Source organism: Lepisma saccharinum, chromosome 14, assembly GCF_977018435.1.
Source record: "Lepisma saccharinum chromosome 14, izLepSacc3.1, whole genome shotgun sequence".
NCBI classification, from domain to species: Eukaryota; Metazoa; Arthropoda; class Insecta; order Zygentoma; family Lepismatidae; genus Lepisma; species Lepisma saccharinum.
In genome coordinates, this window is record NC_139242.1 from 37,003,834 (window position 1) to 37,075,922 (window position 72,089).

General features: G+C 37.4%; 2 protein-coding genes across 4 annotated transcripts; both read right to left on the bottom strand.

Moving 5' to 3' along the window:
* On the bottom strand, positions 1-5,502 carry LOC145998334 (uncharacterized). The gene is made up of 2 exons (XM_083134738.1): positions 5,014-5,502; positions 1-54 (listed from the first exon to the last, which is right to left on the bottom strand). Exons 1-2 carry the CDS (start codon positions 5,500-5,502, stop codon positions 1-3), a joined length of 543 nt encoding a protein of 180 aa, XP_082990864.1.
* Positions 5,503-18,361: 12,859 nt separating this feature from the next.
* On the bottom strand, positions 18,362-37,899 carry LOC145998793 (uncharacterized). Of its 3 annotated transcripts, none has more exons than XM_083135394.1 (6): positions 37,883-37,899; positions 33,433-33,581; positions 26,357-26,509; positions 24,489-24,670; positions 23,132-23,311; positions 18,362-20,833 (listed from the first exon to the last, which is right to left on the bottom strand). In XM_083135394.1, exons 2-6 carry the CDS (start codon positions 33,542-33,544, stop codon positions 18,839-18,841), a joined length of 2,622 nt encoding a protein of 873 aa, XP_082991520.1. In that variant the 5' UTR covers positions 33,545-33,581; positions 37,883-37,899; the 3' UTR covers positions 18,362-18,838. The 3 variants fall into 3 exon arrangements, with proteins under 3 accessions (XP_082991520.1, XP_082991518.1, XP_082991519.1); XM_083135392.1 differs by lacking the exon at positions 37,883-37,899 and adding an exon at positions 37,346-37,473; XM_083135393.1 differs by lacking the exon at positions 37,883-37,899 and adding an exon at positions 37,064-37,263.
* Between the last annotated feature and the right edge of the window lie 34,190 nt (positions 37,900-72,089).

Here is a 72,089-nt window from a genome sequence, read left to right on the forward strand (position 1 = left end):
CTAAGGGCTTAGAGGAACTATAATGCGATAGTGAAAGACAGCCTCGAAAACGACCTAAGCAAAATAAATTGGAATACGTTAATGGAATTTGCAAACATTGAAGATAAAGTGTGTTTCTTCTCCAAAAAATTGAATGCGGTGTTTGATAAACATTCTCCATTGAAAACCGTTCGTGCAACTAAGAGAAAAGCACCCTGGATAACAGAAAATGTTAAGTTAATCATGAAATTAGAGATAAGGAGCTACTGAAATTTAAGCGGACAAATAATTCTCAATATTGGAACGAATACAAGAGATTATGTAATTTCGCAACATCGGTCATAAGACGAGAGAAAAAAGCGTATTTCGAACATATCATAAATTCTTCCAATGATTCAAAGCACATATGGCAACATATGCGGAATTGGGGTTATAGTGGTAAAAACAAAATTGGGGAACTTCCTCCCACATTAAATGATGCTAATGTCCTAAATAATCACTTTGTGAACAGAAAATAAACCAAGAGAAAGTTTCTCAGCAGTGTGAGCGTTATTACGCTGGCTGTTTCAGTGAGAGTGCGGCTGATTTCAGTTTTCATGAAGTCTATGAATTTGTTGTCAGAAAATTCGTGCACAAAATCTGATCAAACGTGGCCGGAGTTGACGGCATATCTGTAAAAATGATAAAAACTCTCACTTCCCCAAATCCTTCCGCCATTAACGCATATCATTAATTATTCCCTCCTCACAGGCTGTGTCCTCCTCACAGGCTGTGTCCCGCATTCTTGGAAGGAGGCAAAGGTCATTCCCATACCTAAGAAACAGAACCCGAGCTCTGTAAATGACATTCGCCCCATTAGTATTTTGCCGGTACTCTCAAAAATCATTGAGAAAATAGTAAACGATCAAGTTCATAAGTACATTGGCAACTATAACATTCTTCCTCCGCAACAATCCGGTTTTCGTCCTCACTATAGCACGCAAACTGTTCTCCTGAAAGTGACCGATGATATTTTCCATGCAATGGACAAATCCCATGTAACAATGTTAGTTTTACTTGACGTCAGCAAAGCTTTGACACGCTACCACATAAACTACTTCTTGCAAAGCTACAATATTACAAATTCTCTCCAATAACACTCAAATGGTTCGAGACGTATCTCCGTGGAAGGCAACAGCGTGTATTAACAGATAAACTGTCGTCGCCTCTGCTAGTGGATGCTGGCGTCCCTCAGGGTTCAATCCTGGGTCCTTTGTTATTCACGTTAGCAGCTGCTGACTTGATTACGTCAGTGAAATATTGTAATGTGCACTGTTATGCCAATGACATGCAATTGTATATATCGACAGATATATTTCATTTACAAAATGCGATTGCACTATTAAATCAGGACTTGAAAAATATAAGTAACTGGTGTGAATCAAATGGCTTAGTTCTAAATTCAAATAAATCTACATTTACTATTATCGGAAACAATAATCTCCTGAAACAAATTAATCTCAGCGAATGCAAAATATTAATTGAAACGAAGAACGCAACATTCTCAAAAACAGTACGAAATTTGGGCTGACCATTTATCAAAAATTAGACTGGTCTGAACATGTACTGAAACAGTGCAGTAAAGGATATTCAGTGCTAAAGAGCCTTTACACAATCGTTGACTTTATTTCACCCAAAATTAAATTAAATTTGGTCCAATTTTTAATATATCCTCTTTTCGATTATTGCGATGTTGTTTACGGGCGAAGAATCGCAAAAAGGCTCTCAGGCAAAATTCAGAATGTCCAAAATGCATGCATGAGGTATGTCTACAGATTTAAAAATCACGAACACGTTCCCCTGTGCTTAATCAGCACAAAATCCTCAACATTGCAAGACGGAGAGAACTGCACATGACCTGCATTACTTGCAATGTTATAAATAAAAACATCCCAGACTATCTGAGTGTAAAGCTTAAAGCCAGGAGTGAAATACACTCATACTCCACCAGAAGCATCGCTAATCTCCATATACCTTGTTGCAGAACTTCTGTTTCACAATCTTCATTTAGTTACGTGGCACCTAAAATCTGGAATGCACTCCCGAACGAAATAAAACTACTGAACTACAAACACTTTCGTAGGGCAGTATATGATTCACTGATTGATGATCAGAAGCAAAGTAAGACAACATATGATTAAAAACTGTTTCCTGTGAATTATTCAAAAAACTGGACCGAAACTAAGTAATAATTCATGTATATTATTATCTTTTCATTTATTAGCACACATGCACTGTATATATTTTGTCATCTGTTTTCTTTTTGTGATTTTCTTTGTGTAGTAGTAGTTTTTTTTATATAGTTTCTTTTATGTTATTTTACTTATGTAGTGTCTTATAATCTTCATGTATAATAATGTACCTAGGTACTTTGCTACATTTTTCTTTGTCGGGTTAGGTGGTAGATCAGCATTTGCTGAACCTCGCCCAAGAATAAAGACCATTGAATTGAATCATTGAATGATTGACCTATGCTCGTGCCTCCAAGTGGTTTCCACAGTGGTACTAGCGTAGAAGTATTTCCTGGATGTTCCTGGTTGCCAGAGGTCTATTCAATAAATTATTATGACAGTAGAAAGCTTCTTGTCAGGTGCCAGCAACATATTTGTTAATAACAATAAAAACACTTTTGTTCTTCCAATTCATCTCTGAATCATCAGGCTGGTCGAGAGGCGACGGAAGGGACGTGGGTGAAGTTCCGCTGGTGTCTATTTCAACCGCGTCCCTTCCATCACCTCTCGACCAGCCCTGATGATTCCTAGATGAATCGGAAAAACTCCTAAAGTGTTTTTTATCATGCTGTTTGTGTTTTGTTGTTTTTTTAACAAATTATTATTAAAACTTATCATACAAAAAAATGAATATGTAGCATTATTATATATTTTTTTCAATTATACAGGGTGTCATTTTAATGGCGCCCACGGACCACAGATTCATGTAGAGGACATCAAAACAAACAACTTTTCTCAGTAACATTTTTCACGTTGGTGCGTCAATTCGACGCTACAGCCGTTCGAAAAAGAACGTTTTGCCACCTGGATGCTGACAACCCAACACAACATTTGATCGTATCTGTGACGTCATTTCCTGCACCGAAACATCGCACGGTAGGGTTGCAAGGAACACACAAATTTTGTGAAAAATGACAAACTACCAACCACATTATTAGCTGTAAAACGAAGCGAGAAACGCATCCAGTAAACCGAACATCATAGCCTACCAGCCAGAAGATCAGCAGTCATCTCAGGGGAAGACGGAAGTGAACCAACGATATGAGAAATGGTAAAAACGTATTGAAAATGAAGAGTCAATATCAGATTTTGTCTCAGCCTACATGTCAAATATCAACAACAATAACTTTTATTGTACTTACAACTTACATGTGGCTGTTTATGCCCAGCTACATGTCAATTATATTTGCAAATCTCGGTGCAAGGTTGATATCTACAGGTTTGTGTCCAGATGCCTTGTGGTACTTTTGATCTGATAACGGAAGTATCTGAGGTTCACGTTGTTACATTACGGCTAAAACACGTACAGTGGGATCCATGAGTATTATCGTGCAAATTGTCCACCATGTTCGTGCACTTTATTTGACCCAATAAGAGTGCCAAGAATTAAAACAAAACTCAAAACAAGCTTAACAACTTCTGCACCAACATACATAAAATAATCATGGCTTAAAAACACACAGGCTGTAAGAGAAGAATTAATGAAAATAGTCATGGACAATTTGCACGGTAATACTCATGGATCCCACTGTACAACCACAGTAACAATCTAATGATGAATCAGTAGCAAATATACTGCCCTGTTCAGAGTTGCAAACTATTATATGTGTATCCGGTGCGTAGATAAACACAGTCGTCGGAGAGGTTTTTTTTACTACTACTTATATCCCTGTATTTTCAATCATTTTTGCCACTTGGCTCATAATGCTCTGAATATACATTATATTATCTGTTGCTTACCTTTGGGATTTTGAGTTCTTTCATTTCTATTTTGTCATCTGTTCAATGTGTCACAGACAACTAGTATCAGAAGGACGAAGTGGATAGACTAAATTGTAGATGCCAACTTGGTAACTAGATTTGCAAATATTTGACATGCAAGCTGATACAAAATTCGATATGACCACTTCCACTTGAATTCTATTTTCTTTCTACCATTTTTTGTACCGTTTGTTTACTTCCTGTTAGGTTACAGAACGTGTTTTCTCGTTTTGTTTTACGGTACATAATGTGGCTGATTTTAGCTATGTCATTTTTTTACACAATATGTGTGTTCCTGGCAACCCTGTAACGCATCGCTTCACGACGGGATATGACGTCACAAATGCAATCAAATGTTGTGTGTGGTTGCCAGCATTCAGGCAGCAAAACGGGCTTTTTTGAACGACTGTAGCGCCAAAACGACGCTCCAAGAAAAATGTTACTGAAAAAAGTTGTTTGTTTTGATGTCCTCTATACGTTTCCGTGGTCCGTGGGCGCCATTAAAATGACACCCTGTATAATCATAATTTCCATCGTCTCCATTTATATTTTTGTTTTCAACAAGTGAAGAAAGAAAGATTTCGCAACATCTATATGGTAGATATTGGTAAACTGTAACACTTGGTCTACAGGATGGTTCCAACTGTGAAACTGTCTTTCAACTTTTGTCGCACATTTCCTTTGTGGTGACTGCGGAACGAAACTTTTGCACTAGTTTTGTGTGAGGTATCAGAGAGAGAAAAGAAATGAATGAGAGAAAATAAAGAAAAGATAGATAAATCCCCTTTTCGAAATTAGATCAGAATCTGTTTCTCAGCTTGTAACGCATCTAGGGTACAGCTTCATTCTCGTCTTCTGGAGAAGATACGTGCACTCCATTTGCTGAATTTTGTCCGGCTACTGTCTTTGTGAAGTGGGGCGGTGAAGAATAAGGCTTTAACTGATCGCTGTTGGCTCTCAATATTCTTCCGTCCTCGCTGTGTTTCAGTTTGAAAGTATTTGCCGAAGTTTGCTCCACAATTGTGTGTGGTCCAGAGAGTTTACTGGTTTCTCCGTGGGATTTATCAGAGAGAGGATGTTCCTTAAGCCAAGCTTTTTCCCCCACCTTAAACGTGCACTTGTGGTGTTTCTTATCATATACTTTCTTCTGAGCATTATGCATGCACTCTTGATTTCTGCAAGCTATCTTCTTGGCCTCTTCTATCCTGAATTTCATTTCCTCCTGCCTAATTTTGGGTTCTTGAGGCAAAACGTCACTGGCCTTCTCGAAAGGACCCCTCACAGAACGTCCAACATGTAAATATCCTGGACTGAATGTGGTAGTGTTGCAAACTTGTGAATTCAATGCAAACTGCACGTACGGCAGCGATGAGGCCCACTCGTGCGATGAAATTAGTGTGGAGAGAGCACGTTTAGTTGCCTTTTCATAGCATTCTGCGAGATTGCCCTGCGGGCGATATGGAGAAATTCTGATCTGCTTGGAATCAAACATCTTTATCATCTGTTTCCACATTCTGGAACTGAAAATACTTTGATTATTATCAGTGGAGATTCTCGGGTAGAATCCATGGATCAAAAATATATCCAGTAATTATTCTAGCACAGATTTCGCAGTCACAATGCGAAGAGGGCACAAGATAGAAAATCTGCTAAAACTATCGACGCATACTAGAACATATTGGAAATTTCCCTTTTTCGAATGAACGGCTGGTCCCAGAATGTCACAGTATAGTTCTTGCCAACTTCTGTTTTCTTATGACTTGCCATGAAGCCTTGCTTCTTAGTCGTGTCCTCTTTAAATACACAGCATGTCTGCAAGAAATTTATTTTTAATTTGTTCGGAAATGATTGAAGTGGTGTCCAGAAGCCTGCTCGGACCGAGCGGTTCGTGTTCTTCATTCCCCTCGGCCACGGAGGAAGGCAAAAATGAAAAGCCCTGCATCTTTTCACTTTTAGAGAGACGAACCTTGGGTAGTTTGATCCACCGAAGCAAATTTTCTCGTAGTTTCTTCTTTATTTGCTTCGCACTTTGTATAGTACACAAAGCACTGAGGTCAGCAACTGATTTCTGTGCAATATCTGATGAATCGATCACAACTCCGTCTTCCATCTCGAATTTTACGTAACCTTCATTATTTTCATCTTCCAGGGGGAATGTTTCCTGCGCTGCAGGCAACCCATCATACTCGGACGGATGAGTGTTGCATACTTCATTTCTCGATAGAAAGTCTACCATATTTAGCTCTCCTTGCATGTACTTGATGAGCAGAGGATAGCGCGAGAGATGAGCAGTCCACCTTGACATCTTTGCACTCTTGTTTTCAGTATTAAAGATCATGGTCAGCGCACTGTGGTTCGTGTAAACTTCCATTACCGGAGCATGGCAGATGTACTGGTCGAAAGTCTCGACTGCAAGGAGCAAAGCGAGGAATTCTTTATGCGTTGTGCTGTAGTTCTTCTGAGCCTGTGAGAACTTTTTACTTCCAGCGCAGTTATTGCTCGCGTCACTGTAGATGATGAACGGCTCAATCAGTATGAAAATGTAGAGAGAAACGTTACTCTTTACAGCTTCTTTCAGTTTGGTCAGGCATTCTTCGTGAACATCCGTCCACCGAAAACGAACTCCCTTGCGTAACATGTCAGTGGGGGGACTCGTCAACTCTGACATGTGGCTAATGTGACCTTTCAGAAATCCAAAGAATCCTAAGATGCTCTGTAGGTGCTTCACATTCTTCGGAACACTTATCTGGTCAAAATACTCAATCTTGGATGGGTGGCATTCCACTTGCTTGTGAGAAATTCTAAAGCCCAAGTAATCCACTTGTGAAGTGAACAAGTTGCGACTTTGATGGTGAAAGTGTTAAGTTAGCCTTGTGCACTCTCTCTAAAACCTCTTCCAGCACGAGCAACAGCTCTTTCTCTGTTTCTCAAACATATCCCGACGAGCCCCCAGAATGTAAAGGTGTATGTGTGCTTTTAGATGATTCACAGCTCGCGACTTCAACATACACACCCATACATTTCAAAACCTTGTCCCTAGGTTCAAAAACTGCAGTATCTGAAGTTCTGTGGATATAACTATTGGCAATAGACAGGTATTTTCTTATGGGCCTCCCCTTTGGCGCAGTGGTAGTGTCGTTGCCTTGTAATCAAGGGGTCCCGGGTTCGATACCCGGTGGAGGCACAAGTGGTTCGGATTCCACTTTAAACTGTAGGTCCAGTCCCGATTAGCCTTACTGTGCATAAAGTGGACTTAAAACACCAACTCAACTCATATCATCTTATTTGCATAACTTAAATCTTGGTCATTATTCGCAAAATCCATATTTCAGTGTGCCCTGTCCCCCCATCCTGAGGAGAGAGTGCACACTCGTGTAGCCACTGGCTTCACGAGTAATAAAAAATAACCCTTCAGTACCAAAAAAGGTGGCTGAAGTATGTGTACCTCGTTTCCCACATGAAATGTCCTGTCACCCCTTCCCGAAGGGTGTGTGTAGACTCTTGTAGCCACCAACTTCATGAGTAAAAAAGATAACCCTTCAGTACCAAAAAAGGTGGCTGAAGGTATGTGTACACGTGTACCCGGTTTCTGACACAAAATGTACTATCAAAATAATATGAAAAAAGCAGCAAGTGTGTATATTAAAAGAAAGAAAGTTAACATCCCCGTCAGTTCACATAGTAAGGAAAGAAATGCTCGCCCAGTCGCTCCCGTAGAGAAGAAGATACCTCTTAACCTCGCTGTACTCCGCCAAACATCTGAGGCCACTGCTCCCCTGCCCTTCCTATTTATAGGCCCTAATGACCTAAGCCATTACTGAAAACTTTCCGCTGGTTGGCTGTCCAGCGACACACCTACCTACTCCAACGGCCAAGAATCCAAATGTACAGGAATACATATACATACACAAAAATTGCACACTAACATTATCAAAAGACATGAAACAAAAAACCGTCCAACCCAATTAAATTAATATACATATAAAATAAAAAGTATCAAGTAATGATCGCATCATTACAGGAGTAAAACACTTGTAAACTATAACTACACCACAAAAGTCAAGAAGCTCCATCCCTTTATCAGGGTTGCTATGATTTTTTGATCATAAAATTCCCAGACATTTTCAGGTTTTCCAGTCCAAAAATGAATTTTTTTCCAGACATCTTTATCATCATAATTTTCTGCTTTTGAACCTTGTGTTTTTCAATTAAATATATAATCCGTTAATTATTATGATTATTTACTTTCACAACTTTTTTTTTAGCAAATTTCATTCCACACACACAAGATGATGTGAAAATGTGAAGAGTAAAATGTAAAATTACAATTGGCATCAAATGTATTGGGTGCTACAATTACGTGAATCTAGACTTCAGGCTAAGGTAACAGAGGTACATTATTTCACCACAACAGATCTCCACAATATAAAAACAGAAAAAGTTCATAAACCATGCACTGGTTTTCATTTTCTGGCAGATTTATAGTGTTGTAGAAAATGCTGCTTTTTTTACTTACATTTATAAGTACACAGCATCTGGAGAAATTTTTGTTGCATATAGGAATTCTATAGGAAATGCCAACAAGACTAAGATCTATAAAATAATAGACAATAACCTCATCTTCACCAACCTTTCCGATAATTATGATCATATTGTCAATGTACTTTAGTTATGAATCACTATCTGGACTGCAAGTTTTACTTTGATATTCTTTATAATATCTAGTATTATAAAAGTAAAAATTTATTACAGAAATTCGAAGGAACCATACTTTTGAACAAGACTGAGAATCATAAGAACAAAGGACACAAGTTTCTAAACTGAATCTTTTTTGGGAGTGGAATGACAAGAACAGAATCCAGAAGTGGAAGTGAACTGCTTGTTCATTTTACAACTTTTTCTCTTGCAGACTCCAAAATGCATGTAAATTCCAGATGATCTGCAAAATTCCCTGATTTTCCCGTTTTCCAGATGCGTAGCAACCCTGTTCATTTCATGCATTTAAAGTTAGCAGTAAACTGGATGTGGTAAATGAAGTTTTAATTTTGTGTACCAGAAATTACGTGTTTCCACCTTGCAAATTTGATAATGTTTTCAGATTAATTTTGAAGGTTCGCTGCCTTCATTCCACATATACTGTATCCTCAGTGAATGAAGGCAGTAAGCATTTGAAATTAATCAGAAAAAAACCAAAAAAACTGAAATTTGCAATGCAGAAACAAAATTTTGCATTAACAGTAAACCTTCACTGAACGTAATGAGGCAGCAGCTAAAATGGAGTCATCCATGTTACAAATTTTTGATATATGTTTGAAAAGATAATGGTAGTCATTCCTAACGTGCATTGGAGTTTCAGTTCTGCTTTTTGATTATCTGTGGGGACCAAAAAAATACATAATTGCATGCATAATATACATGATCTCAGTAGGGACTCTTGTCATTTTTTGTCAATAGATGAAAAGCCAACTAAATTGTAATAAAAACTAACTTGTTCCAGCCCAGTCTCTTACGAACGACTCTGACGAAGACAAAACAGTTGAAATACTGTGATAAGATATATAATAATAATAATATAATATATTCCAGAAAAGCCATTTACATCGCATATAAACTTGTTGTGTGGCAAACAGTTTGTATTTTCAGTAAATAGTACAACAATAGTTGTACTTCAGTAAAGAAAACTGGTTCTTATAGGGAAAATCAAAATTGCATCGCTAGACTATATATAACTTCTTACCATAACTTTACATATGTGCAATTCAAGCGTTGTTTTCTTTTCATCTTGACATTTTCAAAGGCTTGTGGAATGTACAGAAACTTGAAATTTCTAACTTACCCGAGTGTGCTTCAGTATTAGCTCCCTTTGCACCATGACTACCTGCCTCCGACACATCTCTTCAGGTCTACAATTTCAGTATCTGGTGCTCTTCACATGACCTCCAAAGAGTGAAATCCACTGGTGTAATTTCGAGAAGGAAAGTAAAAGGGGGCAAGGAAGTGGACTACTCTACCAATCCATCTTTCTGGAAATGTTTGTTTAAGATATACCAATTCCAGACTTCTTGTAGAAGAGTAGCATTTGGCTGTAAGTACTGTGTCAAGTATTGCACATTGTGTTTGGTTTATTTTATTTCACTTTTCTGCCACTTTTGGATCATTGCAAAGATGAGGATGAGAGATGATTATGAACAGACACCAGTTATCAGGGCCGGCGGAAGGGGGGGTCGAACCGTGCCACCACCCAGAGCGGCAAAATTTGAAGAGAAGAAGAAAATAAGCCTATTGAAATCTTAAAAGTTTTAATATTACATTATATAACTTGGAAGTTAATATATGCCAACCCACCGTTTTGAAGGAACATATCAGTAGTCTCACTTTAAAACCACTGAGTGCCACAAGGTGGAAAGCAGAATCGATACCTTAACTCAGAGGCGTATGATGTGCTCCTTCAAATAAGTAGCGACAATAAAACTGTCCAAATGGTCGCATATGAGGCTCAGTGATTTGCAAACCAGTTGTGTGGCTTTACATTTCTTTGCTCACTAGTTATCTGGTATGACTTTTTACTCCACGTAATGTAATCAGTAAATGTCTTCAAAACATTAATCTACGATGGGTTAGATGATTGCTTGCAAACATATCAGTGCTTTGAAAAAATCAGGAGTGATGAAAAATTTCAAAGTTTCTTAAACGCTACTTGGCAGGGCCTCCCTTCCTTCACTCATGGAGGCATCAGGGGGCGGCGACCTGTGAGTCCCGGTTGATGAGATGGAATTGGCATCGAATTTATATATACATAGATGATCCCAATATAGGCGACACTTACAGGGTTGAAATCGAAAGAAGCAGTTTCAGTATGATGAAAGTGTTGAAGATCCACAAAAATGGTAGAAAGTTCATTTTTTATTACCAGGTCCTAGACGATTATTTTAACTCTAAGAGAAAGATTTGAGCAGCTTAAACATCATAGTGAATTTTCAATTTCTTTTATGATATTAGTAAGCATAAAGATATGCTACATGATCTTGTCTGAAAACTTGCCGGAATGTTAACACATGAAGGCTACTGAATTAAAGGATGAACTAAGAGGGTTTTCGGCTATAATAAAACAATTGCACCAAAGGAGACCTTAAACTGATAAAGGGTCATGATTTTGCACCTAATGTGAGTGTAGAACTTCGAATTTATTAACTTTGTCGGTAACCGTGGCAAGTGGCAAACATTTTTTTAAAATTAAGGGTAGTAAAAACACTATCTTCGGTCAATCATGTCTGAAACACGCTTGTTTCTATTTTATGCAAGATAGCATTATACGAAAAAGAATATTACATGCAAAGGTAAAGTTCCCTGTGCATATTAGCCCAGTCAATGAAGGACAAAAAAAAGGGCCAATGTCGGGAATAATTCCGTAAAAGCTGAATTTTGGTCAGTTGTTAGAACACTGTAGTAGTGCAAAATCCCAAAAGTCCCCACCCCTCCTTGCATCACCCCCCCCCCCAAACATCAATTTCGCAGACACTCAGTTATTGACCTATATCTCCGTAACTCATGGTCGTAAGCAGGTAATATTTTTTTAGTCTTAATCCTCATTAGATGGGCTACAAAAAAGATTGTTTAATTATTCGATAATGTTGGTGGTTTTGCCAAAATTTAAAAAAATAATCTTCAAAAAGTGATTTTTTTTTCCCTAGTACTTTCTGAAGTGTTTGCCTTGTAACTTTTGAACAAATTAAATGACAAAAAGTTGTAGCCTAATTTATAAGCTTTAAAACGATATCAGTTTTAATATATTTTAATGAAAGATGCACCATAAAATGTCTCTCCAAATGGAGGACACCACCAAAAAAGTGCATCTTTATTATCCCAGTCCGGAGGTTTAAGCCTCGATTCATTGACTTTTCGATAAAAGCATGAGACTTGGCAGAATCAATTGTTACAAGGGTCACTATTTATATTTTGAACCTAACAATGAAAAAACAGGAATTTGGCATTGAAAACTGCTTTATTGTTTTTCGAAGTATTCTCCTTTATGGTCAATACACTTTTGCATTCATTCGAACCATTTGTCAAAGCAGTTTTTCCAATCTTCTTGAGACACCTCCATAATATGGTTTTTGAACACATCAACGGCATCTTCCGCCGACGAAAATCGTTGTCCACGCAATTTATTCTTGACATTCTGGAACAAGAAGTCATTGGGTGCCAAATCAGGACTGTACGGTGGATGACCCATCAATTCGATTTTTTGACTGTTCATAAAGTCGGTTGTTAGACGAGATGTGTGACAGCTGGCATTGTCTTCATGAAAAATGATCCGACGGCGTTTGTTTGTTTTCCGTATTTGACCGAAGACCTCTGGCAAACAAATTGTTGTGTACCATTCAGAGTTGACCGTTCTACGTTCCTCTAAAGGCACAGTTGCCACATGACCAGTTTCCCCGAAAAAACAGGCGACCATTTGCTTCGATGTGCTTCGAGCGCGAACAACTTTTGTTGGATTGGGTTCATCTTGAAACACACATACAGTCGACTGCTGTTTACGTTCCGGCTCATATACATATATCCATGATTCGTCACCTGTTACAAACTTATATACGTCTTTTGAAGCACCACGATTGTATTTATTGAGCATTTGTTTGCACCAATTGACGCGTGCGTCTTTTTGAGTTTTTGTCAAATTGTGTGGGAACGAGAACATACCTTTCTCACAGCTAAATGATCATGAATATTTTATATATGCTGGTGGAACTAATGCCTATGGTTGCCTCAATCTCACAGTATGTCACATGACGATCTTGCAGTATTAGGTTTTGCACAGCAATGTTTTCTTGAACAACAACTGATTTTGGACGACCTTCGCGAATCTCGTCGGTGAGCGAATGGCGGCCACGATTAAATTTGTTATACCAGCGTTTCACAGTGGCAAAGGATGGGGCTTCATCGCCAAATGTAGAAGTAAGTTGATCGATACACTCTTGTCTTGATAATCCACGTCGAAAATCGTAAAAAATCATCACACGAAAATGTTCACAAGTCAATTCCATTTTATTGTTGTCGCGCAATCTCCAAGGCAACATAAACAACACAAATAGTGACCCTCGTACACCACTTAAGACATGTTCAGTCGAGTAGCCTATCGCCACCTGCGTGCTGATGGCCACCATCTTCATAAGAGTGCCATATTGCATATTTTTGATTTGATATATCTCTGGAACGGTGGCACCTTTCAACTTCAGGATTTTGCAGAAATGCTCCATATAGTGTAAACTTTCATAATATATCAATAAATCTATTTTTGAAAAATAAAAATAGTGGTCTTGTAGAAAAACTCACTATAATACTTTATGCGAATAACTCTGACTTAAATATCTTAATAATTCTCAAACCATACAATAGTATTGTATATTTGGTAATGTTACGAAATGTTTATTAGAAGACTTTAGATGAACTGAACCATTAAAATACTATTTTTTGTGTTTATAAATTTACCTAAAATAACATTTTTAAGAGAAATACAAGATATATATATATATATATATATATATATATATATATATATATATATATATATATATATATATAACCGAATTTGATTTCTGAAGATATAAATGAAAAACACATTTTCATTGTAACTGATGATACAAAAAGAGTGAAAATTGTTTAGAAAATATTTTGCTATGAATTTTTCATAAGTTCGTTTCCCTTCTTTGATCAGATCTCAAAATCGTATCCTTCACATTCGCATAATGTAGTGGAGGCACGATTTTCCATTGAACACTTAGAACATCCAATTCACTGGTAACTTGGTGTGTATTTTATGATTTCTTTCTAGTTGTCACCAGCAAATACTTACATACATTGTCAGCCATTGACGTATTCAAGGACCTCTGTCGCTCTGTACTCCTCCATCAGAAATCAGCTGGGTTGACAATAAGGGCACTTACAAAGATACCAACCCTATGGCTATAAGTTCTAAAGGTTCTTTCATGACAGAAATTTTATTATTCTAACATCCTCATGTTGACAAAAGTGGATCACAATATCCCACTCTAGCCATGTCAAAACTTGTAAAAACGAATGGGATATTTTCCAATAACTACACATTTCCAGATGGCCTTAAGCTCAAAACACATTTCTCCTCATAAACGTTTATCCTCTCACATAATATCTATGAAACAAAGTTAAAATTAACAAAAAGAAAACGGTAATTTTGCATGTAGTATTGTATGTGAAACTTGGTCCATTGCATTAAAAGAGGAACATAAATGAAGAGTATTTGAACATAAAATCGTTAGAAAAATATTTGGATCTAAAATGGATGAGGAGATAGGCAAGTGGAGATGGTTACATAATTTAGAAATCTGTAATTTTTATTCATGTTCAGATACGTATTATTAGAATAATTAAATCAAGAAGGCTTAGGTGGGCAGTTCACGTGGCACGTGAAGAGGAAAGAAGAGTTTACAGGATTCTTGTTGGGAAACCTGATGGTAAGAGACCTATAGGAAGGCTAAGACAAAGATGGAAGGCTAACGTTGAGATGGACCTAAAGGAAATCAGTCAGGATAGAAAAGATTGGATTGATTTTGCCCAGGATAGTGACAGATGGAAGGCTTGTGTTGCTGTTTAGAAATACTAGAAAGTGTGCGAGTTTTTTAGGCTGAGTACCTTTCAGCCTTCAAGATCTGATGAATTAAAAACTTACAAGTAAAGAAACCACCTGTTGCTGACATGTTATTAACTAGATGAGTTGATAGCAATGAGTGGATACCCAAACTTCAACCATTCACGTGATGTAACAGCACTGTTTCTTAATGACTAAATAAATCGTAATGATGTGACATGGGTTTGACGTCACTCAAAAAACCGTAAACCTTCTGAAAACACTACAGTTCAAACTTTTGCATATTGATATTGAATATACATGTATTCAAAATATCGAACTGAGTTCAGTGGTTCCCAGCTAGCCAAAACTGTATGGAGACGATATGAGTTGTCATGTTGGGAGGCTTCACCTTGAAATGACTGCCTTAAAATGCATGGTGGCGTTCTTACTGGAGGAGCCTGGTTATAAACTCTGGAGTGAACCAAAATTCCTTCTTATTTGATACACTGGATTCATTTAGTAAAGCTTGACATGTGAGGAAAACAGCACATGCCCATCAGACTACAACGTATGTACTCTACAAACTGCGTAAGGATGTATACCTTGTTAATTGTAACACAGAACCTTACTCAAGATATCTCAATTTGGAAGACTAGTGCATGCAAGAAACTAAAAAGCCCAAAATTCTCAGAATGACAACTTAAATTGTTCACCTGGGAAAGAGCCTTCATGAAATAAACTCATTTTCATACATCAAAACTGTGTGCAATATGCAGTGGGTTTTTCACACTCAAGACCATGACAACCAAGCACAGAGTACTATACTCTGTACCAGGAATCTATAGCGCAAGGGAATAAAAGTAAGTGTCTGCCCAACAGGGGCTCGAACAATGTAATTTTGCGAGGAAACTGGCAAAAGGGACTGCGATTACCAGCTGTTTTCTCACTTTCTAACCTTCTTTTCCATTATGTGCGGAACTGCTCCAGATTCCCAGGATAGAGTATAGGTGTTTGGTGTTGAATGGGAAATCTTGCCTGTATTATATTATCCAAATGTGAAGGATTTGAATTTAAAACATGATCAAAAAGGGAACCCATATGATGAGAAATTCATTACAAAATATTTTGTAAAACAAATGTCAGTATTTTCGTATCATCAATTACAATCAATGCTTTTTTCTTTCAAATAAAACAATTTAATAGAATTTCAATTCCTTCTACTTTCTGAAATCAAATTGGGTTGTACATAAATCGAATCTCTTAAAAATGTTATTTAAGGTAAATTTATAAATACAAAAAAAGGTTTCAGTTCATCTAAAGTCTTCTAACAAACATTTTGTAACATTACCAAATATACAATACTATTGTATGGTTCGAGAATTATTAAGATATTTAAGTCAGAGTTATTCGCATAAAGTATTATAGTGAGTTTTTCTACAAAACCACTATTTTTATTTTTCAAAAATAGATTTATTGATATATTATTGAAGTTTACACTATTTGGAGCATTTCTGAGAAATTTTGAAGTTGACAGGTGCCACCATTCCAGAGATATATCAAATAAAAAATATCCAATATGGCGGATTATTTTCAAGATGGCGGCCATCAGCACACAGATAGCGATTGGCTACTCATCTGAACATGTCTTAAGTGGTGTAAGAATTGATTCTACCAAGACTCATGCTTTTATCGAAAGGTCATTTTATGCAGGGACAACGCATTAAAGAATTCAGACCTCAGATCACCCATATCCATATGGAGATTTGGGAATATTACATGTAATGCTTTTAAAAATCCAATCATATATCACAGACCTACAATGGTAAGCATATGAAGTCAAGCCTTCCTTTCTTTCCTAATACTTGTTACATTTAAGATACGTTTAAGAGAGAGAGAGAGTTTTCATAAAATATAAAATTAGTGTCGCATAAGAGCGAGACATCCTCTTGTGCTTAATATTATTGAAATGGCGTAGCAAGTCACATTATTTATTTTACAGGCTGATGTTTTACTTGGGAATATATTGATTTTCAATTTCCCGTTGCTGCGTAATGACGGGGGGTCGAAAGAGAGCGGCATCTGCCGCCACAGCCCATGGCTGCAAAATGACTAGCGCAGGCCCTGCCAGTTATGAACAACCATGCTCAAACATGGATTTGATTGATTGATTGAATTTGTTTTAAGTCCACTTTGCACAGTAAGGCTAACTGGGACTGAACCTACAGATTTAAGTGGGATCCACTGGGTATCGAACCTGGGACCCCTTGATTACAAGGCAACGACACTAACCCTGGATTTGAACCTGGGACCCTGGAGTCTTGGGATGCTCTGCTAACAACTCCACTATGGAAGTCAATGTTGTGTTTGCACTATTGAATTTCTTTTAAATAAGCTGGCAGTAAATCATGCACATTCCTGTATTGATGCCATTTCACTTAGAGTAGCATAAATCTAAGCTGCTGCAGTCTCATTTACGTAACTCAAGTTACCCTCCTGTGCCTTGCTTTGTAAGGTTCATAATATATACAATTTTAAATTGTAAAAAAACACTACATTCCTTCTTATTCAGGGTCATTTCTTGGTTATGAAATTCCTAGGCATTTCCAGGTTTCCCAGTTCAAAAATGATTGTTTACGGTCATGATTTTTGCTTTTGAACCTTCTGTTTTCAGGTCCTTTAATTATTATGAATATCAATTTTCGCCACTTTTTTAAAGCAAATTTCATTCTACACATTAAAAAAAAACTGAAAATTTGAATAATGTAAACTCACAATCTGTATCAAACATGTCAGGTGCTATGACAACTTGCATCTAGCCTTCAGGCTAAGGTAACAGATGTACATTATTTCACCAGAACAAACCTCAGTGATCTAAAAACAGAAAACCTTCAGGACATCTATGACGCTATATTCGCTTCCTGCACTATCCATATACTTACTACAATTATGTAGAATGAACAGATGACAGTCAGGCTAATGTTCATTACATAAAATTCTACAACTGTCTGTAATTTGTTAACACAATTTCTTTCCTTGTTACACCAAAATGTAAATGCCAACAAGACCAAGATCTGTAAAATAATAGACGATAACCTCTTCTTCATCAATATTTATAATAATTATGATCATATTATCAACCTACTTTAGTTATCAATTACCATAACTGGACTACAACTTTCACTTTGATACTTTCTAAAACTTAGCAAAAAAAAGTGAAAATTATATTGCCAACGAGTCTGTCTAGAACCTAATTTCAACAGAAACATAATTTTGAAGTTTCTGAACTGTATCTTTCTGTCAAGTGGAATCACAGGAACTGAATCCTGAGGTGGAAATGAACAACTTGTTCACTTTGCAACTACTTCTGTTGCAGACTCCAAAGTGCACATAAATTCCAGAGCTGCAAAATTCCGACATATTCATGTTTTCCAGGTGCATAGCAACCCTGTTATTGCAAGCAGCGATATTCAACAAATTTGACTTTCAGATCAGATCATTAAACCCAATAGAATCAAACAAGGGGAGTACCCTGAACTGCAGCTGAAGCTTGGGCCTCTGACATATGCCATTAATTAATGTGCACTTTTAAAGAAATCTACACAATACAATTTTAAAACACTGAAATTACTTTATGGACCCACGGTAAAATATGAAAACAAATCCAGTTCACTAGCAATAAGTTATGACAATTACAGACATGAGAAAAAGAAGAAAATAAAAGGGATGCGAGAAATGACTTGAAACATTTTAAAATCAATATCATCTTTTTTTCTTTAAAACATTATTAAGATTTTCTGTACAATATCTTGTTTACTAACAAGAAAGCAGTTAACTACACATAAAAATAACTGTGTTCCGTCCAGGCAAAACATATTTACAGCACTTACTTTCAAATTTTAATCTTTAAAACTTTCAAACTTCATTGACAACAATCAACATAATCATAATTTTGTTTCTTTATGTTTTTTACAACTGTATCAAAATATAGACAGTCAAGAGACTAGAAATTTTATAAACACACAACTTTTTTCTTATCTATGTTTTCTCTTATTAACAGATAAAAGAGTTTTAATTTTTGTGATAACAAGAGGTGTAATTCTTAGTTCATCATGCAAAAGGTATCAAGGGAATGCATTCTTTATGCAGGAAAAATCACAGATGAAAATATCACCAACTACACTATAAGTGAAATCTAGTGGAAGGCAACATGCACATATAAAATTCACGAATTCTGCTTCTGAGGCACACTATTTTCTTCAGGTAACGATTTATCCTTCGCAGAATCAACTTCTCCATTGACTGGCTCTTTAGAACTGTCAGTACTATTCTCTGCTTTGCTTTTGTCAATGTCTTTAACAGATTTTGCACTATTTACAGACACAATTTGGTTCGTACTTTTGTCTGGAAGTGAACAACACATTTTCTCATTCTTTTTCGCGATTTCAGTTTGCTTTTCTATAGTTTGTTGGTCCCTATTTTCACCGTTCACTTTTGTTGCTTGAGATTTCACATTTGCACTTGTTGGAGTGAAGCTGCTGGTATTTGACGATTGCGTGGTTAGGCGTGTGTAAGGCATACGGGGAGGGAATCCAACAGGCATCGATGGCTGAGGAGGTTTCTGCGCATGGACATTCGCAGGGACTCTCTGAACCGTCGGTGGAGCTTGAACGAAAGATCTGTCTTGCGGCCTGTGTTGGTTAAGTATCATACTTATGCTTGGTGGAAGAGACGAGTGATATCCTGGTGCAGTCGAATACACTGGTGACATTGGCGGAAGAGTAGGGGGAAGCGACAAAGCAGAAGTGCTGATGCAGCTATTACTGCTGGACACGACAGTTGCTGAAGTATTTGAAATGACAGGCATGTTGGTCGTTCGTATCAGGGGAGGTGGGCCAGGTGATCTATTTGAAGGATTTACGAATGATGGGTAATTATACAAGACATGGGAATTTTGTGTCGTGGTATGTTGGGTAGGAACGAATGCAGGAGAAGGTATATTGTTATTATTGTGAGGGATGTCAGACATCCCTTTCACAATCGAAGTATTTAACTGTTTCAGATCACACATTGTTGTACTTGGAGCAATTTGCACCTTGTTTGTTCGAACCTGCAATTTGTTGCCACTGGTTACATTTGGTGATGAGAGAGAGATGCTCGTATTAGCTGGAAGTGATGTTACCGGGACAATCGGGCATAAAGTTTTTGGATCGATCTTCATTACCATCTCTTGCTGCTTTGGTTGCAGGCAACCGTGGTTCACTGTGTCATGCACTTGAAACATGGGCTTAACGCCAGAGGATGGGTTGCCCAAATACCTAGGTAGATGCCTCATCTTGAAGAAACGCGGAGGTTTGGCGGGAGCCTGGCCTGTTTTTGAAGCGTCTGTTGAAGTTCCGTCGGATTTGACAGAACCCATTGCAGGCTTTGAGAATGAATGATTGGAAAGAACTGTAGTTCTGGGGATGCTAGGATTCCAACTTTTGGGTGGAGTTTTCAGCGTTTTGTAACCCATGGGTGCAGATGCACTTTTCTTCGTTACCGGCAAGCTTGGAGCCTTAGGCACATCTTTCTTGACCTCCTTCACTTTTGGTTGTGTTTCTTCTACCGGTGCTTTCGCATCTGAAACTGCAGGTTCAGACTTTTCAACTGGTACCTTTATGTTGTTATCCTTATCTTTTGAAATATCACTTGGTGGCTCACTTGATTTTCCTTCAGATTCTGCCTGTACACTTTGCTTTTGCTTGTCTGAAGGATTTGCCGAGTCACCTAGATCTTCCATCGACACAATTTCCTTTTCTTTTCCAGTAGATTCATCAGCTTTACCAGAACTAATAATGGTTTCCTTGAATGGAAGTTGTGCTGTGTCCTTTGGAGATTGTATACTTTCTATATTTGTGACACTCATAATTCCATTTTCACTTATTTGCAGGTGAACTTCTTTCCACTCTTCTGAAGCATCATCATCCAGCTCTCCTGTAACTGGCTTTTTCATTTCTTCATTTTTCACTTCCTTCCTGTCTTCATTTGTTTTGTCTGCAACCACTGGGGGAGATTCAGTTGCTTCACTAACCTTGTTTTCTTCACTGGTTTCTTTTGCATCTTCTACTTCCATTGATTGCTCATGTGCACACTCGCTTCCTTTTCTCTCTTCAAGGTCTAATTTGATTCTTTTGTTTGGATTCTCAAAAATCCTGTAGTATAAATTCAATGGGCCTTTCTATAAAGAAAATAATAATTTATATATATTAAATGTTTTTTTTTTATCATGCATCTTACTAGCTAATTTATACATACATTATAATGAAGTGTTTCAGCTCAGGATGGAATCAACTTGAATGTATAACACGAACACACATATTAGGGATGGACTCGGGAAATATTCCAATAAAGTACTCATGTAAAATTACATGAATATATTTTGCACTTTTCAGCTTAATCCCTGCTGTAAGGCACCACATACTGTTACAAGGGTTGGGTGTAGTTTACACTAAATTTATAGGTGTAATAAGTTACCACGAGTGTGATCCTAAATGATGACCTTGTCCCCAAAAGCTGACAGTGCCCTGCAAAAGTTTATGGCAGAGACGATGCTTGTAAATGACCTCACTCTCCAGATGTGGAATAGTCCTTCAGTTACAACCTCCAAAATACAGAGGCAGTGTTCATTTCAGCCTATGACAGTGCATAATCCTACCTGGTGCATGTGCTAAACCTACAGAGTTTATAATTTCATATTGAACATGTGTAACCTGCAAATGCCATTAAAAATTTATTTTCCCATCTTTAGATAGTGTACATCCAACTGAACCTTGTGTTCAGCAGGGTCTCATGCCACATGACTTATGTAAATGTTAGCATTGTTGCATTTTGTGTAACAGCAAGACCTCAGATGTTGGCACAGTGTGATGCACGCTTGCACCGATACAGACTGCCTGCAACAGGTTGAAACATGTACTGACAGGAAGTTTAGATATATAGCTCTTTGCAGTGTTGCCAGAATATGGTACCTTTTTATTTGGTTTGGTTCTTTTTTTTGACAGTTCGGTTTCTTAATGGGCGGACCTTGTATATCATATTATTTGGCCAGTAATACATTTCAATTACATATTATTTTACTTTATCTTTTCTTTCATCCAATGTACCATAAAAATCAGAACGTTCCTTCATATTGTGATGAGCTTATTTCAACCGCATTGCACATTAGTGTCACCATCTTGAATGGAATACTGTTGCCATATTCAGAAACTGCAGAATTTAAGCTTTACAATGATATATAACATGATAGGGTTCCATAAACATAAAAAATTAATGCAAGTGTCACAAAATCATGAAATAACCCTGTACGGTTTCATGGCAGTCCGAATTATTCTGTGCATAATACACACCATAGTTTTTGGGGGTAAACATTTTGGAAAAAATGCACATTATACATGAGTAAATACGGTACATTCCTCTTCCATTTTTAACCACATGACATTTTTTTTTCACCAAATGCAAAGCTGGACTTTGCAAAACTATGAGGAGCTAACTTACAACATTGAAGAATCAAGGTGAGTCTTTGGTCTACAGTATGTTTACTCACAGGTTCCATCAGTAATATGAGTACAATGGTACAGTTCTTAAACCAACAATATGACATGAAAAATACGGAGTTGAGAGCACAAGTAGCGTAACTCCACTTTTCCTTTTAAATTGAGTTACATGTATAGAACTGTGAAGTATCAACATTTCCGTGCTAGAAGTAAGTATGTTCTAAGTTTCAAATTCTTGCTCATAGAGGCACCGCCATGTTTGTGCTCCAATGGCTAAACATAGTACTATGTTATTTAAATGTGCCTTTTTCTCAACACTGTCTTGAATGGATTTAATGGAGTTCCGCCACATGCTCTGAACCCCTCAAATATCCTCATCTTTCATGTATCTGTATTTGGAAGAGGAAGGGGTTTCTATAGTCCCTCCACATTAGTTGTGAACATTGATGCATGTACCCATTTCATGAGTCCAGTGACGAAAGAAGGGTGATAGTTACAAGGGGAAAGATTCATTAATTTAGGTTATTTTACATCACATTTCTTCCATTACTGGCTAATTACAACGATTAGGATGAAAGACTATGTGACGAAATTTATGAAGGAACATTAGCAAAGAATATCCATGACCAGGCTTGGATTCGAACCTGGGACCCCTGACCTTGTAACATGCTGTGCTAACCACACTGCCACGGAGTTCGGCTGCAATTGAAATGCGGGTGTGGAAGCAGATTCCATGAAAATTGTTGTCTTTCCACTTTTGGGGGTTGTTAATATATAAGTTGTAATCGCCATCACAAATGCAAAAAAAAAGTGAATAATAATAAAAAAGAAAAATTCCTCAACATAAAACCACAAGCATAGTTTTGCATTTAATGCTACAGGAGTTGGATATGCTTTCTATAGGTGTGCAGTTGGAATACCCATAACAAAGACATCATAAAAAAAAACTGCATGCAAAGTAAATACTTGCAAAGAATACTAACCCTTTTCCACATGTATGTGTATGCAATATCCATCAGAGTTGATTCATCACAAAGTACCTCATTTCCATATAATATATCCACTCTGTTGTCTGGCGATAAACCATATTTTGCACGTATGAGTTTCTTGAGATGTATCACAGTGACAGCTGCAGGGCATCTTAAGTACCTTCGATTCGAGTCCTGGAAAAATAGTAGTTTATATGCAATACAATACCAGAGGGAAAATTCCAGAGATTTTTTGTACATTTATAAATCTAAAACTATTTTTTTACTACTGAATGGAACATATTGTGTGTGTGTTGCTAGCTTGTAAAAGTATTTTAACATTATAAAAATGCAAAGAAATAAAATAGATTTAGGCTGCCAAGAAAAATCTAAATTGTACTTTAAAAAAATCTCAATTCTTTAAACAATTCATAATTGACATTATGTTCGTACAGGTTAACAATGGTTGAAATACTGCATAATACCACCTGAATCTGCATACACTACACACATTCTAAATTCCTATTTACCATATAGGGTCATTTCATGTCGAATCAACAGATAAAAATTATTTTTGAACCTTTAAGGTTCATATTTTTTTAGATTCTTCGTCAATAAATTGCTACCAAGAGGGGAAAAAACTGTCAAATTTAAAATTTTTATGGCTCATAGTATTTGAGTTACCGACTTTCAAAAAAGCAAAAATTCCAAAATTTGACGCAAAATAGGCTAACACGAAGACTTCAACATCAACCACTCGGCATGTAGTTGTGGTTTTAACATGGAAGTCAACAAATTTAGCAAATTTATCACATTACAATACCTTAAAAATAATTTCCATAAGAAACCCATTGCTGTCCCATTATGAAATTTTGCACACAAATAGTCAATTATGTCTTCAAAACATATATTTTTTTAAAAAAAATATTAAAAATGGTGTTTTTGAGATTTTCAAAAAAACTAGTTTTAAAGTATCTTAAAAATTACAAAATTCAAATAGCACAGTCATGTTGCATTTCAAATTAAAGCTCATTAAAATCAGAAGAGAATGACACCAATTTGAGCTCTCTATGTCAAATAGTTCTTGATCTACAGCTGTCTAAAGATTTCAAAATATCGTTAAATTTTGGAACTTTTTCTTTTTTAAAAGTCAATAACTTAAACACTAAGAGTCGAAAAAATCTGAAATTTGGCAGTTCTCGTCAACTTTACTGGTACCACCACTGTACCAAACATTATTAATATCTGAGATATCAAGGTTCAGAACGTGGTCTATTTGACATGGAATGACCCTATAATAATTTATGTTCTATTACATAAAAAAGCCTCATTTATCTCAAACCCAACCATAACTCTTTATTTCTGTACTAACCTTTGTTATTCCCTCTGCTGTTACAGTGTGTTGTAACCTGTTATTGTATTCCAACGAGAGACTAATGGCCTCATCAGGAGAATAGATGTAGGTGTGCTCTGTTGCATCGCCACTAGCTTCAATATTTGAAGGTTTTGCTTCTGGATGCTTTGCATAAAATTCTCTTCTCTTTTTCATCTCATCTGAAAATAAAATAAAAGTTTCCTCACATTCTAATACCTTCAATTAATTTTTACACTATCCTTCTAGCAGCATTTTTGCTGCAATGAACAAGTCTGTAACTGTTTAAATACATAAACCTCTACAAGCTGAGTTCATTGTCCAAATGTTTCCTGCATTACAAGTTACATTATCGTATTTGCTCACTCCCCCCCCCCAAAAAAACAACTCTGATCCATATTAAGCATGGAATAAGTTTCACTGCATATAACGCATACATATCAACAGACACAAACAGAAACTAGCAGGTTGGATTTCTTTAGTACTAAAATTTTCTTTAAAAAACACTACGAAAATGAAATGGTCATTTCCCATGATTTTTCACTTCATAACAGAACATTTTGCGACACTAGAAAAGTGGTATAATTCTCGCAGAATTCCGAGCATGCACCTCCCATCACATAGGATGCGTTATCAGCAGTATTTGTCGAGTGAAAAATAATAGAAAATAACTTCCCGAGTACTGCAAATCCCTAACATAATTGTGATCTCGCTTTCTTCTACTACAGAATAAACAAGGTGGTTACAGAAAAAAACTTGGGGATGCTAAACACAGTAGAGCGATGGCAGAGATGGCCATTTGACTTTGGCCTCGTGAGGTCTGGCCTCCAAGATGAAGGTCAGCCTCAGCCCCCGACCTGCAGCTCGGCCTCAACCTCCAAACTCCATCTCAGCCTCGCAAGGCTCCTGGAGGCTGAGGCCTGGTCTCCGGAGGCTGGACATCTCTGGTGGAGGGAGAGGGGGTGACTCATTGTATACACAAGAGGATAGTCTCCTCTTGGTCCACATAGCAGCAGGTGACTCAATGAATAGGTATGATGTCATTCACTTTTGATCGACAGGCTTTACTACCTACAACTAAGTAAGCCATACAAGATATAATTTTTGTCACTTTTCCCCATCAAAAACCATGGTCCGCATTATATACGCGTAAATATGGTATTAGCACAGTGTTCAGCGATTTTAGGTGCTGTTTACACTAGAAACCATCACAATATGTAACAGAGTGTTTACATATGCCAATATCACAATACAAAGATTCAATTGCAAAAAATCCCAGTAGCTAAATTTTAGTAGTCTTGATTTGACTACCACATATAATATAAAAGCATATCAAACAGCACGCTTGTAACTAGTCATTACCTACTCCCAAACCACTAGCACAGTTGTGAAAATTGCATCCAGGATTAAAGAACGTTCTACAAGATGGATATATCCAGATCAGCTAGAATTGAAGAGATCAGATGCACTAGTGTGAGCCTTGCTGATTAGATTTGTTTCAAAGAAATGCTGAATAGTTAGCATAGCATGAAGCCAAAGACCTAACTCTACACTCCATCATCCATACTCTCATTGTGTCGACTCAACTACACAAAAAAATCATTAAAAATATAAATAAAAAAAAATGATAGGGTCAAAATGCAGCCAATGCCCAATATGAACACATTGTGAGAGAAAGTTATCTGTAGATGAACATTGGGACTAGCTAAAAATGGTAAACTTGTGCAAACTTGCATGCAAAATGCAACAAGAAAATTAATTAAGGTTTTCATTTGACTCCTTCACACACACATCAGTATTTGCATGCTTGTAAAAATCATATTATATAAGACAATAACCCACATTAATACACAATATCTGACACTTACTTTGAAACAATCCAGGTATAAGTTTATATACAATATCTTGCAATGTTTGATCAGATCTGATGTTTAGTAAAGGTTTGGTCTTGTGAACCTGAACATCACATATTGGGCAATATTTGCTCGTTTCCAGGTATCTCACTATGCATGTCTTGCAAACTGAAATAAAAATTAAAAAGTCAGGTATAACAGGAAAAATATATACGGAAATATATATATTTGCACATAATTACCCACTATAAAAACTCACTATGGAACCAAAAAATATCTTTAAAACATAAAATATCAAAACAGACAAAATAAAGTTCCATGCAATATTCATTAATCAACATAACGTAAATTTATGGTTTTTGATTACATCACTTGTTCAACTTTATTTATTATGAATTGATATCAACAAGCTGCAAAAGACAATGAGCTATTAGAGCAACGATTTGGGACTGCTTGTTGGTGGAGCTTCAGAATTGAAGCTGTGAGTGAAACACTCAATGCACTTGACCGCCACTACTGACTGCATATACGTGAAAAGAACTTACAACCTTAATTATTCCCCCCAACCCCTGGAGGTTTCCTTACTTTTCTGGCAAATTCAGACTTCAAGGGTCAAGGTAGGTCCGTTGGTATCATAGTTCCTGAAACTCAGGTGTTTTAACAAAGCTCAAGTGTTATATCTGTCTGAGGAAAAACTTCTTTTTTAAAAAAAATACAATGATGCCAATTCAGTGCAAAATTAACTTATTTCTTCTATATTTATCAATTATGCAATTTTTGGGTGAATTTTAAATTATCAATAATTGGTATCACATCATAAAATTACAAAAAGGATTGAAGTAAGTCTTGAAGTTTTCCTGGCAACAAATGATGAATAAATTATCTTGGGCTATCAACCAGGTCAATTCTGGAAGAGTTTCCGAGCTATCGAGAGCTAACGTCACACTCATCAAAAAAATGATCAAAAAGCTCGGAAACTGTTCTAGAATTGACCTCGTCAATAGCCTGAGAGAATTTATTCACACAAAAAGGACAGCATGAAAACTACAATTTATTGTAGTACCTTTCAAAGTGAGTATGAAGCTCAATTTTTCACAAAACATGTTGAAACTCTGTGACAGCAGTACACATCATGTACTCTACTCCAGGGCACGAAATTTCCGGTCGCCAGGTCGCCATTGGCGACCAAAAGTTTGGGGCTGGCGACTAAAATTTTGTTGTTTCAAATGTGTGTCAAACATGTCCGAACATCTCAATCCAACGTTCGTACATGGTTTTGGAAAGCGAGCCGATTGAAAACCCCGTGTCCACTCAACGCCGATCCCATCTTACAAATTTATTTAATGTAGCATACTATGTAGCTAAACATGAGAAGCCATTTAAAGACTTTGTAGATCTGCTGTATTTGGCAGGAAAATTAAGTGTGAGTGTTTTACCTAAGTATGGCAATGAAAAGCAATGAGGAGAATTTATTCATTTCATAGCTGAAACTTTGAAGTTAGATCTAGTGGAGAAAATGAAGAAAAGTACATACATCAGCCTTCTGATGGATGAATCCACAGATAGATCATCAGTCGAGCATGCAAATGTGTATGTATGTTCGATACGTGGATGCATATTATGGTCACATCAAAGAGGACCTTTTAGGAGTAATAGAGCTCACAAACTCTACTTCTGCTGCTTACTTCACAGCCATAACTGATTACTTTGATAAGGCAATAGGTTCAAATAAATACAGAAACAAGTATTACATTGTTGGCGTGGGTACTGATGGTGCAGCAAATATGGTCAGGCACAAATCAGGATTGGCTGTGCAAATGAAAGGTAAAAAAAAAAAGTGTTCCCCTGTGCATAGCACCACGCCATGAAGGCGTATAGGGGGTGTGGGGGTAACGCCCCACACTTTCTTGATCCGGTCGTGAGTGGGGGTGATGTGATCAGCATCACGCCCCTGACCGCCTTTACCCCCCAGGGTTTCCCCCAGGTACCCATGTTATTCGACGCTGGGTGGGCGCCGGGGCCGCTTCCACCGTTAGAAAAGTTCCCGGATTTGAACCGGCCGGGGATCGAACCCGGGACCTTGAGCATGGTAGTCAGACGCGTTACCGACTGAGCCACCGCGGCCACCGTGGCAAGTAAAACATTTTGTGACAGTCAACTGCATGGTTTACAATATCTGGAAGCTGACTGTGTTTTACGATGTTCTAGCAATATGACTTTGCCGTTAGTAGGAAAGGTTGCTGTAAGAGTTCGTTATGAACATGTAGATAAAATACTAGACTTATACGTAGTCGCATGTGATTTAAAATATCCACTCATGGGAAGACAATGGATTAAGCATTTATTGCCTGATTGTCACATTAATCTATCTCAACTTAGGCCATCGTTGGAAGTGTATGAAGACAAGACTCGTGTTTCGTCTATGTTAACATCTGACAAGTTGAAATTTGTTCAAGGGCAAACTTTGGTTAAGTCGCAGGATACGTCAAATGCTTCGTCTGTGTTAACAGCTGACAAGTTGAAAATTGTGCATGGGCAAGCCTTGATTAAATCACAGATGGTTAAGTGTGAAAATCTGATTGCATCTTGTGATGTGCAAGGAATAATAAAATTTATTAGGCACGAATATAAAGTGTTATTCGATAATGATTTGTCGCAGCCAATTAAACATTTTACCGCCACGATTCCAATGAAACAAGGCATTACACCAATTTTTAAGAAATTTTATAATGTTCCGTATGGTTTACGTGAGAAAGTTAAGTCTGAATTAGACAAATTGATTGAGCAATACATTCTAGAAAAGATTGACTCAAGTGATTGGGCGAGTCCTATGGTCGTTGTGTGTAAGAATGATGGTAATTTGAGGCTTTGCTGCGATTTCAAGAACACAGTGAATAAATATGTAGAAAACGTAACTTATCCATTGCCCAGGATAGACGAAGTGTTTCCAAAAGTTAATGGATGTGATGTATTTGTTACCTTGGATCTCAGAAGTGCTTACCTTCAAATAAAACTTGATGATCAAGCTAAACAGTTACTAGTAATGAATACCCCATGGGGATTGGTACAACATACTAGATTGCCATTTGGTGTACGGATCGCATCACAAATATTTCAAAGAACTATTGAATGCATACTACAGGGATTAGATTTTGTCATTCCATACCAAGATGACTTACTCATTGTTAGCAAGGGATTAGAACAAGCAGTATCCAGAACACTTGAAGTTTTAAACCGTTTGAATGAGTACAATGTTAAGGTTAATTGGAGCAAGTGTTCATTCTTCAAAAACAAAATTGATTATTTAGGATATACTTTAAGTAAAGAAGGAATACATCCTTCTGAAAAGAAGCTGCATGCATTGATACAATGTCCAAAGCCTTGCAACACCAAACAACTAAAGGCTTTCCTTGGAGGTATTAATTTTTACAGAAGATGTGTGCCTAATCTATCAGTTATCTTGTCGGATCTTTACAATTTATTGAAGAAAAATGTGCGGTGGCAATGGACAAATGATTGTCAGCGGCAATTTGAGGCAGCTAAACTGGCTTTGCAAAATACCAAGGTCCTTGTTCCATACGACCAGAATATTTTTTTTTTTGAAGGAACATAAGTATAATTACATATATATTTTACATAGATGTATCAAAAATTGGCAGTGGTACAAAGTTACATGTACAAGTTTACATACATACATAACTAACTCATAAAATATAAACTGACGATGGCATACTGCTCACAGCACTCAAGCAATGTGAACGATAGGTTTCATTACTTACTCTTGGCAAGTTCCATACACTCTACTTAGTTCCACACTTAAGACTTCGCACGGGAATATGTAATCATCTCCTCCGACACTCTGTTAGCTATATTCAGGTACCTATTTAATTGCTGCTGAAGATCTTGATGAAGCTGCTTGTACTCCTGATTGCCATTTGCTGCGGCATCTTTCAACTCCAGAAGCAGCTGGTCGAACGTATTGTGGGGGAGCCACACAGGTGCGGAAGTTGCATGGATCGAGTTCTTCAGGCCAAAGTATTCCTTCCCGATACCCAACACTGCATTTATATATTCTATCGACAGAACAACTGCTTCCTCCAATCTTCCGTAACATAAGTAAAGCCGTAGGACTTCAGCTGGATTTCTTTTCTTGTAAGAATCCAATAACCACTGTGGTAAGAAACTGCCTAGGCTACACAGTTTGTTGGCTACAGTTCTGTGTAGAATACTCTGACAAGGCCTCTCGTGTTTCTTCAAATAATACTGCAACAGCGCCCAAGACATGCCAACAACTGTGTTGTCGCTTGAAATTAAACCTCTAATATCACTCTCTACAAGCCAGTCCCATACTTTTGATGAGTCAATGCTTTTATCTTGGCGACCCAGCTTCACGCAACAAGATGCCAATCCTTCAAACACCTGTTGGATGCTCAATTCATACAGCTCGGCTATTCTCAGTGCAGTGTCGAACAAGCCTACGCTCGTAAGCACACCCACAAGCTCGCCAGCAGACATTGATGGACCTATGACTCTAGCATTAACAGGACTGTGTCTAATTAATCGTAACTTTGCATTAACGAGTTCATATTCCTTCTTTATGTCAGCAAGTTCCCAGACCTCCATTTGTTTTGTGACTCTGGGCTGAAACACCTCTTCACCATCTGCTTTTCTCTTTGGACTCAACCCTGGTGGCACATTTATGTCTTCATTGTTGTCAACAATAGGAACTGGTTTAACTATCCATGCGTACTTAGGATCCACTAACCGAAGTGCATTAAGGCATGCCAAGTAGCACTTTGCCTGTTTTTGCAAACTGGTTTTTCCCATTCCTTCTTTGCTAAGCCTCAATGCCTGTTCATACATAACAGATGCAGCTTTCCTCATGTTTCCTTTCATCACATGAAAAGAATACAGGAAATCATAATAATTGTTGGTCATAAGATCAAGAGATCTAGCTCGAGCCTCTATTATCTTCTCCACGTCCTCGTACATCTCGTCATATGGGTAGTTCATCAATGCCTTCAGCTCTTTCAGGCACCTTAATGTCTTGCAGTGTGCTTTGTGTAGCTCCTGTGTTGATTTTATATTCCATCCATCGTTCTGGTAAAGTTTGGTCAGGTATCACCTCGCGATATCCAAGAGGAAAGTCTGCCATTGTTTTCTACTCACAAGATATTTTCCGTTCCAAAATATACCGCCTTTCGGCACGCTGAAACACCTCTTCACCATCTGCTTTTCTCTTTGAAAGCTATTTGTAATAAAATGATAACTATTCACTGCCTTGCACATCGTTTGCAGTTAGCTGTGTTGGAGTTAAATATCGTAGAGCATTTGATTCCGTGATTAGGAATATTTTTCAGTTTTATCATGGCTCTGCTAAAAACTTCACCTCTTGAGAGAAGCGGCGGAAGTTATAGGAGAAGAAATTCTAAAACTGAGTGGTATCCACACTATTAGGTGGTTAGCCGATAAAGAAATTGCTGTAACAGATCTCTTGAAATCATGGAAAGCTGTTGTGACCAATCTTGAACAGGTGCACCATAGAAAAGACAATGATGGCGCTAAAGCTAAGGGTTTGCTGAAAAATTTGAAGCAATTTAAATTTGTTAAGCTTCTGTACTTCCTTTTGGATTTTTACAGGAAATTGAACCCTTTAAGTGTGGCACTACAAAATAAGAATCTTTTGATTTCATCTCTGAAAATAAGAATTGAACACTGTATTTCAGTTTTGGCTGACCTGGAATCTAATGTTGGACCAAGCGAACAAGATTTCTTGGACAATGTATCCATTTCAGGGAAGATCAGGGATGTGCAGCTCACAAACATACAAAATGGAGAGAAAGAGTTTCAGACTGTTAGAGGAAACGTAATTAACAATGCGAAGGTGTACATCACAGAAAGATTGCAATCTATGTCAACAGATATGATTGCATCTCTGCATGTTTTCGACACCTTGGGTTGGCCTCCCAAAGAAAATATTCTTCAGTTTGGGATAGAAGAAATAAAGAAGCTCTACATGTACTTGAACCCGAGCCTCTATAATGATAAAATGGATGTTCTGTTAGCAGAGTGGACAGAATACAAACTTTTGTTTTCTTCTCTGACTTTGAATCAGACACTGGAGAAGATTCACAGTGAGGAGTGTTCAGCAAGATTCCCAAATTTGTTCCAGATTTTGACATTTTCTGCTGTTCTACGAGTGAGCACAGCTTCATGTGAGAGAGGTTTCAGGTGTCACAACAGACTCAAGACTACTTACAGGAACTCTCTGACGACTGAGCTGAGACACTGGATGATTTGCTCCCAGTTTCCGTAAATGGACCCCCCTCTGTCAGTGTTTGACCCAGCAGCTGCGATTAATAAGTGGTACTTCAGTGTAGAACGACAGCGCTACACAAACATTAATTCCTAAGGCATGTTATTTTTAATAATTGCTTATATTTTTATTATTTATCAATATAAAATAGTGGCGACCAAAGACTTGAGTCCGGCGACTGACTTCAAACTTGAAATTTCATGCCCTGCTCTACTCACACCTGCAAGCATGGTAAGTTCTGCGTCATGATAACCTCCCCTGCTACAATCACATTTTCCAACTTTCAAACTTAACCGAGAATTTCTTTCTTGACAGAGTAATGAAACCAACCACAATAATAACCAAAATAGTGACATACACACAGTATGTCAAGTAGTGGCCAACATTATAATCATAATGTATATTGCTAACATTATGGAGGCACAAAGGGTTATCTTTTTTCTTAACTTTAATTTCCACATACATACTGTTATAGCAAGTGGCATAGATCAGTGTTGAGAAATCCTACTTACTGTATGAAATGAACTTCAGAAAGCTATAAATAGTTACCAAACGAATCAAAGAAAGAACACTACTTTCAAAAGAGACTAAGTTTTAAAAGAAATCAAAGTTCCTAAAAATTATTCTTATTTGTAATGAATTAATAGTATTAATGATCCAAAGCAATGTTACCAGCAAGTAAAATTCCTATAATAAGAGTTAAGAAAGTATTTTTAAGATTACAAAACTCTTGAACAAACTATACATCAATTGGCGCAAAGCAAACAATACTTACACGAGTGAAGACATTCGATTATAGTTGTGGCATCAACATAATAGCCACCACAAAGTACACATATCAGATGTGGGTTAAGATCCGTTATTTTTATCCTCGTAGTACGATGCATTTTTGGTCTTTCTTAGAACTCCATAATGGTAGTAGACCTACGAGGAGGAAAAAAAATGCTAACATATAATACTGGACTACAAATTATAAGTATATAGTCTTCATGTAACCAAATGTACCTTTATTTAATTGGTATTGGCACAGTTGGTCACAAATAAAACAATTCTGCTAGATTTTACATAGTATGATCTTAAAACTGAACATTTAAAGCCTGTTAGCAAAAGCACAATCTTTTAATGGAAACTTCACGTTAAGGAACAAAATATGCACCATGGGATAAGTATCGGGAATAGGATCACAGGTGATTCCACATGAACACTTGTTTTCGGGCTATGGATAACTGGACAACCACACTCTGGTGACACCGTGTATTATGGTAGAGCAGTAACTAACTGTCTGATTGGGGTATGAGTTCAGATACTGCTAATCATCTACAGTAACTATCAGTCACAGTTTCATCCTCTGGAACAATTTCACAATATTAAAACACAACATTGTCTTCAGCTTTGACTTATGAAACTGCATTTTTGTCCCTTTGTTGCAGACAAAATTCCATGACTCTTCCAGAACCAGAATTTTCCAAACCATATAATTAGGCCAATTATTGTACATGAATATGTCTGGAAGAAGATCACTATAGTTTATCTAAACACACACACTTAGAATTCCAGTCAACCAAGCTTTAGAATACAGTTGAGACTGCTTTATATGTAACTCAGTTCTGCGTAATTCCATTTTTATACGTAAATTACTATAGGTTCCAGCAAAATAGAATTTTAAAAACGTACCTTATTTGTATGTAATGCATTTATACATACTAATTTTCATAAAATACAGTCGATATGTACGTAACCAAGCTACAACAATGTCAAAGAAGTGGCAGTTTTCAGTTGCTACTGCTCGGTCATGGACAACAGAAAGAGAAAAAATTACATGCTTGACCAGAAAGTAAAATTTATGCAGGAAGTGGGCACTAATCCACAAAAAACGAAAACTGAAATAGCTGCAGATTTAGGCCTTGCTTATACCATACTTTGCACAGTCATTAGTAAAAGAAATGCAATTTTTTTAAAAAAATTTGGTAGTAAACCTATAAAGTTTACTGTAGTAGCTATTTCAATATCAAAGTATTCACTAATAAAGTGGCATTTACTCAAGAATCATACTTTTAGATTCGCTAATTTACCACTTTATAACAGAAATAACTTGTATTATGTATATTTTGTTCCTCAAAGAAGATACAATTACAGTATTTTAATAATGATATGACATGGTATCTAAATCTGCTTTGTAAGAAATTTTCTCAGTTATACATATTATTATCTCTTCACTTTGACATACGTATAACTCAGGTTCAACTGTATTCAATTCACAGGTGAAGGTAAAAATTCAAAGAGAAGCTGAAAAGTAATTGACTGTTAGGTAGTGGGAGGGAAGCCAGTGAGTATCAGGAGTGAGTTCCTTTCTAATCTTTGACATGTACTGACTAATGATTAACAAAGAATTATTTTTCTAAAAATTCATAATGATTTAGTGTAAAAAAAATATGATAGTAAAATTCAAATAACTATCTAACAACCACCTTCCCCACCCCCCAAAGAAAAATTGCAACAAGAAAGTGGTAAATATTAACAGTCACATATTTTAGTAGATTTCTACAAAAGAAAGAGTTTCAAACATATTTAATATGAAATGTCTACTCTAAAAAAAAAAAAAAAACTGGCAAAACTCAGTACATCAAACTGAAGTACAATTTGTCCACAACAAATTGAAAGGAGCGATTTTACAATACAGGGAATTTCTCCATTTTATTTGAAATTCGGCATACTCACTAATTTTGGCCCCCTAATCACGAATCTGCAGTCAAAATTTGGCGCTCACACGTGGAAATAGGAAAATAATCTAAATTAAGTTCTTATTTCCACACCATCGATTTCCGAATTTCCCGCCGGTTCCGGGCTCCGCCCCTGGGGTAATCGACCTACCGCCCCCAACCGCTATCGCGGCCCCGCCTCCGCTCCGCTCCGCTCCGGCTTCCCGCCTATATCTATAGACTCCCTGTTAAGGGCATGTTAGAAAGTGGCCGGATTCACCTGCCCCCAAATAAGCGCCAAATTTATACGTGAGCGCCAAATTTTAAGTGCAGATTCGTGATTAGGAGACCCAAATTAGTAAGTAACCGAAAATTCAAACAAATTGGAGAAATTCCCTGTATTGTTAAATTATACCAATTGAAAATATTTCTCTTACCCTTTCTGTTTGTTCAAAAACCTGCTTTTATTGCACTACCACGAAAACATGGATTTCTTCAGAAAATTTCCCCGACATTTCCAGACTGATATACACTAAAGCATAACATAACCGCATGAAACTAGTTTTCCAATACATTTCATATTCTTCATATCATAACATCCAAAAGCAGTTACATTTTGTGCACAACACTAAAAATAAACACGTAACAAGTAACTTTCTAAATGCAGTTCACACGTGAAGTTGGCACTGACATCATAAATTATTTATGATATGATAATTACAATATGAAATCACTAATTACTCTGTTATAACGTATCTCAGTCAGCTAAAAACGACAGATGTTCACGGAAAACACAATATTCACAAATCACGCAAAATGTTCCACTTTCTCATGGGTGTACAGAGGATGGCCAGCAACCATAACATTTTTCTCACCATGTATGTGCCAAAGGTATTTTATGTCATAATTATTGAAATCCTAATTGTAAACAAAATTTACGAATTTACTTTTTTAAAAAACAATTAATTGCAGTCTAAATAACGTTACCTTTACAAGTATTTGTCTTTAATTTGGTTTCTCAGCCTCAGAATTGGCAAATCAGAAAGTAAATGTGATTTTTGTACATTTCTATTGCAAAAAAAAAAATAACAGCGGTCTGAAAGCCCTCAACTCAAAATGCACATCCAGATAATAGCATCCCACAAATAAGGGGTAAGAATAAGATAGGGTTAAAAAGATAACTGATTTTGAAACAATTAGATGTGTACAAGCTGAAGTTCCATGGACACATTGCAATTCATTCGAGGTTGTAGAATATTATGCAATACTTATTAACGTGAACCACTTCTCAGGCTTTCAAAAAGCGTGTTAAAGAGTTCCTACTATGAATCTGTAAAAAGGTGTGTGTGAAGCCAAATGCTTAGGATTATTTTGCATCAGTGAATCATAATTACTCTCAGTTTTCTCGAACGTACTAGTGAGTAGTAATGAAATATGCTTTGTAATTAGGGAAGTTAACTGTTTGCAAATAGGCAGCAATGAAAGTTGTAAAACACCGTCTAGAATTCATGGAGCGTGTGTTTACATATCAATTATTTACGTATTATCTACATCCACAACTGTTATTGTGTAGCCTAAAATCATTACAACGCCGTTCATGGTATCTTAACACTGCATTTAACCTGATGTGTATTTGTATACCATCCATTATTTTTGCATAATACTTATACAGGAACGTAAACATCGTAAACAGAGGAATATTTATACCAAAACAAACCAATCTCTGCTAACAGTTAATGCATGATTTTCACTTCTAGGTCCGTACCACTTGTCGACACTTCGAGCTGAAAGCAATGTCCTCACTGTACGATGGAAAAATGCATGCTACATTCAATCGACGTATAAAAAATTTAACGCGCGATGCAAAACTGGTCAGCCATGTTGAAATTCGGATCTTCGCACCAAACAGGACGTGTCTACAACACTGAAACTATCGCTAACGTATTTTCTTTCCCTGACAAGTGCAGCGAGGATACCCTGTTTACTTACCAGACAAAGACGAGACTTTTCTTACAATTAAACACTGTTTTGGTAGCTCATGTTACACGTTATCACTAAATGCCATCTGGCTCCGAAAAGCCACGAGCTTCGTTTCTCCTAGGTCGACCGACCCAACCTCGATTCTTGATTGTTTGGAAGGTGGAGGAGGAGGTGTCACGTGATGCAGTCAAATGTCAGTTTTTGAAACAAAACAAAAAGAGTGGCAAAAATAAACGTTAGAATGACTACGCAAATAACAAATACTTGCATAGCACTTATTTCCATTTTGTAACATGCTTTTCATTACAAAGAAAGTATATGCGTTGCGTATATGTAAGCTTCATACATTGGAAATTAATTTGTACCCTTGACCTTCCAAAGGACTACTACCTGTCATGTCACAAGCAAAAACAATCATTTGGGAAATGAGTTGATGCTCTGTTTACAGTACTTGTACTGAAACGGACAATTTTAAAACCGATGCAGATACTATTAAATTGTGTATGAGGTTTTCGTACGAAAAACGCAGTGCGCCTACGCTCTCACCTCACGAACTTTTACCGAGGCAGACTAGACTGGACTATAGACGCCGCGGCAAGACCGAACCCATGGGACGACGCGTACTCCGTGTCACAGCTCCGCGCATAGTTCCAAACCATGCTCGCGGAACCAACTGCAACCAACAAGACCCAATGTGGATAAACGCGCCCATCATGGCACATACAGAGCAAACAGTCGGTTACGAGCTTGGGACAACCAGTATAGTAGTATATTTATGCATATACACAGCCGTAGATGGAAAATAGTCAGTGACGTGCACCAAGGAGTAGCTAGTCTGGCAGAGATAGATAAATCAATCTCGCATCTCCAATTATTTTCAAATCATAATATTTATTGTCTTGTTGAAGCCACAGTTCATATGCAATACTTTTTTTTCACGCGCTTCTCGTCCCTCGGTGCGATCAGCGGGCAAGTTCCTCCGCCTCACCAGTTCCAGGCAGAAACGGCTGCCGGAAGGGAAAGGAAACATTTCTGCCTTTACTCCCTTGCCCCCTCGACCCACGCTGCAATGGTTGAAAAGGGTGCTTTATAGCTCCTATAGGAACAGATAGTGGATTGGTTTCCCCTCGATTCCTTTGTAAATCCTCTAAAGATCTCAGGGGGAAAAATTCTGTAGTACTTATGTTCTATGTATTTACACCACAGTTTTACACGTTGTACAATATGTATGTACAATATGGGATGTAGTTTTATTATTTATGAAATGGGAACGTATTATATGCAGACAAAAATGTTATGCTTTCCTTTCAAATACGGAATATACAGGGTGTCATTTTAATGGCGCCCACGGACCACGGAAACGTATAGAGGACATCAAAACAAACAACTTTTTTCAGTAACATTTTTCTCGTTGGAGCGTCGTTTCGGCGCTACAGTCGTTCAAAAAAGCCCGTTTTGCCGCCTGAATGCTGGCAACCACACACAACATTTGATTGCATTTGTGACGTCATATCCCGCAGTGAAGCGATGCGTTACAGGGTTGCCAGGAACACACACATTCTGTGAAAAATGACATAGCTACAATCAGCCACATTATGTACCGTAAAACAAAACGAGAAAACACGTTCTGTAACCTAACAGACAGTAAACAAACGATACAAAAAATGGTAGAAAGAAAATAGAATTCAAGTGGAAGTGGTCATATCGAATTTTGTATCAGCTTGCAAATCTAGTTACCAAGTTGGCATCTACAATTTAGTCTATCCACTTCGTCCTTCTGATACTAGTTGTCTGTGACACACTGAACAGATGACAAAATAGAAATGAAAGAACTCAAAATTCCAAAGGTAAGCAGCACATAGGTTAATATAATGTATATTCAGGGCGTTATGAGGCAAGTGTCAAAAATGGTTGAAAATACAGGGATATAAATAGTAGTAAAACAAACTCTCCGACGACTGTGTTTATCTACGCACCGGATACACATGTAATAGTTTGCAACTCTGAACAGTTTAATATATTCGCTACTGATTCATCATTAGATTGTTACTGTGGTTGTACGTGTTTTAGCCGTAATGCAACAACGTGAACCTCAGATACTTCCGTTATCAGCACAAAGTACCACAAGGCATCCGGACACAAACCTGTAGATATCAACCTTGCAACGAGATTTGCAAATATAATTGACATGTAGCTGGGCGTAAACAGCCACATGTAAGTTGTAAGTACAATAAAAGTTATTGTTGTTGATATTTGACATGTAGGCTGAGACAAAATCCGATATTGACTCTTCATTTTGAATACGTTTTTTTACCATTTCTCATATCATTGGTTCACTTCGCCCTTCCCTGAGATGACTGCTGATCTTCTGGTTGGTAGTTTGTCATTTTTCACAAAATTTGTGTGTTCCTTGCAACCCTACCGTGCGCTGTTTCGCCGCATGAAATGACGTCACAGATACGATCAAATGTTGTGTTAGGTTGCCAAAATCCAGGCGGCAAAACGGTCTTTTTTGAACGGCTGTAGCGTCGAATTGACGCACCAACGTGAAAAATGTTACTGAGAAAAGTTGATTGTTTTGATGTCCTCTACACGAATCTGTGGTCCGTGGGCGCCATTAAAATGACACCCTGTATAATGATTAAATAACAAATATTTTCTCACGCTTTCTGTCGCTTTCATTTTAGTAGTGTTTTATTTAAATATACTATTCTCTTGGCCTCCAATTTTAAAAAATGGGTAAGCTAAACAGTCATAAATACGAATGCATCTATTTGGGCAAGAGAACGCTCGATCTTGTTGTTAGTTTGGTTTATTTTACTTCGCTTTTCTGCAACATTTGGTTATCGCGAAAATGAAGATGAATGATGACAGTGATTTATCTACATACCCCTAACACCCCCAATACCTTCACAAATTTTGACTAACACCCCCCCCCCAGCAGAAAAGTGGAACACCCCCCCCCCAGCAGAAAAGTGGAACACCCCGCACCCTGTAGGGGGTGTAAATGTGGATTTTTATATCAACGATAGAATGACAGTCACCATATGTAGCTTTACAAGAAGCATAGTCCAACGAACCTTTCGATCAACTAAAACTAAAGGATGGAGAGTGTAGAATATGCGGCATGACCATTTCCTGGAAACACCAGCTTCCTTGACAAGGCCTCGGTCAGCATTAGGGAAGGGACACTGCCATCTGGAAAATGTGAAACTGACCTCTCGCCCTCTTTACAGGGAGAAAGAAATTCAAAGGTACAGGTTTGACTCCTTGTAGTATATTGTGTTACAATGGTTAGCAACACTATTTTCTGTAACTTGGGCGAGATGGATGATTTTGGAGTGGTAGAAAAGAGAACAAGCAACTGCCTTAGGCCTTATGTCAATCTCAGTGTCGCATCTCAATTCGTGCGTTGTCGTTCTGCTTAGTGAAACATAGTCTAAAACTTTAATGCAAAACTGTCTGAAGAAGATAAAGAAAATGAAACCAGACAGAAAGAAAGTGATGAGTAGAAAAGCAGTGACATTATATATAAGTATAATTTCTTCAACGGATATTCATTAGTACCAATATAAAATTTACTGGACTGAGTATTCGATATAAATGGCAAGTATTTCATGGAGAACCTAAGTGATTAATTCAAGTATATAGTTGATGTGACCATTTTTGTGGCTCAAAGAGTACTTACCTTTGTAACAGAAATTATATATTAGAAAGAGAGTTGTAAAAGGTGGGGGGTGCGGGGTGGTTGCCTGGGCATTAAGGTCAGATGGGGTGCCGAACAAGCAAAACAGATAAAAATAGAAAAATGTTAACGTCATAGTGCCCTGTAAAATTACTGGCACCCTATTAAATGAACGTTATCGTCAGTTTGCCAAGATATAATTTAGTATAAATTGTTTTTATCTAGTCGGTTCCCTGACATAATGACATATTTAATCTTTTCCAACTTTTCAGAGGAAGCAAAGGAAGCGTAAGGAATTAAACACAAAAAGAAATTTAATTTACATTAAGTCCCAAATTTATATCTGACCATAGGCGCACCAGTAGGTCACGACGGGCCTTTCCACTGCCTGCTGGAAAACGTAGGAGACAAAAATTTCGTTTGGTTCATTGTGCTCTTTGTGTTAGAAAGTGAAATAAATGCTAATCAATTTCTAAATAATTATAAATAAAGCATTACCTCAATTTAGAAGTGGAAATTCCTTGCCTTCCCTTTGCAGCTAACATGCCATGCGTTTATTTGCACATGTTATTTAGTTTTCTTTTAAGGCAAAGAGGCACATAACTCCTAATTCTCTAAAGTCAGTATTTGAAAGATAAACTCTCAACAGCGTCAAGCGTTATTTTCCAAAGTTTTGTAAGGGTATATGAAATTCTTGGACCGATTTAGTTCAAAAGCAATACCAGGTATCTATCAAACGTGCATCCCAACTTCCCACTATACAGGATGGCTCAATAAGTCACTTAACACCCCCAGTACAAGGCCTCTGCAGCGCGCAACATGGAAATGGTGATGACCAATCGTTATCAGGCAAAGGGGGAACTACATTGATCCCACCCACACGGTCGGCGGCCATCTTGATGTCCGCCATCTTGAATTCAACTTCAGAATTTTAAATGGGAAGGGGGTCGTGTGACATATCAAAATGGGCTAGAATTTCACGAGAAATGCAATGGTGAAGGTTTTTTCGACGTATCTTTAACCAGTAAAAAGTTATGATTTAATTCTTGTACCAATTTGATCCTTTTCGAGGTGTTAGAAATATGCCTTAAAATTTGTTTAGCGCATCGGTAATGCATCGAGATCAAAGTGACGTCTAGGGAGAGAAGTTCGCATAGCATTGCACACGATTTTAATCGGATACATCCATGAAGAGCTGCGCATTATCAATGGTGGTCGCGAACAATTTACAGTGTGACGCTTCCATTGAATTAAAAGTCCTTCACAGTGACAAGGCTAATGTTTATGTTCATAAGGAAGTTTATAAACAGAATATTCGATGCTTTTTATCTGATAACCTATTTTCGACAGATCAAAGCTGAATGGTTAGTGTTGGTAAGTTAATGGTGTGGCGTGCTGTGTGGAACACGATTGGTTAGTCAATTTTCCATCAACGGAACCTTAAATGCTTAGGGCTAATTGGATTTGTTAAATAAACAGTTTTTTTCATCCTTGCTTATGGAAGAAGGTACTTTTTACACAGTTGTTTCAATAGGGAAGAACACCAGAACACTTATGGGAACGTTATGAACCAGTTTTTGTATAAAGTTAGTTATCAGATGACAAGGGTCACATATTCTGTTTATGAACTTCCTTATGAACATAAACATTAGCCTTGTCACTGTGAAGAACTTTTAATTCAATGGAAGCGTCACACTGTAAATTGTTCGCGACCACCATTTATAATGCGCAGCTCTTCATGGATGTATCCGATTAAAATCGTGTGCAATGGCATGCGAACTTCTCTCCCTAGACGTCACTTTGATCTCGATGCATTACCGATACGCTAAACAAATTTTAAGGCATTTTTCTAACACCTCGAAAAGGAGCTAATTGGTACAAGAATTCAGCCATAACTTTTTACTGGTTAAAGATACGTCGAAAAAACCTTCACCACTGCATTTCTCGTAAAATTCTAGCCCATTTTGATATGTCGCACGACCCCCTTCCCATTTAAAATTCTGAAGTTGAATTCAAGATGGCGGACATCAAGATGGCCGCCGACCGTGTCGGTGGCGTCAATGTGGTTCCCCCTTGGCCAGGCAATGATTGGTCATCGCCATTTTCACATTCCATGCCGCAGTGGCCTTGTACTGAGGGTGTTAAGTGACTTATTGAGCCACCCTGTATTTTAAAGTCTTCATGGACATGCTGTAAATAATTATAGTGTGTTTCATTACTATATTTCAGTTTGTGAATCATTGTTTAAACAGATATTTGAAAACACCAGCATAATTTGGAAATCATTCGCAACATAGAACTATTAAAATTATGTATATGCATATTTTCTAACTGAAGCTAGAACAGGGAGGGGGGGGGGGCAGAGGTCATGTTCTGAGGTAAAAAAGACGGTGTACGATTGATTGATTGATTTAGTTTATTTTACTTCGCGTTTTGTGCCTCTTGGCTAATTTGTGAAGATGGGGATGAGTGATGAAATGATGAAATTGATGAATGGACATTCACAAACAGCCAAGCCCTAGCGGGATTCGAACCCGGGACCCTTGGCGTCGCGGCGCGAAGTGCTAACCACTTTTGTTTAAAAAAGGAATACCTTTGCGCAGTGGTATCCCCCATCATTCCAACTTTTTCAACTTTTACACTTTTCAATTTTTACAGTATTCACACAAATACCCATGCCTTACCCGGGACTCGAACCTGGTACCTCTGGGCTACTCGGCCACAGGGTCCGGCAAGACGCCGTACGAGCAAAGCAAGATTGTAAATAGTAAACATCGTTGGATATTGTGAAATGGAAGTATTGTCGCTATGTTTAATTAATAATATGCATTATCAGTTTGCAAACAAATAGTTCTAAAAATTTTCTTGCTCGCTTCGGTCGCAGTATCTTAATTTATTTCAGAGTCATATTACATCTGTACTTATTACTACTACTTCAGACAGGCAAGCGCGCACGCACCTGTGCAATGCATTCTCACTGATATTTCATCGATGAATTGGGCGCCCCCAAAATAAACTCCAAGTTACACCTACCACAAGAAGCATACGAATACAGTTAAAAAATATATTGCGCAAGTGTTCCTAATTTCTTTATAACTAGCTTAAGAATTGCATGAAATGATCCCTGGTAATAATATGTTTAAATTTTGCATTTTTCAATGCCATCTCATGTGTTTTGTATAACGATTGATTAAATCAAGTACTGAACATTATCGGAAAGTAACACTCCAAACATTGGACTGAAATGTTAACATTATCACAAAAATCTATTTTCCATCTTTTTCTGCGTTTGACATTTTTTTTTATTTCTGAAATGTTACGTGAAGGGAAGGGAAGGGGGGGGGATGTCTGGAAACATCTATGAACACATTGAATTATGGCAAAAATTTAAAAACGGTCTAAAATATGCAATTAACGTCCCCGAACTTACACTCCCCCAAAAGTTTCCAACCCCGCCGCAAGGGAAAAATCCTGGATAAACCCCTGAATGATGATATGATGAAATTGATAAAGGGACCTCACAAATAACAATCCAAGCCGGGATTCGTTCGAACCCCTTGACGAGCGCGCATTCTTGTTCCTATGTGTTGTACTCTGTAGTGATTAATGAAATAATTTCGAATGAAAAATTTAATTCAGAACTCAAAAATCCAAATGAATATTATTGTAGAAACTACAAAAAAGTGTGTTTTGTTACCTGTTTATCCCCTTTAATATATTGAATTTTTGCCACCCCCATAACTTTTTCTAGCTGTATAGATTTAATCGCGATAAGTAGCTAATGAGCTTACGAAAGCCATGGAGAACAATCGAAGACTAAAATTGGTAAACGCTGTAAGTGCCAAAATAATTCAAACACCGTTTTCCACGTTAAACTGCGAAATGTGCCATGCTTTATAATGTGGTAAACGTGAAAAGTGGCTGGTAGCCCTGTAAGTAGTTCAAAGGGCGTGTAAAGAGGTCACTAGTGTGAACGTTGATACGGGCTGATATGCGGAACGATGCGATTTCCCAACACTTTCGCTTTTGGCACTTACAACGTTTACCTCTTTTAGTCCTCAAACATAAACAGAGAACTCTGGACTCGTGATTTCACAGTGCCCTGCAGATGCACTGGGAGGAAATTATTTGTATTTTACCTAAATTATTTGTATTTTACGTAACTTCTGCAATGACGATGAACGTAAGGAGGGTTCCTATTGTGAGGGTCAATAGGAATATTATTTTCTTGGGGGTTGTGAGCATTAAAAAGGGAAGGATTTGATTAAATTAAACCGGTGAAGGGTGGATACAAAGAAACACTAATGCACAGGCCATGGCTCGAGCCCGGATCCTTCAGTAACAAGATCGTGAGATGGAGAAATTAGTGAAATCAAGCAATGCAATTTTTTGGGGAAAACGTTAATCATATACAAAGTTGGTGTTTCAAAAATCCAATTGAAATTTACCACTGAGGAAGAATGCAGTTTTTTTTTACCGATACCCACGTATGTGAATGGTTAGCGCTTTCCTCTCGTCTTTGTTGTCGGCCGACCTCCGTGAGGGACTGCAAGTGGTACCCGGTAAAGGCACATAGTGGTTCGGACTTCGGATTCCACTTTAAACTATAGCTCCAGTCCCGATTAGCATTTCTGTGCATAAAGTGGACTTGAAACACCAAATCAACCAACCATGGGGGAGTGTGGTTATACTTATCACAGCGCGCTACAACACCGGGAGTTCAGGGGTTCGAACCCCAAACTGGGCATGAGTTTTCTTTGTTTTTGTCCCTTCATTAATTTTATCGTCATCTTCGCGATTAACCAACAAAAAAACAAACAAAAAAAAAAGGCGACAGTAAGTAACAAAAATAAAATAAAATCATTGATTGATTGTTTCATTTGGTTTATTTTACTGCGATTTTCCGCCACTTTTGGCTAATCGCGAAGAAGATACGATAAAATTGATGAAGGGACACACACAAGGAACACTCATGGCAAAGCCGGGATTCGAACCCGGGATCTCTAACCTAGGAGTCAAATCAAGTCGTTTTTTTTATTTTCGAAAGTGGGCGTTAGGTGCTTTTCTTTAGTAATTATTCCTCATTTTGCAATCTTTTCCTGTATATTCCTTTTTTTAGGAATACTGGACTCTAAAGGGGGGGTTATGACCCACACCTTTCCCCCTTGGGAACGCCACTGATTGCTACCCCAAGTGTCGACGTCACCGCACGTCACTGAAGATAGTGCACTGACAGTTGAAAGCAGAGCAGCAAGTCTGAAAGATGTCAACACTTTACGCTCAGATATGACTATTGGGACTTGGTTAGGTTAGGGTTAGGCTCCATTTGGGATCCAACCCAGGATCAAATGCGACAGCGTTACCACTGCACTAAAATTGTAATCAGGAAATCTCTGCTTTTATTACCATGTTTTACATTTAGTTATTGTAAAGGGCTGTGATTTACCCCACCAGCTGATGGTTATTGAGGTTTCCATAGTTATCTCGTCTGTGCTCTCGGTTAACTTCTTAAAAGAGTAAAAACTGTTTGAAATGAGTATATCTCTAACTTATAAGTTTATATTCGCAAGAGAAAGGATCGTTAATTAAAATTTGAAAACTACACGAATACCAAAAAAAAAAAAATGAGTCACTTCCAAATGCTCCTTTGTCACAAACACCGCACAAGAAAATATTTACAATAGATGGCCTGTGAAAAGTGACAATTTCGACATTGGACATCATAATCAGCAACATCTTCACTTAGGGAAGAATCCTGAATTTGGAATCCCTTCCACGTAGTTCACTCTGGACTGTCTTTTGCAGACTAGCGAGGATCTGGCGCCTGGACTCACACGCCATATATTATATATAATCCAATGTGGATCTCGTGTTGTCCATAAATGTTTGAGATGGTCTCTTCATCCATCTCATTTTGTAACCATACCATTCATATTCATAATCACTATTAGCCAAGAGTGGCAGAAGCATAGTAAAATAGAAGCAATTCCAGAGGTGACAGACTAACAGTTTAGAAGCAGTTTTATTTCTTTGTATATGATTCATGAAACAAATGAAAAATATAACCCCATATACATGGACGTCCGCAGGATTTTTTCCAGGGAGGGGCAAGGAAGGTATTTTTTCCAGGGGGGCAAACAAAGCACATTTTCCCCAAAAATAGTGTTGTTCCCTAAAAAAACATTGCTTAAATTTGAATTTATGGTGTTCATGCAATAATTAACACATATTATTGTGGCTAAAATGAAATTATATGTGTGAAATACATAATTTTTGGTTGACTTTCATTTTCCAGGGGGGGTGGGGGGGGGCACGGCCCCAAGACTACTAGAAGGAAAGGCTGGGGTCAGACACGCCTCTTTTCGCGACTGCCGCGGGTGTGACGTCATTGGGCGGACAAAACCCAGCTGAGTCTTTACCCCATACGGAAAGAAACGTGGAAAGGCTGATCTGTTTTGTTCTTTTCGCTCCTTTTTTCTTGTATTTCTCGATTGTTGGGTTCAGGGTGCGAAATCCTGGAGGGGACGAGGGGGATTTCCCCCCACCAACAATCTTGGCCACAAAAAAAAAACACCAAAAATTTCCCGGGGGAAAGAGTTTTTGTTATAACAATGAAAAGATAAGCAATTACTTTAAATTTCAAATATACTTTACTAAGAATAATATTGAAAACACACACAAATTAGTGTAGTTGTGAGTGTTGAATGCTTTCTGTCTCAAGAGATCATTAACAAATCTACATCAATACGCACAGTAAAAGTAAAACAAGAATGCAAAACAATAATAACTATGAAATCTAATTGATTTATATTAACATAGTGCACAAACTAAACAAAAACTTACACATAATAAAACCACTTCAACTGCCATAATTTATTAACATTTTTAACCGGTTAGTAAAGGAATTAGTTAGCTGCTTTACACTATCTGATATGTATGAAAGTAACAAATTAATTTCTAATTAATAATCACAATAATTCTTTTAATTGAGTAATTTATTTTTACTTTTAATAACATTACAAATATGTACATCGTATAATTCACACATATGTTTGTGGGGAGGGGGGTTGTAGGTTACGAACTTTCTCCCTCTCACCAGTTTTCAATGATTTCGCACCCTGGTGGGTTGTGAGGTGTTGCAGTTCACAATGCCTTCAGTGAGGTGTTGCGACGTGTCGTGATCTCCGATGAAAAAATAAAAACAGCGGGCGACAATATATAACTGAACACATCGCATCTAACGAGACTTGTTAGTGGATTGCAATACCAGTAGTCTCATTACACAACATCAGGCTACCATACACTTCAAAATACACAACTTGCTATTTATATACGAGTGATGCTTAAATGACAACGTAGTTCAACTTCCGTCCTCCATTGTTCTATTATTTATTCAGTCAAATTTTCATCACAATCCCCTTCCCACCAAAGTTAAGTGGACTCAACAAGCTTTCACATACCCGCCTGTAGGCACCCCTGTTCGACATTCCACTGATTATATATACGTATAAGTATATAAAGTGACCCTCGACTTTCTTCAGTTCTATGTCTCAAGTTTTCGTTCAGTGAAAAGTTTTTTAAAGTGTGTGTTACATAATACACACGGAACTTCCTCACATTCCTCGCTGTGTAGTTCAAAGATTCATAAGACTCAGAATTGTAATCTGAATAAGGAAAATTAATTAAGAAATAAATACCAATAGTCGAAGCAAAGTTACCAAATTTGAAGAAGTTAAGTGAAAACAGCTCCTCTCTCACTCCTAAAAGAGAGCAATAGACGAGATTGTTTTCTTTTACATATTCAACTTATCCATAATTTTGGCTTTCTGCCTTTCTTTATTTAACAAAATTATTTTACGCATTGAACATATATATTTTTCTTTCTGCCCTAACAAAATGCATTACTAGGTGTATTAACCGCAATTTTACATGAAACTAATGTTTCACAGAGGAATGTGACGACTTATAAACTACCGATAAAGTGTGTGTGTAAATGGCTGTGTAATCCAACTGTAAGGACATGCGTTATGTCGGATCCTAAGTAAGTCTGTGTATTCACTCCCAATTAGCTTTTGGGCATAATTACGGCTCTTTTTTGTTCATAATTACTGCTTTGATTCGGCTGCGAAACCGGAGCGTAGAGCGATCTGTCCGCGCGTGACGTCACGCCTGACGTCAAGGACCACGTGATCAGGTATGGCCCCAGCCTTCTACTCTACTAGTCTTGGCACGGCCCCCCTTGCCCCCCTTCCGGACGCCCATGCCCATATAGAGTGGCAGGGCTGGTGTAATGTAAGCTTCTATTGTAACCAATTTCAACTTCTTGAAGGTACTTTAACGGTTAGGCAACAGTTAGTTTGCTGTAAAGTAGTCATGCCGTGCTTGTGCAGTCTTATCGAAAATATATTTTAATAGTGTTATAATTTGGTGCCTATTGCATCCCCCCCGGAAGTTTGATGGTCCCCCCAAAAGGAAAGTTGATGGATTCAATACTGTTCGTGATCCCCGGTTCGTCGTTGAGTGATTGATTGGGTTTATTTTACTTCGTTTTTCTGCCACTTTTGTGTAATTGCGAAGATGATGATGATTCACGATATGATGAAACTGATGAAGAACACTCGGGATTCGAACCCGAGACCCCTGACGTGGCGTTATAACCACTTTGCCACGGAGGTCGGCGGTTCGTCGTTGAATATGAGAAAACTAAGCCATGAAGCATCTCCACACATTTATCTAACTCATGAATCGTCACACGCGGATCGTATTGCACTTTTTCCTTCTCAGTTTTGTTTTGTTTGTCTGTGGCAGCTGTTTTTGAACAGTCACCAGATGATTTTAAAAAACAAACACACATAATGCATAATTCAAGCCAATTCTTTATAAAACTGAATAGATAGGCGCTACTTTACAAGGTAAGGCATCAGCAATAGATGGTTGGCAATATGTGTTGAAAACTTCTTCGTGAAGCAATGTAAGATGTTACACAGAAAGGGCCTATGTACAGTATTACGTCTATATTGCATTGGTATAGTTAGTAAATTAACGTCACCTTTCAACATTCTTAGGCTAATCGTCAGAATGCAGATGAATAATGATTTGATAGAATATAGTGAAAGAATAAACATATAGAAACAACAGTGGCCTGCCCTGAAATCGAACCCAGAAGCTTTGAACTCGACTCGACTGTTCCACCACTAAGGTAGTGTGTGAGTATTTAAAAGTTTGAGCTTGTCTGAGTGTGACTTCTTTTTTTAAGTCTACTTTATGCACAAATAGGCTAATCGGGACTGGACCTACAGTTGTGCAATGTGCTTCCAATGGATAACAAACCCGGGAATACTTTTACAATTTTTCAGGCTGAAATGTATAGAGCGACCACAAGGAAAAGAATCTTCGACGAAAAGTCTCCGGGCAGCTTTCCCTTCCTCCGTTCAGCTCGGGCCATAAGAAAGCATACTCCAATCTGCCCCTCCCCTCCACGCGGGAGTACGGTGCACAGGAGTCGCAGGTCTGCGCAGGTTTTCTTTTTTTTTGCTTGTGGTTCCATTATACATGTGGTGTGGAGTAAGTAGTATAAAATACAATAGGATGAGGACCACTTACAAGTGTAGAAAAGAAGAGGTTATTTGATTGAACAATCCGATTTGCCTACACTTAAAACAATGCCAAGAGGGGCTTATACCCCAATTTTTCAAGTGTGATATGCTTTTAATTTTAAGAAATTTTGAATTCTAGTGTAGAAAAGATGAACCCTCCTCAGACAGATTTGCCTACACTTAAAACTATGCCAAGTTCCCATATCATCTTATTGTTTATAGTGTGTTTTTCTGTCAAAATCCCAGGAATCTTGAATTCTAGTGTAAAAAAGATGAGCCTCCCCTCAGATTGATTTCACCATGTATATTAATATAAAGCTCATAGCTCCTGGGTTCTGAGATCCAGTAGAGTGTGGTGCATAGCCCCATGGTTTTTATTGCCTTGTAATCAGGAGGCTTCTGGGTTTGAGTCCTCATAAAATGTGAAGCCTCCCCTGATGGCAAAATGTTAATATTGTTGCTTTGTAAACAAGAGGCTCGGGTTTGAGTCCTGATAAAATATGAGATTGAAATACATGTGGCAAAATAATATCTCCACACGTGAGATTTTGAGAATAATTACTGCTAGTTGATATACAACTGATAGCTCCCAGATCTGAAACCTGGTAAAGTGTGTTATACAACAGCATAAAAGAGCAAAATTATTTTATATTGGGGATCACCAGAGCCTAGTTATTGCTGTTGTTTGGGTATAAAAACACCAGCTCAGCCACTAACTGCTGTTATAATTGTTTTGGCATATTGTCCATAGTTCTGTTTTTTTGGACCAGGAAATTTTATATAAATAAACAATAAAAATGCCAAATCAAAAATATTGCAATCAATGCAAAAAAAAAATATCTAGTTCTAATTGGTCTAGGCACCGGCATATTTGTGACTCTAAGAAATGCAGAAAGGCCAGAAAGGACACAAAAATGTGTCCAAGATGCTATAAAATATTAAGCAAGGCATATTACAAATGGCATAAGTGTAATTCTTATGTACAGTCATCAATATTGCCCCCACAACCATCTACATCTGGTCTGAAAAGGAAGCATGAAACACCTGTTAATGCTGGACCGGCAAAGCAGCCACGCTATGAACCACCTATCCATAGCAGTTTTAATAGCCAACTTAGGGATTACCGGTTTGTATCAGAGCCAAGATGTGGCATTAAGAATTTTTTGAACAGTGTAAATCCTGATGTGCAGGCAATTCTAAATGCACAAAATGGCTCTTATAAGCTGTCCCTCAAATTGTTTACACAATATAAGAAACCAAACGGCACAAAATTTACACAGCCCCACATAACAGAAACTGTACCTGTATACTCAAATGCAAATTCAGACAAAATAATAAGCAGTTTGATAGATCAATTAAATATTAAACACTCTGAATTTGCAGCAAAAGAGTCTGGATGGAGCCTATGCGGATCTCCACACAAGCTCTATGTTAATATTTCTGAATTCAGCCCATTACAAGGTTCTACATATTTGCCATTACCTGCCAATATTAAAAACAAAACAGCCGTGGTTAATATAAAAAATAATGATGATAAATGCTTTTTGTGGTGTATTTTAGCTGCTTTGTATCCAGTTTCAAGGCATCCTGAGAGAATAACTTATTATAAACAATATGAACACAATTTCGATGAAGCAATGAAGGGCTTAGAATATCCAATGTCTGTTCAGAATATTGATAAATTTGAAAAAAAGGCCAGGTATATTAATGGTAAACAATTATCTATTAATGTATTTATTTGTTCCACTGGCCGTGGCAATTGCTTGATAGCACCTCTCAGAATCAGTACATTTGATGATGATTCTGCTGTTCCGATTGATCTGCTCTTAATTGAAGGGGATGGCACATATCATTACACTCTGATACACAGTCTTGAAGCTTTAGTCAGAAAACAATTAGACAAATCTAAGACAATATTCAAGTTGTGCCGAAGATGTTTAACTGTATTTGATGGTCAAAAAATAGTGAATGGGGTTCGGGAAGTGAATGCAGAAATTGCTAAAAACAAGTTAATTGAACATTTAAAATACTGTGGCAACTATAAACCTGTTCATATGGTAACGCCAATGCCAAGTGAAAATGCAAAATTCAAAAAGTTTGAAGCCTTGTTGGAACACCCAGCATATATAGTCTGTGATTTTGAATCAAATCTCAAACCTCTTGCATTCTGTAGCCCAGACCCTGAGGAATCTTCAATTACACCATATCAATTACAAGAACCCTCCAGTTTTTGTTATATAGTTATACGGGATGGTGTAGCTAGTAAAAAAGATTCATACATGGGAGCAGATGCCATCAAAGAATTTGCACATAGAATAGAAAATGAGTGCCATGACATAGCATCTAATATCTTATTAAAATCAAAACCTATGTTGCCTTTAACAGAGAAACAGATTGAAGATTTCAATAATGCAGAAAAATGCCCGGTATGTGATTCTGAATTTTCAGATACAATTATGATTTCCACCATTTGATCAGGTACGAGGGGTTTGAGAAGCAGAATTTAAATATTTTAGCAGAAAATGATGAGAAATATATTGCTATTAGCAAAATAATTAAAGTTAATGGTGTTCCTATTCACTTAAGATTTCTTGATTCATACAGAATTTTATCGGCTAGCCTGGCTACACTGGCCACTCAATTATCTGATGATCAATTCAAAATCACATGTGCCATGTTTCCAAATCAGGACCTGAAATTAATTAGGCGGAAGGGTGTATATCCATATGATTATGTTACAGATTTTTCTAAATTTGATGAGTCTGCTCTGCCACCACAACAAGCATTTTACAGCAAAATCAGAGGATCTGGAATCACTGATGAAGATTATCACCATGCCCAATTGATGTGGAACAATTTAAAATGCCAGACATTTGGTGATTATCACATGGCATATTTAAAACTTGATGTCACTCTCTTAGCTGATATACTTCAGGCATTCAGAAAATCTTCCATGCAAAATTATAAACTGGATCCAATATATTTTTACAGTGCTCCGGGGCTAGCATGGTCTGCAATGTTTTTAAACACTAAAATGCAATTGGATCTGACCCAAGATCAAGACATGTATCTGTTTATGGAGCAATGTATAAGAGGAGGCATGGTGCAATGCTCTCAGAGATATGCCAGAGCAAATAACAAATATATTCCTGATTATGATCCAGCACTGCCATCAAATTATATACTTTATGTGGATGCCAATAGCCTGTATGGTCACGCTATGATGGATAAACTGCCATATGCAGGGCTTGAGTGGGTTGAAGATTTCAATATTGAAGATCTTAAGGATTTTGATGATAGTGACTATGGCCTATTCTTAGAGGTTGATCTGACAATTCCAGATAATTTACACAACACATTTTCTGATCTGCCCCCAATTCCTGAGGTTAAGTGCTCACCTGGCTCTAAACAAAAGAAATTGATGATGACACTGGAGCCAAAACAGGGCTATGTCATATATTACAAGAACCTCCAGTTCCTGATGCATCATGGTGTTCAAGTAACCAAAATTGGCAAAGTTTTGAGGTTCAGGCACTCAAGATGGTTGAAACCATATATTGGTACAAACACAGAGCTTCGAACATCAGCAATGAGCCAATTTGATAAATCTTTGTTTAAATTGATGGTCAATTCTGTATATGGCAAAACTATTGAAAATGTCAGAAAACATACCGATGTTAAAATAATTACTGACCCCAGCCTGAGCAAAAAATTGATTGCAAAGCCTAATTTCAATTATAGAAGAATTTATGATGAAAATATGGCACTCTTCAACATGAAAAAAAAACAAAAATTAAGTTTGACAAGCCTATTTATGTAGGGGCTGTGATATTGGAATTGGCCAAATTACATATGTTAAAATTGTATTATGATGTGTTGAAGCCTTTTTATAAAAATCGTGTAAAACTGATGTACATGGACACGGATAGTTTTATTCTTGATATTCAGACAGAAGATGTTTATCAAGATATGTCACAGCCTGAATTGCTTGAATATTTTGATAGCAGTGAACATACAAGGATTCAACCCCACAACAAAAAGGTGCCTGGCAAGTTAAAAGATGAGACACTTGGTGATGTTATTGTGGCATTTGCTGGGTTAAGGGCCAAGATGTACAGTTTTGAAACATGCAGCGGTTTTGTTGCCAAAAAGGCAAAGGGCATTGGCAAAGTAACTGTAGACAAAGAGCTTGAATTTGAAGATTACAAAAATTGCCTCAAATCATGTAGCACAATCAGAACATCAGAAAATAGAATTCAGAGTGTGGATCACTTATTGACTAGCAATATTGTAAGAAAAGTGGCTCTGGACCCACATGATGATAAGAGATGCATTTTATCATGTGGCATACATACTCTACCATGGGGTCATTGTTATTTGAAAAATGGCAATCAATGCCCAATTACAGAGCATGATTTGAAATAAATAAACATGCCTATGAACTTATTTGGGTTCAAAAAACAGGCTATTATGGACCTGCCAACACCACAACCCTCTCCTGATATAATATCTAAACTGAGTGGCTTGTTAATTATTCATCTGAACAGCATACTTACAGATGTTGATGATAAAACAGGTAAAACATTGTACATATTCAACAACAATTTAAATTATTACCAATTACCTGTAGGTGGACATTTACAATTTATTACAACCCCTGAGGGTGATGTCAAGATTTCAGTAGGGAGAAATATTTACAGAATTAAGCACTCAAACATGGTTTCTGGCACTGTTTATACTGTTTCTGCTGGTGACTGCTTATATATTGAGGTCCCTGGATCCTATGACAAGCTTATACCTTTTTTTATAGAATTAAGAATCAGATATTCAATAATAAATAACCACTAAAACAAAAATGCCTAATGATATATTTGGCCATACAAGACATGAAGATCACAGTGATGAGATTCTGATGCTTGATGTCAGAGTCAAGAAATTAAGAAGTGATTTACAAGCTTTACGAACCACACTTAATGCCAGTCTTCAACTAGAAATTACAAATTTGCAATCACAATGCATGGACCCTCTTCTTAAAATTGATTCTGAACTCAAATTATTGCTTCAGAAATATACTGATTTGGCCACATTGGATAATTTTCAAAGTTTAGAAGAAGCTGTAGCAACTCCTCAAGCCAAATTTAAGACCCAGGCCACCAACTCTGAGCAATTGAAACAACAATTGGAAGAGCAAATAAATAATGTCCAGGCACAGCTCCAAACAATTGTCAAAAGCATAAAATCACAAGAAGATTTTGATCTAGTAATTTCCACTCTAAAGGAACAGATTCAGTCACTCCAGATACCTAATCTGGACCCCTTGAACAATGCCATAGCCGAGGTTAAAGAAAAAATTGAGACACTTGAAAATTTTATGAACAACTTGCCATCTTCTGATGCTTTGAGTGCAATAACTCGGAGTGTAGCAAATATTAAGCTGCAACTTGAAACATATGAAGATTTTGGAAAAATTCAAAGTACCATAACCCATCTTGAAGGTACAATAGCAGCAGTGCAAAGTGATTTGGCAAATGTACAAGAAACTCTAGAATCCCGCTTGCCTGGGATTGTAGATACCCTTGTTAGTGTCCAGCAACAGATCACAAAACTTGAAAACCTCAACACTGAATCTGAGCTATCTCATTTTCATCACTTGATCGATGATATCCAAACAAAACTTGAAATTTTACAACAATCAACACCCACTCAGGCAGATATAGCCCTGCTCCAAGATGCTATGCAAAATGTGGCTGATGCTTCTGAATTAAACAATATAAAATTGGCACTTGAATTTTTGCAAAATACTGTATAAAATCTGCCTACATCACAGGAACTTAAAAATATAAAAAGGGCAGTGAATCGCATATTGAAATCAGAAGATATCAAGAATATCCAGGCAGAGATCAAACAACTTACTCAGACAGTGGCCACTCTACCAACCAATCAACATATTAATGAACTGCATGCCCTGTTTGAGGATATCAGAAGACAGGTCCATGATCTTACAGCTCAAATTTCTAAATTGGCAGTTGTTGAAAATTTACAGCAAATTGTAGCCAATATCAAGCAACAGCTAGGGACCATGGAATCCAATCAAGCAAATGCTCTGTCTGTTTTTGCCACCCAGCTACAAGAAATTGTGCAACAATACAAGAAACTTGCTGTGGACATAAGAATCAAGCCGGGGCACGATGAGATTGTTAGGACCATCAATGAGCACCTTGAATCTGTAACAAGCAGATTGCTTACAGCAGAAAAACAAATAACAGGCATAATCGAGAATCCAAAACATACAGTAATTCTTGAATTGTACAGCATCCCCAACAAAGAATATGATTCACCATTTACACCAGGTGGCAAAATATATATGCTGTCCCCTGCACAATTTTATTACCAGTTTTTTGTTGGGGGCACACTGAGACCAATCAAGATCAAATATTGGCTACAACCACAGGCACACCACTACGCTACCTTATCAATAACAAATGCTGATAACAAAGTGAAAATCACCCGTGTAGAATTAGAGGATTTTACAGATCCCAATACATTAGAAACAGCATATGTTGAAGATGATGGCTCTCTGGAATTTAAAATACAATTAGGGGACAAATTATATTTAGAAAATCCTGTAGTATCAGCTGCTGAACACCCCATAGTTGCAATATTCTTGTTTTCATATTATGTCTAGACAAATTATTGTTGATGAATTACACAGACAAGCCAGACATAATTATAAGAGACTGCCAGTAGTCACAAAGGGCATAGATGATTTATGGCAGAGCGACTTGATTGAGATGGCAAGTGGACAGCTGAAAAACTTAGACAAAATCAACAAGGGCTACAAATATCTACTCACTGTGATAGACACATTTTCAAAATTTGCCTGGGCTGTGCCACTCAAATCCAAGACTGGAAAATGTGTTACAGAAGCCTTCAGGACAATCATCAATCAGAGTGGAAGATCACCGCGCTATTTGCAAACAGATAATGGCAAAGAATTTTATAATTCTGTGTTCCAACAATTCATTAAAAGCCAGGCAATACAACATTACTCGAGTTACAGTGATCTCAAGGCCTCAATTGTAGAGAGATTCAACAGAACCCTAAAAAATCTTATGTATAAACAATTTACACTTCAAGGTAATTATAAATGGATTAATATTCTTCCAGAACTTCTACATAAATATAACAACTCGGTCCATTCCACAATCAACATGAAACCCTCTGAAGTAACTTCATCTGATGAGCAAAAATTGATCAGCACTGTTTATTATCCTAGATACCAGCCAACAACAAGAAAAGCCAAATACAGGGTGGGTGATCAAGTAAGAATCAGCAAATATAAGCACTTATTCAAAAGAGGCTTTACAAGAAACTGGAGCACTGAATTATTTACAGTGGTTCAAGTTAAACCTGGGACTCTTAACACATATATAATAAAAGACCACCGAGGAGAAATTCTCAAAGGCAGGTTTTATGAAGAAGAGCTCAGCAAAACTAAACAGCCTGACACATATCTCATAGAAAAAATCATCCGCAGAAAAGGCAACAAGTTATTTGTCAAATGGCTAGGACTCCCAGAACACAGCTGGATCGATGCAAACAAAGTGATAATATGAACACCTGGGATGTTATAAAAAGGCTGCCAGAACCTGAACAGCAGAATAAGAGAAATGGAAAATTGCTGCCTGATAATATTAGGTGTCTTATTGTTGGGCCATCTGCTTGTGGTAAAACTACACTAATGGTTGATAATTTTTTATTGGCACCCAACTGGTTAGACTGGAAAAACAGGCACTTGTATGTCTTCTCTAAGAGCTTGGAACAATTAAAATATCAGCAGCTGATAAAGCTATATGATGGACTGGATATAGCCACTTTTGAACCAGATGTTAAGCCACTCCATGAATGTCTCGATAATTATGTTGTTGTGTTTGATGACATTATACTGGATAATCAAAACAAGGTTAGAAATTTCTTTACACAGGGCCGACACAAAAATATTGATTGCTTCTACCTGGCACAGACTTTTTCTAAAATTCCGAAGCAGCTGATCCGAGACAACAGCAATTTTATATGTGTTTCATCAAGATCATACCAACCTCAAACACATACATGATGAATATGTAGGTGGGGACTTGAGCTACAATGATTTTTCCAAGATTTGCAGTAAGTGCTGGAACCAGGACAGTTATGGGTTTGTCACAATTGATATGACAAGAACACCTAATACTGGCAAATACAGAAATAAAATCAACAATTTTCTAGACATTGAAACATATATAAATAACCATGAAAAGGCCAATTATTGATGATCTTAAATTAAGAGATTATCTTGTAAAAAGATTTAAGGGATGGAAATCAGAGAACCGAGGTTTTTATGAACAACACAAGCGCACAGAACAGCCTATAATTGATGCTATTGGTGAATTAGGTAAAAATATCAAAACTGTTACAGAGCAAAATCAAAATTTGATCACAGAGCTTGTACCTGTAGCTGCAAGAAACATATTAGATTATCCATTCACCCCACTTTCCAGTATTCATACACCTAGTCCTGTTGGTCCTCGAAGAATTGAAGCTACTCAGGATCCTATTGAATTGGGTCTTCTTGCTCAAAAATATTTAAGCACACCTAAAGACAATAAAGATGAGGTCTTTGGCTTATATGCTGACACAGAGCGTGATGGTAGCATCATACATAGAATTGGCAATTTCAGAGTAACATTTATGGGAGATGATATAATTGTATATTCAGAATCTCGTCTTGGAGAAAAAGGTGCTTTTGTTAAGTATCCTGGAACACCTGGATTGTGGGAACTGATGACTAGGAAGAGACCTGGCAGCTATACAGATCAAGATTATGAGTATTACAAAGAAATATTAATAAAATCAGATGCTCTATACCAGAACAATGATCCCACACAAAAAAGAGTCAAGTCTAGCAGTGGAGCAAAATACAATAATTTAATCAAGTCCATATGGTCACAGATCAAGACTGGCAGTGGAATCAAACAATACAACACCCTGCCCAAAGAATTTGTGTGGGTTGATGATGTCAGGAAACTTGTAGATAGGTTATTGGTGATAGCTGGGGAGGAAAATGCTGGCAACCACAATTTTTACAATGAAAAAGTTGGAATTATGGACATGATAAGCACCAAATTGTCTAATTTTATAGTAAATGATACTAAGGGCATTGGATATCTTATAAAAATTATTAATACTCTACCACCTACATTTTGGAATATTTCTGAGGGTCGGGGGCTGGTTAATGACATTATAAACAAGCTGCCATTTGAACTACACATTCCAGGCTATCAGTATTGTGGTCTAGGCACAAAATTGGAGCATAGATTAAACAGAGGTGATCCTGGTGTTAATCCCCTAGATGCTGCTTGTAGAGACCATGACATAGCATACAACACACATTCTGATCTTGACAAGAGACATGTTGCAGACAAGAAATTAGAAGAGGCTGCATTTGGTAGATTTGTAAGCAAAAATGCTTCTTTAAGTGAAAAGATAGCAGCATTGGGAACCACCATAGCTATGAACACCAAACAAAAACTGGGGTGGGGGTTGTGAATATGTATATAATAAACCTACAATGAAGGCCAAGGGTGTTATGTATCAAATACCTTATGCAGGTCTTAAATCTCTTAAAACTATTGATAGCCTTTTGACCAAAAAACAGCGCAAGAAAAAAAGCTCTTGTATTGCCAAGGGCCATGGTATGAAATTATTACTTAGTACCCCCCCAATTAAAAAAATTACAGCAATCCAGGAAAAAATCACATGTGGGGGGATTTATATTTACTATCCCTGCCATGTTAGCTGCTCTCGGGGCTGTTGGGAGCTTGGCTGGGGGATCAGCTGCCATAGCAAAAACAGTAATAGATGCCAAGAAAAATAAGGCAGAATTAGATGAATTGAAGCGCCATAACCAGGCCATGGAGAAACAAGGCAAAGGTGTTAAGAGAGCCATGAATAAGTTTAAAAAAAACAAGAGCCGCTTACAAACCAAGATATTGAAGCTTTAATCAAGCCACTGGGCATCAAAAATTTTAGAGGTGTGTACATGTCTGATTCTTTACCAGAACAACCACTCAACAAAGAGTGTGGCATTGTTAATTTGGATAAGTACAAAAATCAGGGCACTCACTGGATCTGTTATCTTAAATATTTAAAAGATGAGGCATTTGTGTTTGATTCATTTGGAGGTGTTCCACCTGAAAATTTAGTAAAATATCTAAAATCAACTAATCTTTATTACAATAATGCCCGTGTTCAAAACTTCAAAGATGTTAATTGTGGACATTTGTGTTTATCTGTTCTTAGATATATGTCTCAAATAAATAAACCATCAATTGAAAATTTTCAAAAAGCCCTGTGGTATTTAAAACATCATGGGGGTATTCCATCTCACCAGCCAAAATTCAATATTGAAACTCAAATTACATGATGACATAGTGTATCCCAAAACAATAGCTCTCAGAGCATTTTATGGCATGTACTTGATCCCTAATATTACACACCACAACAACAAAATTGCAGTTGGTGATGAAAAAATTGTCATCACTCCAGGGCAATATAATCTATCTACTTTAAATGCTCAATTACCCAGAGGTGTAGTGTTAAGTCAAAATTCTGTCACTCACAGAGTAGAGATTGTATCTGCCACAGAAACAGTAGATCTGGGTACTATAGGAGAGCTGTTAGGCTTTGAGAACAATACAAAACTTGAACCGGCCATCAAACACACTGCTATTAATATACCTAAATTCTTAGCCATAGAGACTCTGAATATTCACTGTAATGTGGCCGAGGGTATGATCACCAAATCAAATGGCATAGGCACTCACAAACAAACTGGCATCATTGCAACATTCAAACCTAACTCTGAATTCATGCAGCCCATCATCTACAATCCATCCCCAACATTATATTTTCCTGTGTGTCATAATAGAATAGATTACATTGAGTTGATGGTCACTAATGAAAAAGAAGAATTAGTTGATTTTGCTGGAGCCACAACAACTGCAATCATAGAGATTAATATTTAAATAAAAATACATACAAGAAAAAATGGAAAATATTGAGAGTTATGAGCTACAATCATTCCCCCCAAACAGGAGGACATTTGCAAATTTAAATCAACCCAACACAGAGATTGAGGTTGATCTTGATGTAGGGGATGGCTTTATACACTCCCACAGAGCAGATCTATACATCAAATTTGATGTTGTAAAACTCGATGGTACCGATTATCCGGCAAATTCAAATATAAGATTGGTAGATAATTTTGTGCCACATCTGTTCTCTGAAATTGAGATCAGAAAACATGGTGTTGTTATAAACAGAATAGATTATCCCGGCATTACCTCCACAGCTTTGGCCACACTAAAATTATCCAAAACCGAGGCTTCTTACTACAAAATAGGTGGATTTGAAGCTGGTGATAAGATATTATCTAAGAACCACACAGTGCTGTTCCCCATGCGCCTGTTGCCAGGATTCTTCTCAGATTACAAAGATATTATGTGGAAGGGTGGTTTAAGAATTACATTTAGAAGAGCTGCCAATGATAATAATGCTTTGATGAGGTACAGCACATTAAACTCTACAGGGGAAGCTCTGCCTAATACCCTACCTGATGAAGGCAAGTGCCTTATTCAGACTATGGAGCTAAGAATGCCAGTTGTTGAATATGAAGCCAGTTATGCTCTTAAATACAAAGCAGATATTCTAAAAAATCCACAGATTCCTCTACAATTTTATACATATCAATGTGTACAGAAGCCTGCATCTGGTACCTATTATGAGTTTGATGGTACAAATTCATTCTCCAGTATACAATATGACATGCCGGATTTTGTAGTAGTATTGTTTCAGACTGGAAGACACAATAATCAAGAAAAAAATTCAAGTAAATTTGATAACTGCAACATCAAGAACATATATCTTAAAAATGGCAGAAATGAGGTCTTTCCTAGAGAAAATTATAATTTAGACATGTCCAAGGATGATTTCCTTAAATTATATGAGGCATTTTCAGCATACAAAAGGGTCACTACTGGCAATACTGACATGTATTACACACCAGATGAATTCAAAGCACAGAGACCCATGTTTGTCATCAACACTTCAAAAAGAAAACAAGTTGTGGTTAATGACAGGACAAATATTAAAATTATCTGTGAATTCCACGATACACTCCCCGATGACACCATATGTAGTGTTATTCTCATAGGTGAAAAATCATATGTTTATGATGTAAGAAATGAGAGAGTCACAGAGCAATTCTAGAGGGCCGACTCAAACACAGAAGCCTCTTAATTACAAGGCAATAATACCAACATTTTGCCGTCAGGGAGGCCCAGACACTCTACCAGGTTTGCAACCTGGGGGGCCTCTTGATATAAGCCATGGAACTATGTCTACAGCACTTCTGCCAAATACAATTCAAAGTGGGACTTTGAAATGTGGAATAAATATCCTTGTAACTCTCTCTCGGTATATATTATCAGAAGAAGGCAAAATGAATTGGCTCGGGCATGAAAGAGTGGAGTTCTATGCTCTTCCAGTAAATTAGAGATTATATCTGCTGGCATGGTAATTTTCTCTGAAAGATGAAAGGACACAGTGTTGATTTTATATGCTTGCATGCAAGAGATATAATCTCCCAGGCATGCATGATTAATTGCTGGCCGAGACATGGGACTGATCAAAGATTAGAAAAAACATGCAAGCAATTAATTATGCATGCCCGCTCTTCTCCTATTGTATTGAGCGGGAAGTTAGTTTTGCTTGCATGCCGGCATATAAGTATTTTTCGCTTAATTTCAAGTATAGCCAAAACAATTATAACAGCAGTTAGTGGCTGAGCTGGTGTTTTTATACCCAAACAACAGCAATAACTAGGCTCTGGTGATCCCCAATATAAAATAATTTTGCTCTTTTATGCTGTTGTATAACACACTTTACCAGGTTTCAGATCTGGGAGCTATCAGTTGTATATCAACTAGCAGTAATTATTCTCAAAATCTCACGTGTGGAGATATTATTTTGCCACATGTATTTCAATCTCATATTTTATCAGGACTCAAACCCGAGCCTCTTGTTTACAAAGCAACAATATTAACATTTTGCCATCAGGGGAGGCTTCACATTTTATGAGGACTCAAACCCAGAAGCCTCCTGATTACAAGGCAATAAAAACCATGGGGCTATGCACCACACTCTACTGGATCTCAGAACCCAGGAGCTATGAGCTTTATATTAATATACATGGTGAAATCAATCTGAGGGGAGGCTCATCTTTTTTACACTAGAATTCAAGATTCCTGGGATTTTGACAGAAAAACACACTATAAACAATAAGATGATATGGGAACTTGGCATAGTTTTAAGTGTAGGCAAATCTGTCTGAGGAGGGTTCATCTTTTCTACACTAGAATTCAAAATTTCTTAAAATTAAAAGCATATCACACTTGAAAAATTGGGGTATAAGCCCCTCTTGGCATTGTTTTAAGTGTAGGCAAATCGGATTGTTCAATCAAATAACCTCTTCTTTTCTACACTTGTAAGTGGTCCTCATCCTATTGTATTTTATACTACTGGAGTATAGTCGAAGTCCTTATTCGAACGCCAGTTTGATATCTTTGACACGGCTTGAGGGGAAGCCGACCGGGCGCGTAAATAGTTTCGAGACAGCACCTGTTTTTTTCTTCTGAAAAGCGCTGCTGTCACTTTTACCTCCAGTGTTTAGACATCCATTCATTCCTAACGTTATATTCCAAAGGTCTCCATATTGTATATAAAAAAAATAGCACCACACAATAACACAACCTAGCCAAAATAGCGCAACATCACGTTACGAAATCTCTAAAGAAACTGAATTGGCAACATGCCGTTTACTCCACGTGGACTTGACAAGAGCTGTCAGTTTCTAAAACAGACGCTATTGGTGGGAAAGGTTTGAAGGCAGGATATACTGAGCTCCAAGCGGACGTGAAGGGCGGTTGTTTTCTCCTGTAACAGAGAGAACTGATCTTTCGGAACTTTCTTTAAAGTAGTGTTGTTCGAATCAGGACTTCAACAGGCGAAGAATCACATCACTGTCCAGACCTGTACAGCAAATAAATGAGTACCGATTGTTAGCAGGCCCGTAGCGAGGAAAGGGGCCATGCCTCCCCCCCCCCCCCCCATCGAGCCATGACTTTTTGTAATGTGAACCTATAAAAAGCTACGAAAATAACATTAACGATTTTTGAAACATGTAAAAATTTCAATTTTGTCCTTGCATTACATAAATAAATGTGTTTGTTGCGTAGAGAGGCAGTCTCCAGAAAGCTGTAGTGTGCAATATTGGGTAGTTTTAGTTTTATAGCCAATGATACAAGGCTACCATCAGTGGCAGCGTTTGGAGAGGTGGAGGCACATAGTGGTTCGGATCCCACTTTAAACTGTAGGTCCAGTCCCAATTAGTCTATCTGCGCATAAAAGTGGACCTAAAATAAAACTCAAACTCAAACTTGTCTTCTAAGGGAAAGTAAATTGTCCTTGCCCCCCAGTTTTGGCATCCACGCTACTGGATACAGGTGGAAATGTCTCTCTCTCTCTTTTAGTTAACCATAGCCATACGAAGGATCGTAGCAGGCATTGAGTTACCTCACATTTAGAATTATTGTAATAATAATTGCTAATGCGTATAACTTAATTTATAAATATACGAGTATTATTTTCTAAACACATAATTATCGTGGTTGTTTAATGGCTCTGGTATAACAAAAGAAAGGAAATTTGAAAACATTTTTAATTTGCGAAACTCAGAACTATCCAAATACTTCTGACCAGTATCGGCGATTAGTGCCAAACCTGGCGAAGGGGAGGGGGAAAGGATAGTTTTTGTCTCTTGGTAGGCAAGCATTAAGCATAGTACGGGGGCACAAGTGGCAAAGAAGTCGGGGGCAACTGCTCCCAGGTCCCCCCATATAGCCGCCTCTGTATGTACACACACACACACACTCCCTCAAAACAAATCTGGGTACGGGCCTGATTGTTAGAGTAGACGCCTGAGGAGGCGTTGAATTGTTCATAATTTCCTTCCACTGGGCTCAAGGATGCAGCCTGCTTCTCTCTTTCTCCTTTCTTCTTTTTCTATCCTTTCTTTTTTTGCTCTTTTCTTACATTCGTACTCTTTTTCTCTCTATTTTTCGCCCTTCCTTCCTCTGTTTTTGTATATTTTCTTCCTTTCTCTGTTTCTGTATCCCTTTTCTTTGTTCTTTCTTCATTTTTTCACATTTTTCTTTCTGTGTCCTCCGTCCTATCTTCTGTTTCTCTCTCTCTTCCTTTCCTCTTTTTCTCTCTTCGTCGGTTTCTCTCTTAGAGTATGATGGATTAAAAATTAAAAATTACAGATACTCGAGTTTGGTCTCCAATCAAAAATTAACCAGTAGACCAACATAAAAAAGAGTTACATCAAAATTTAGCTTATTCAATTCTGCCTTAATCTATGCTATGCTTCGAGTAGTATTATTTAACGTCGTGAGAACAAAAAAAAGGGCCGGTTTTCCAGAGTTTTGCCATGTTCAACGTACACTATCTCCACTATCTGCTCTTTCCACCGACATCTTGGTGTCCCCCTTGGCCTTATTCCCACTTCTTGTGCATTGTAATCTCTTACTGGTAGTCTTTCTGCATCAATCCTCTTCATGTGTCCGAACCATCTCATCTGTGCCTGATCTATCCTGTCCTGAAGCTTCACCACACCCACTGTCTCTCGGATCTCCTCATTCCTTATTCTATCCCTTCTAGCCTTCTCCCATAGACTCCTTAAAAATTTCATCTCCACTGCCTGCATCATATTTTGGTCTCTCTATGTAACGAAATTATTGGCACATGTAGGGATGTGACGAAGCTGAAAATTTACCGATGCCGATGTACTCACCGATAATTTTTGGAACCGATACCGATGCCGATATTTAACCGATTCCGATACATAAGATTATTAAACAGAAATGGGATGTTATTTTAAGCATGACAACAATAAATTTGCTATGTATATTTCTATTGGATACATTTGGATCTAAAAAAAGTGGTTATGTGAACCTTTAAGATGAACATAGATTCTCAAGAGATTTAACATTAGTACATAAGCAGTTCTTTGAAATGCAAAATGAATTCTTGTTCTTAATGTTGTAAATTTAATGCTGGCAGATTGATCTTCAGAAAATAGGTATGCCCAAGTATTTTCTCACCACTTGCTTCAGGTTTGGATACTTACTCTTGCTTGAATTTCCAATACAACAGCGGATCCTGGTCACGTGGAATAGTTGGTTCAGCAATGTACTGTTTTATTTCTGATTTTGAGGTAGGATGATCCTCTGAATGAGAGTTTGCAATAATTTTATTACAAAGACTCTACAAATGATGAAAAATCATAACCTAATTTTCAATAAATCTTACAAAATTAAAATATAAAACTTATTAGAAGATAAACTCTAGTAAGTTATTATCTGTACCGGTTTAAATATCGGATTTTTGCCGATGCCGATATGTCAATTTCTGCCGGTTTTCATACATCTCTAATCGACTTCGGAACATCCCTAGCACATAGTACACCCCTGTTCCATGTTAATCTTCGAACGCTTTGATATAGTCCACCACCCATTTGTCCTCTTCTGTTTACTTCCTCATCTATTCTTCAACTATTCTCAATCGTGACAATGAGGATGAATGGTTTATTTAATTATTCTCTTATCTATAGTCGCTTTCTGCCACTTTCGGCTAATTGTGAGAACGAGGAAGAATGATGATGATGAGCAGTGTGGAGAATGGAGGAGCAGAAGGATCCCATCCTCCCAACTTGGCGCCTTTCCTAGTTTTTGTTTTGAGTCCATTTTATGCATAGATAAGCTGATCGAGACTGGATCCGAGCATTCAAAATGCTGCCTTCATATTAGTCTATTAAAAAAATGAAATATTTATTCTCAAGAAAAATATGTTGATGTGAACATAAACACGTAATCCTACCAAATTTCATTTGTGTATAGTTGTAATCATTAATTTGGGTAACACCCTAATTGCAATATTCATATATCAAATTTGAATTGAAATGCTACTTGCATAGGTATGCTATTCTCAAACACTATATTGAAAATAAGTAACTGAAGTAACACTGCTATCAAAATTATCGAATGACGGGATTCATGATAATAAATAACAGAATCTATTTACCAATAGTAGGGGATTCTTTTAATATCCACATGGTTGTTTTTAAGTTTTTTATGCAGAAGTAGCGCAAAAAGTAGCGAAGTAGCGGGTAGCGAACAGGAGTAGCTTAGCGAGCTACTTTTTGGAAGATGAAGCTGTAGCTGTAGCGAAACTACTTTTAAAAAATAGCGTTCTGGTCACTGCCTATTTTCTTTTCTTGTTAGAGTTCTATCCTCAGTTTTGTTATAGTCAATGGGCTTCTCCCCGTATTGTGTGACTGGCAAAAATTGCCTGATGTGCACATAATACAAAAATTAATCAAAATATATTAGCCAATATTTTAAGCATTCACCTCCTTTTTAAAAGTTTCAAAGGGGCAGGATTTATTCCCGAGGTAGATCCTTCAAATTCCAATTTAAAAAGGTTTGTTTTAATTTTACGTTGTCTTTTGCCATTTTTAGCTAACCATGACGATGATGAGAAGAAATTTATTATGGTCACACTCAACGAAACTACGAGCGAACTTGAAACGTCTATCACTGAGGCGGCGTAAAATCTGACTAAATTCAGCTAAACCTCTGTTAACAGCTCATATTTTCATGTCAGTACTGTTTTGCGATTGATTTATGAGTGTAGAATTGTAATGTAACTCCTACAATGCTTCGAATGTCACTTTATTTAACCCATCTTTCGTGTACTAACGAGATATAATGCAGCATTGTATATGGTAAATGAACACCCCCCCCCCCTCCCTCAGCATATAAAAAGGTCTACATCTGTTTGTTTTTTCGTCAAAAATAGTTGCTAAGAACTACGTGTTATTGTTTCTGACGATTTAAACATAAAGAAACATAACAAGCAGCCTTATTTTTCCCGACGAAATTCCCTCTTGCTGAAAGTTAGCAAATGGAAGCAACAGACGAGTGAAGCTTACCAACATGGCGGCCGCCGCAAACTATTTTGGCTTCAGCTGACGTCACACACGGTCTAAGTCACTTCTTCCCAACCGGGGTGCCGCGGCACCTTAGGGTATTGCAGGCCCGTAGCTAGAATTGATCTCCAGGGGGGGGAGCTCACAGGTTATCGGGAGGTTGTAAACCAAGTCCAGTTTTCAAACGTTTAACAGTATTAAATCAAGGTAAATTGGGGAGGGGGCATTATGTTGTTATAAAACATAAAATTGAGAAATATCATGCAAATACTTTCGTTTCTTTCTATATCTTCTAAAACATCTATTGAAGTGTTACTTGACTGCTACTCACACCATCCCTTAATACATACTCTATACTATTTTTGATGATACAGGTATTTATACCATACAAGTAGAATTGTACACTATTCGCTTCAATCATAATGCCTACCGTGCCCCGACCGAAGCAATAAAACTCCTCTTCGTTCCCAAAACTATGGATCTGTTGGCATTTGACGCAGCCAGGGACGTAGCTAGGTTGATCGGTTTGGGGGCATGTCAGGTCCACGTGGAGTCCAATAAATCGTCCCTTGAAACCTTTCCCACCAATAGCGTTCGTCCAAGAAATGACAGCTCTCGTCAAGTCCACGTGGTCTAAATGAGATGTTGCTAATTCAGTTTCTTTAGAGATTTTTGAACGCGAAGTTGCGGTTGCGTTATCTTTGCTAGGTTGTGTTATCGTATTGTGCTACTTTTTTATAAGACCTTGGGAGTATAATCTGGCAGTGAATGAATTGATGTCTAAATACTGCAGGCAAAAGTGACAACATCGCTTTACAGAAAAACAGATGGTGGCTCGAAACCAGATACGGGTCCGGTCGGCTTTCTCTGGGGTTGTGTCAAATATGCCGAACTGGCAATACGTTCAAGACTTCAGCTATACACTAATGCCTAATATCTGGCGGCCTGTAACTGAACTAAAAACCACAGAACGCGCTCACACACACTCAACGTAGACATCGCAGCTTCAAATACAAAAAGTCCAGTCATGTTGACTTTAATAGTTTCTCTGTTATATACGAGGGGAGAGTGAAAAGTTTTGTGCCTCACATGGAAGGAGTGATGCTAGGTAGTTAAAATTTTGGATGATGTAAGGTTTGAGTTTAGGACACACTGTGCGAACTTTTATGAAATTAACATGTTTTCGTCTATTTCTTTGTCAGGTTGAAAATGAATTAAGTGTCAGAGAAGAGAGTGGCCTACAGGGCCGTGATTCGGTACCTCTGTCGGCAAGGCACAGGCTGCTTTGGTCGAGTGTGGCTTCACCGCACTTCCCCATCCACCTTATTCTCCCGACCTGCCCCCGTCAGATTTCCATCTTTTCCCTGCTATGAAGAATTCACTTCGAGGACGTCACTTCCACACGGACGAAGGCGGTCATTCAGTGGTGTGAGACTCACGACAAACCATTCTACCAGATGACTGTAAACAAATTGCAGCACAGAATGCATAAGTGCATTGAAATGGGGTGTGATTATAGAGATTATGTGATTATGTAGAGATATCATAATGAGAAAATGTAGCTCAAACACCCCTTCCCTGTGAGGCTCAAAACTTTTCACTCTCCCCTCGTACGTTCAAAGAGTGTAAACAATATTTTGGGACACACTGTATATACTTACATCCCTTACCCCTCACACATACTACTGACCTGTATTGTCTAATTTTCAAAACAAAATAAGTTTGATAATAATTTGGCAACAATGGATTAATTTCAAAGATAAGTTCAAAGCTTTTGAACTATAATTCAACAATAATTAGGTATTGTTCAAAACGAAGACTGTAACTATGCAACTACAATCACAATTTCTAATATTTCAAATCTAAGTGGCAAGTAGATGGGTATTAAGCTTAATTATTGATAATAGTTGTTATGTGACCTAGTAATATTGATTTCTGTGTTATCACTCACTAATTAATACCATAATTTTCTGGAGACACCTGACATAGACTAATGTAAAAATACGAAAAACGAACCTATTATTTTTAGTATTTGTGGAATTATTAATTCGACACATACACATGGTGAAACAATCCTAATGTTAAAAATGTTATGCACTTTCTTGGCCTATATGTGTGCACACTTCCGTGATAAAATTTTGTATTGATAAGATTTTGTATTGTTTAGCGTTATAATTACTTCATCTGAGAGATTTCTCAAAGTGGTATTCTGAGGAATTTGAAAAATATCATTATAAAATCAGTTCAGTTTCACTTCATTTAAAGCTAACAGCAGGAGTGTTCAGAAAGAGCAAAGGTAACTTATTGCATATAGCCTATATGTTTGCTTCCTAATTTATGTTAAATTATTATTATTATTATAAGGTACCTGCTTCTAACCACGATACCCCTCCAAAAAGATTAAAAAATTAAAAGGAAACAGAATCAAATATTTCTTTATTAAGACATTTATTTCTTTAGTGACACGTAATATCTACTTATGAGAATTTAGATTTTATAACAAATTGTTCTACAAACATGTGATAAATATGTTTAATGTTGTTTTATTTACTAGATATACTTCCTTCTTATTAAAGTTTATACTTTTGTCTTTCCTCATGCATGTGTAACTGTTTTAAAATTTAAAATCTAAATTTATGACTGTGTCTCCATCTATTGTAGGTGCTATAACGTATTTCTTTCAGTGGCTGTAAGATGTGATAGACATCTCTTGACTAATAAGTGAATTCTGTGTGAAGCGTAAAGTACAAAATTATTATTATTAAACAAAAGGGTTCTTCATTTTGAGTCCGAAAATAATTTAGTATATAAACTAGTTACTTTCATACGATGTGCTGCTTGGATTTGTAGATTTTAGTATTCGCAGGCTCAGAATTAAGAATCCACCATGATCCGTTACATTGAGACGGATGCACACTAGTCGATTGCAGTTGCCAGGACTGGCCGACAGTGGCGCCAATTAGCAGCTGCGGCGTGTCCTGGCAGTTGGTTCTCCGGCGCAAGGCCGTACGGTACAAGCGGCTTTGCGTCCCTCTTCCAACTGAAAGAAAAGAGGCCCTCACAGCGGTAGAGACGTTGACGTCGTTGTGAGGCTTTCCACCAACATCTACCTGTACCAGCACAAATTCTAGAACTATTTCCAGGTGCAGGATTTCGGGACCAAGGGCTTTGCAAGGTTAGTGTCAAGTGTGCAAAATTAGATTTAAAATAAAACTGGTATTCAACTTAATTAAATTAAAATTTATAAAAAAATGCACCTCTGTTCTTTCTTCTTCGGTTTGTCTATCTTCTCTATTTCTCTTTGCCTAATTTCCGACTTTAAATTTC

Bases quoted from the DNA above. Each gene is read 5' to 3' on its own strand.
- LOC145998334 (XM_083134738.1), bottom strand. From the start codon at position 5,502: ATGTTTGATTCCAAGCAGATCAGAATTTCTCCATATCGCCCGCAGGGC. The intron at 55-5,013 runs GCAAATACTTTC...TATTTTGCTTAG, and splicing joins CAATTGTGGAGCAAACTTCG to GTCGTTTTCGAGGCTGTCTT.
- LOC145998793 (XM_083135394.1), bottom strand. From the start codon at position 33,544: ATGCATCGTACTACGAGGATAAAAATAACGGATCTTAACCCACATCTG. The intron at 26,510-33,432 runs GTAAGTATTGTT...TTTTTATTTCAG, and splicing joins AATCGAATGTCTTCACTCGT to TTTGCAAGACATGCATAGTG. The intron at 20,834-23,131 runs GTTAGTATTCTT...TTTTCTTTATAG, and splicing joins ACACATACATGTGGAAAAGG to AAAGGCCCATTGAATTTATA.